A 71805-nucleotide genomic window follows, 5' to 3' on the forward strand; every position below is an offset into this window, starting at 1 on the left:
CGATCGGCACCGATCCGAGGCGTGAGAATCGCCGGAGGTCCAGAGAACGGTCACGACCGTCCGGGGAGGAGAAAAATAGGAGCAATACTTCCGGGCGAGATCAACGTTATTGCTGGGGCCCACCGAGGAGATTCCAACCGAGCCGAAAGGCGGGCGTCCGTCACCGCAGATCCACGGTCACTGCAGCCAAGAGCGGCAAGGGCCGGAAATCACTTTCGACCCGGGGACTTAGAAGGAGTTGAAGTGCTCCACGACGACGCCTGCTCATTAAAGCGGTAATAGCAAATTACACCATTCATCGCATATTTGTTGACACAGGGGAACTCGGTCAACATCATATTCAAGAAGGCATTCGATCACTGCAAATTGATCGAGCCGAGTCGCTGCCCATGACGACCCCGCTCTACGGGTTTACGGCCAATGAAGTTACAAATCCGGCTGGCCACCTCACTGGGAGAAGAGCCGTCAGAGGACCGGGACAATAAACTTCGTGGTGGTCGACTCTCCTCATCCTACAACGTCATTTTGGGACGACCGGCGAATTCCGAGCGGTTGTCTCAACCTTCCACCGAAGATAAAGTTCCCGTGGAGGACAAAGTAGGAGAAGTGCGGGAGATCAGCTAGCAGCTCGGTGCTGCTATAGATGATCCGAGAAGAAGCTTGTTCCGCTCGGAAGGCGCCCCGAATTGAGGTACACGCCATAACCGAGAAACCCCCTGCTTTAATTTATGATGAAAAGGAGGAAGTCCAGCGCCATCCGACCCGATCGGAGGCCACGACTTTTATCGCCTCTGATCCGGAGAAAGAACAGAAGGAGAAGCTGATTCAATGCCTCCAACGAAATCATGATGTCTTCGTTTGGTCGAGTTACCCGGAATTTCGCCGAGCCTAGCGCAGCATGAATTGCATGTCCGACCGGACGCTCGGCCAGTGAAGCAGAGAAAAGGGACTTCAGCGCCGAGCGGAATGCCATTATCCGGGCGGAGGTGGAAAAACTTCTGAAGGCCGGCCACATACGCGAGGTGCATTACCCGAGCCGGCTGGCCAACGTAGTCTTGGTCTCCAAGCCGGGCGGCAAGTGGAAGGTCTGCATCGACTTTCGAGATTTAAACAAGGCATGCCCCAAGGATTTTTATCCTCTGCCCCGATGGACTCCACGGCCGGCTGCGAACTAATTTGCATGCTTGACGCTACCAAGGATATCATCAAGTACCGCTCGCCCGGAAGACCAAGAAAAGTAAGCTTCATAACGGCCGATGGCACATATTGTTACAATGTGATGCCGCTCGGATTGAAGAATGCCGAGCCACCTATCAACGCTTGATGAACAAGGTGTTCAAGGAGCAGATCGGGCGAATCGAAGTTTATGTGGACGACATTCTTATCAAATCCGTCCGAGCGCCGATCTTCTCAAGGATATGGAAGAAACCTTCCGAACGCTGCGCAAAGGAGTCGACTAAATCCCCAAAAGTGCCTGTTCGAGCCAAAGGAGGGCATTTCTTGGGGTATATAGTGACCGAGCGGGAATTGAAGCAAATCCCACAAAGATTAAAGCACTGCAAGACATGCCGCCCCAAGAAATACAAGAGAAGTGCAAAGGTTGACCGGTCGGATAACCGCTCTATCGAGATTCATCTCCGGAACCACGACCGAGCCTGCCATTCTTCAAGATCTGCGCAAGGCTACTAAATTCCAGTGGGATGAAGAATGTGACCGAGCATTTGAAGAGTTGAAGACATATCTTAATTCTCTACCAGTGTTAGCCAAGCCGGTCGGGGGTGAGTCACTTTATATGTATCTGTCGTCAACCGAGCATGCTGTAGACTTGAGAGGGCGAAGAACAGCCGGTGTATTTTCTAACCCACATTTTAAAAGATGCTGAATCTCGTTACACTGGGCTCGAGAAGTTGGCCTTTGCTTTAGTTCTAGCCGCTCGGCACCTGCGACCGTATTTCTTGGCTCATACCATTATTGTCCGGACGAACACACTTGGAAGAGTGTGTTGAATCCGAGCGTCCGGACGGCTTATCAAGTGGACGACGAATTAAATGAATTTGACATCCAATATCAGCCCCGCCGCGATTAAAGCCCAATCCTTGGCTGATTTTGTGACCGAGCAAAGGCCGAGCCGAAGCTCAGAGAATATATGGATGGATCCTCCGCCGGCTTGAAGTGGATCGAATATTACTACTCTCACCTCAGAAGAAAAGATGCACCTATCCGTCCGGCTAGATTACAAAGCTACTAACAATGAAGCAGAGTATGAGGCCCTCATAGCCGGATTGCAAGCTGCACGGCATGTGGGAGCAGTCGGGTGACACTCTATTCGATTCACAGCTGGCTCAAAGAACTTTCCCAAGACCTTTGAAATCAACCGTGTTCGCTCAATCTACGCCGAGGCCTTTGAAAACTCAAAGCTACTTTCCGAGAGGTGCTTATTCGAAGATCCCCGAACGGAGAACCAGGCTGCCGATGAGTTAGCCAAACTAGCGAGCTCAATAACGCCGGTCGCCATTCAGCAACCAATTGAAAAAACGCTGCTGGCGGCGCATGTCGACTGGATGCAAGGCCTCGCATTTCCAAGTGACCGGAGGACACCTATTATAGAATTCCTCCGTGGGCACCACACCATCCGATGAACATGCACCCGGCCTCGTAAGAAGAGTCGGTCGGTTTACACTCATCGGAGATCGCCTTTACAAGAAAGCTTTCGCCTTTGCTGAAAATGTGTAAGCTCGGAGGACTCACTTACATCCTCCGTGAAGTACATCAAGGATCATGGGGGTCATCCGGCGGACGCTCATTGGCAAGAAGATCCTTCTGGCCGGATACTTTTGGCCAACTTTACAAACAGATGCCGCCCGGACAGTATCTACATTTCATGCCGTAGTATCACAACTTCTCCCACCGACCGCAGAGGAGATGAAGGCATCAACCATCTCATGTCCGCTCGATCAATGGGGAATGGATATTGTGGGTCCATTTCCGATGGGGGCAGAGGAAATTTTACTAGTGGCGGTAGACTATTTCTCCAAGTGGGTGGAGGCTCTGGCAAAGATCACTGAACAAATGGTTAAAAATTCATCCGCAACACATCATTGGTTCGGCATCCCTCGCCGACTAGTGTCCGACAACGGCGGCAGTTCACAAGGAAGATGTTAGAGGATTGGTGCAAAAGCTACGACATTGAGCAACATTTCACGTCCGTGGCCTATCCTCGTGAGCAACGGTCAACTGAAGTCGCCAACCGAAATTTTCAGATCAAGCGCCGACCATTTGGGAGGAGTTGGCGGATGAAGTGCCGAGGCCTTGTGGGCCATCCGAACGACGCCAAAAGAAGGGACGGAGTCACACTGCTCCATTTGGTATATGGCGGTGAGGTCATTACCGGTCAAGTCGGCTGAGTCACCAGATCCGTAGCTATGATGATGACAACGAACGAAGAAACATGGAGTCGGACTTGGTAGAAGAGGAGAGGCAAAGGCGTCCGTTCGGCTGATGGCATACCGTCACGGATGAAGCAAAACTACAACCGGCAGTAATTCCCAGATCGTTCCAAGTCGGCGATCTTGTCCGGAAGAAAGTCAAGCCGGCGACGCCGGCAAGCTTGAAGCTCCATGGGCGGGCCCTTTCAAAATCATCGAAAAGCTCCGCCCGGGCGCTTATTAGGATGAGGCAGCTAGATAGGCCGTGGAGCGAACCACCTCCAACTTTACCAAGGGTGAAAGGTGTATCATCAGAATCACCCCGTATTTCATTTTCGACTAAATACTTGAAATGCAGAGATGAAAAGTCAAAAGAGCGAATATAAGGCATTATCATCATAATCGAAGACCCCTGGCCGGGCTGCGTATGGGATACGAGCGATGCTTGAAATAGAAGATCCCGAGCCGTTCGGTCGGGAAGGATATCCCGAAGACCCCAGGCCGCTCTGCCAGGTCTAAGACCCCGAGCAGTTCGGCCGGGCTGCATACTAGTGTGGCAGGAAGGAAACCAAAGCCCTGCGCTGTTCAGGATGATAGAGGGAGGTTATTGCCTGGAGCGAAGGCCTGAGCCGGTTGGCCAGGTATATGGTTTTCCGAGCCAAGTGCTCGACAACGAAGGCCCCGAACCGCTCGGCCGGAGGTATACGGATCAAATTGGCGCCAAACGCTCTAAAAACGGAAGCCCCGTACCATTCGGACGGATATAAATTATCTGAGCCAAAATGCTCGAAGCAGACCCTGAGCCGTTCGGCCAGGAGTACGTTCTTGGGTAAAAGGGGCATATGGATTATCCGAGCCAAGCACCCGAATAGTAAAAGCCTCCTTGCCGATCAGGTTCGCAAGCGAATGACCCGTGCTGTTCGGCCGGGCATAAATATTGTTCAAGCGCGGGATATGAAGGCCAAGGTCGCTCGACCTGGTAAGGAGTTAGCCTCGAAGGTCGTCTAGCCCAGACGTTAAACCGTAGAGACGAGCCGGCGTCTATAAAAACCGAGCGAAAAACCGACGAGCACCGTCGTTAAAGATCGAGAGCCGCGCCGATCGGCTATAAATATCCGCGCCGACGAGCACCGTCGTTAAAGATCGAGAGCCGCGCCGATCGGCTATAAATATCCTCGCCGACGAGCAACGTCGTTAAAGATCGAGAGCCGCGCCGATCGGCTATAAATATCCGCGCCGACGAGCACCGTCGTTAAAGATCGAGAGCCGCGCTGATCGGCTATAAATATCCGCGCCGTCGACCACCAACGATAAATATCAAGAGACGAGCAAAGGATGGTTAATCGGAATTAAAGAGGCAAACAAGTTTGCGCGCTGAGCGGCTGATCAAGCGCGTAATGAGACATTAAAGATAATTCGCTTGTCTGGCATAGCGAGGTGCCGAGCGGAATGGTTATAAAGAATACTTAGTAAGTTCTTGCCACAATAAAAGGTGAAAGGAACAGAAGATCATCTACTACGCAAGCTCAAAAAGTCATTACAGAGATAGTCCTGGCCGAACGGCTGGAATACAAAAAAGTTTATAAAAACGCTCCTCAGACATCAAAATCAAAGAGAGCGTCGGGGATGGTGTCCATCACGCTCGCTATATCTTCGGGGGGGATGGTCAACTCGGCAGACAGGTGACCTTTATTCTTCAGATATCCCACCGCCGCCTTGATCGCCTCCTCGAACGTGAGGGATATCTTGTCAGTGAACTTCTCTCCGAAGTCCTCCGAACAAAGGAACGCTTTCCTCACCTCGTCAGAGCGGGCCGACTCCCCCTCCTGGTATTCCTTGAGCGCGGCATGGGCGGCATCGCTGGTGGCTTGGAGCGCGGCCAAATCTCCGTCGAATCTTTGGAGATCCGCCGAGCGGCCCTCCTTCTCGGCGGCCAACAGGGCGTCCAAGTTTTTGATGCGTTGTTCCAACCCCCTGATCTCCACCTTCATACGGTCCATATCATTGATGGCCTGTTGCTTCCGAGTGATTGCCGTTTTGAGCTCCTTTTCTCGTTGCTTGATCATCGTTTCGAGCCGAACGACTTTGCTCGCCAAATCGTTAGCCCTTTTCCGTTCGGCGTCCAGCGATTTTTTGGCCTTCGCCAAAGCGGCAGCCGACTGCCCGTTACCCCCAACGATTTTTTGTTTTTTCAACTCGTCCTCCAGCTCGGCCAATCGATTGCTAATAGCGATCTGCTCCACCCAGTTCTACCAACAAATGTCCACAGGTCAGAAACCTAATCCGAATATGCAAATAAAGAAAAGGAGAGCATACCCCGGTGGCCTGTTGAAGGTTGCTATCGCCGAGCTGCCCGGGAGTCATCGTGGCTATGCGACGCCGAGCATGTAACGCCCCAGCCCGGGCAGGCCCCACCCGGACCGAACCAGGAACGCCACCAGAATTGCCCATCGGGTTGACGACTAGCTCCACAGACCACCGGAGGTCCTTTCAGCGTGCTTTGTCCTCACTCGTACGCACCCTGGAAAACTTCCCAGGAGGTCACCCATCCTTAGATTTCTCCAAGCCAAGCACGCTTAACTTTGGAGTTCTTAAGTTTGGGCTTCCGAAAAGGAAGGTGCACCTTGGTGATATGGATAGTACCATCTAACCTTTTAAGTCATACTTAACCAGAATCTCAGAACCGGGGTATTACAATCACCCCCACTTAAAGACACAACGTCCTCGTTGTGTAACCACGAATCACACCATAGACAAATCCCAGAATCTCCCTCGCTAGGTGGTGCCCTGGGTGCTCCTGCCACAGGCGCACTCACGGTCGCAAGGTCGCTCTGATACCATCTGTAACGCCCCAGCCCGGGCAGGCCCCACCCGGACCGAACCAGGAACGCCACCAGAATTGCCCATCGGGTTGACGACTAGCTCCACAGACCACCGGAGGTCCTTTCAGCGTGTTTTGTCCTCACTCGTACGCACCCTGGAAAACTTCCCAGGAGGTCACCCATCCTTAGATTTCTCCAAGCCAAGCACGCTTAACTTTGGAGTTCTTAAGTTTGGGCTTCCGAAAAGGAAGGTGCACCTTGGTGATATGGATAGTACCATCTAACCTTTTAAGTCATACTTAACCAGAATCTCAGAACCGGGGTATTACAGAGCATCTATCCAAGCTTGGGCAAGAGGGCCCGTCAGAGTAATCTGCTGCTCGGGGGCCACTGGCCGATCAGCAGCAGCCATGTACGCCTCTGAGGGGAGGCGCAGAACGGTCTTTATCAAGTTTTGGCCGCTCGGCTCGCTCTGAGAAGCAGCGACCTTATCGGACGGCCCACCGGCAGAAGAGGAGGGAAGCTCACCCATACGCCTGATACGGCGCAAAGTTCTGGAAGGGCTGGACGGTGGCACCTCCGAGCTGGCCCTCGGAGAGCCCTGAGGAGTGGGGGTACTCTCGAGCGAAACCGTCCCGGATAGCACCGGTGCGCCCGCGCTCCGCTCGGGCAGTGGCTCATCAAGGTTAGCGCTCCGCTCGGGCAGTGGCTCATCAAGGTTAGAGGCAGGGGCAGAGGCAGGGGCAGATTCTGGTCTTCGGCGCTTCCGAGTGCGTAGCGGCACATCATCGGCCGAACGGCCCCTACCTCAGCCTCGGGAGGAGGTTCCAGGTCACCCGCGGCCTCATTGTGAAAGGCAGGGACATCTGAGGCTTCGGGGACAGTTGGCGCCCCCTCACTTTCTCCACCGGTCGGATCGGATGGAGCAAGGCCCCGCTCGGCGGCCTCCTTGTTCGTCACCTCCTCAATCTGAGCAGCTTTCAGTTTGAGCTTCTCGGTAGCCTTGGCACGCCACATGACTTCCGCTGCAGAAACAAAAAATAAATCAGTTAGAACAAAACAAATGAGAAGACAAGGAAACTTACTCATGCTGTAGGGCAGATCGGCGGGGATAGAAGACAAGCCGAATATATGCATTACTCCCGGAAGGAGCATCTCGTCAATATGATATCGCTGACCGACTAGCCGCTCAGCTGGATCCGCGTCACCTCTAAACTTGCCGAGCTCCGGTTGCGCGGGCATAGCCGTCTGCCACTTGGTGCGGAAAGTCGGCTCGGGAAAACGATATAGAAAAATGCTCCTTCCAATGTTTGTTGGAGCTCAGATATGATCAAAAGCACGAAGCCTATCCTAGACTGGAAAACAAAGGTACCCCACTCGGCTTGCTTGGGATAGTAAAAGTAGTGGAATATTTTGGGTCCAAGGGATGTTGTTCATTAAACAAAACTATCACCCGCCAAAGCCCTAATAGAGTTGGGAACTACCGCCGAGCGGAATGCGGAAATAGTTGCAATCTAAGAAAAATTTGTGAGGTGGAAAACGCAATCCGGCCAGAAATTGGTCTAAAGAACAGTGCCGGACGGCGGTTCATGAGGCCGAGCGGCTGGTGTGGCTAACACTATTTGGTGGTCGATCGGCAGGTCATAAGTCCGGACGAGGCGCAAGGCGTCTTCCTCATCAAAACGGCTCTCCATGGTCGTGTACCACAGACCTGGAGCGCCGCCAGTCGACTGTGAAGTGGTAGTCATGGTCAAGGGACGAGAATATAGGATGCCGAGGGAAGGGGTGAGAAAAGAATGGAGCAGAAGCCGATTGAAGGAAACAGGTAACAAAAAGAAGAAAGCGCTGGGAACAAGAGAAAAGGCCTTACAAACAAAGAAGATGATCGACGAAGGGCCGAGGTTTGCCGAAGAGTTGAGGGGCGAGAGTGCCGGAGGAGAATGAAGCAGCGAGGCGGCGGCAGAAGCGGAGCCGCAGGCTTTATATTGCCACCCGGAAGCAACCTCCACCGTCCGATCCAGGTCGTCGATATCGAGGTTGTCATCGGATCGTCCGTTTCAAACGGCGGTTGTCCCATCGGAAGTGACGTAACCGCCATACTCTGACAAATGTACGGTCGCCACGTGTTTGCCGGTTACTAGCCGCATTTAATGAGCTCCCCTTACCGTGCGCAGAGCACGTGATGGGTAGTGTGGGAGAACAGCGGACATCGATTCCCAGAAAATACAAGGCATGGACAAAGTGTCGCCGGACAGACAGATATCGCCGCACGGAGGAGCATCTTTATGCCTGGCCGAGCGGCCTAAGGCAATGATCATTGTTCGACAGATCGGCAGTCCAGTCAGTCGGACTTTGCCTCCTTCGACTAGACTCGAGAGGAAGGCAAGGCGGTAAAATCCGGAGCCCCATAAGGAGTCAGCAGGGAGGTCAAAGGGTCCAGTGGCTCGCCGGAAAGGGCGAGCCGACCGGACTCGAAGAAAGGAAATCTGGTAGTAAAGGCACCCTGGTAGGGACCAGGGTCCGGCGCTCAAATAAAGCAGTGCGTAATAACCGAGCGGAAGGAGGTGCCGCCCGGACGGCGCAAAGAATCAATGCCGTCCGGACGACGTTCATCGCCCGCCGGGCACCCCAGTCAGACGGTGGGTAAAAGACGGGGACATCTTCTGACAGCCGTCAAGTCGTATGGCTGTGTCATACTTCTAGTCTGACAACGGGTGGTCCTGCCGTCCCATCAAAGAACATGCTCGGACTGTGGCAGCATGGTGTCAGGTAAGCTCTCTGACAAGTGCATACCGTGGTATGGGTAGCTTACATGTACGCACCTCGGTGGGCGTGCATCAGTTCCTTCTCCGTCTTATATAAAGAGGCTATTACTTCGCCGAAGGTACGCAGAATACGAATTTGGCAGTCACTTTCTCCACCACTTACCTGACTTGAGCGTCAGAGGACCGTCGCCGGGATACCCCTCCCGGCTCGGTTTTGTTGCAGGTTCGCCGGAGCACTTGAGGATCCAGCAGAGAGCGTCGCGTGCCCAGCGTCCACTGACTCTTGATTCGGACAGGATCAAGTATATTTTTAATATTTACGATAACAATTTTTAAAAAATGTTGTCTATGAAATTTTTTTATCCTCCCAACAGAGGATGTGTGGAATGTGTCTAGCCCATCGACCGAATGGATGAGGATGAGTCCTCCCCACCCCGCTTCGGGAAAGATCCACATGGGCACCGCTACCCCCGTTGGGATTCCCGCTGCCACCAGCATCCACGAGCTTCTTTAGTGCCCTGTCTCTTCTATGTTTTTTCCCCCATTTTGTATTAGTCTCGCATTTTGGAGGTGGTTGCTAGAAAAATTAATTATACGATGGAATTGGTTGCTCAATTATGAGTAAGAGCAATCAGACAGATCAATTCGTGCTGGGACAGGACGACCCATGATGAGCCGATCATTTGACGGAGCGGAGGGAGCCGACATATCATTTTGACGGGTTGAAAAATCCTCAATGCAACGCAACTCAAGGTGATTTATGAGTTAAGCGGGCCAATCCGCGAGTCCATAACAAATAAAATAAAATAAAAAAAGTTCGCGATGACTTGGGTTAACCCGTGGTTTGCTGATTTAGTTAAAAGAAAATATTCATGAAGCAAAATGAATTAATTTAACACCTATTACTTAGGAAAATATAAGTTAAGAAAGTTTACTATAAAGATGATTATAAATCAATTTAGTAACCCTAATTATATCAATGCATTGTAAAAGAACAGCAAGTGTGCTCTTAGCTCTGATGAATACAAGAGAAATGTCAAGGGACCTCCACGACTGTTCAAGATGCATGAGCGATTGTTTCAGTATTTCTTCAACCCGTGAGTCAACCCAAGTTCGTCATGGGCCGACATGTGCGGGTCATGGGGCTAGACGGGTTGGTCCGCCTCGACTTGCCTTTAAATAGGTTGATAAAATTTCAACTCAATCTGTTTAAATTGTTTGAAAGGATGAACTAACTTAATAGATCCAAATTAAATTGACGGGTCTAATTATGAGCCAATGATAATAGGTAGTTGTTGTATGCTTGTAAGATTTCATTGTCCAGTTTCTCGATTCTCTTTGCTCCAGAACTATGCTTCTTTATTCGTAGCTGACTTCTAATTCTTTATGGTCTTTCGTTTATGTACAAATTGTGGATAATCATAGTCACACCTCATGATTTTGATTGGTTGCTTGGATTTCAACTGATGTGAAATTATGATCTAGACTTTTTTATTGATAGCTAGTCTTGTCTTAGCCTTTAAGCCTTGGAGAAGTTCAAACAATATCATAACAAACAATCCACCTGACAACCTGGTTTCATGATTCCTCTGTTCCTTTACGATTCTAAATTTACTTGCAGATGAAAGAAGGCATAATGATTCTTTGTTTCTTGTAAATTGATCCATTATTTCTTGTTGCATGGATAGTTTAGCTGGAGTTTTCTCGGGGCGGTGCGATGGTTAAAGCATGGAGTATTTGTCACATGAGGTCTTGGGGTCGAAACTCGGCGCGACCGAGCATAACCTCCCTTATGTCTTGGCCATTTGCACTAATGGCTAGTAGTCACTCGTGATTTACCTCCTCCATGTTGACCTAGGGACGAGTTGACGGGGGCGCTGGGGGCGAGCAAATCGCCTTTTGCCACATGGATAATTTAGCTGGAATACCAATATTTAATTTTCAGTAATGGCATGCATATTTCTTTTTTTCTTTATTTGTTTGTTTTTGCATAGGTTGCCATGTAATATGAGGGTAAGTAAGAATTACAACATTAATTTTAATTACTTCTTTTCAATAATTTATTAAATTATATGTACTAATTATATGTCTGTGCGTAGTTTCCATTGAATTTTCACTATCATTGAATCTTACAAAGATGTTATTTATTTATTGGATTCTCTAAGTCACCACGTTCACGATGAGAATTCAAAATATATAGTGAACATGTGAGTTCATATTTCTTTTTTATTAAGCATTTATTTTACTCAATAAAAATTCATGTATCAAATATTATTAACGTATGAAGGATCGTAAAATTGTTTAATTCATAGAAGGGAATAAAATGTAGAGAAAATGCTATGTGGAAAATAGTATGGGTATGTGTAATTATGTTTAACATATATTTTAATGTGTATATTTGTTATTAATAATTTATCTCTAATTACCATAGACTCCTTGGCAATAAGATGCTGTACAATGTGCTCATTATGTGATAAGATTTATGAGATAAATTATTGAAGAGTTGAAACTATTCAGAGATTCATTACGATCAATATTAATATTATCTTACTTATTTCAAATTATTTGAAATAAATTATTTAAAATTTGTAAAGTCAGTGTAATGTATTTTTCGTTAACATAATATATGTGTGTTCATACTTCACAAAAGCGGAGTACTCTTAGAAAGAAATTGATGAAGTACATTTTGAGTTGGCAAAATATATACATGATCATATTTATGAGTAAGTATGGAATATTGGTCATGATAATTCTATTTGGATTCAACTTTATATATGAGCAAATTGAAAATAGTTTCATAGTCATCTTTTTCCATTTAGTTAAAGTTATATACATGTTGTACTTGGGGAATTCCATTTATTTGGTTGGGGATGTTTGTGGCTGTTATGTGATTTGATTCTATTAGTTTACTTGTTTATTTGGTATTATTGTCTTCATATATTTGAATTAATTTTGTAAAAATTCAAGAATTATATATGTTGTGATGCGGTGATGAGGAGGGGCCCCACCCCACGAAAGATAGTTGTCACGGTGGTGGTCAAAGTCAAGGCGGTCAACGCTCAGATATCCTTGGTCGGTCAGGCGACCATGCCCCGACCGTAGCGAGAATGTCTCGATCCGCCGCCACCTTTGACACAGGGAGGAGTCAAACAACCGACACTCAATGGAGGAGACGATGAACAGAAGCCTAGCCGAGCGGCTACCTCTCTCGGTGAGGCTCAGTGAGGCAACAGGACTTGGCATTGACAAAGCGAAACTTCTGTCGAGCGACTACTGCGCTCGGCCTGGCAGCAAGACACGACACAAACATTGTGAAATACGGCCGAGCGGACATGGCACAAGCATGGTCGGGTTCCGACCGAGCAGACGAGATACAGGAACAACGAAGTTCCGGCCGAGCGGCTACCTCGCTCGGCCTAGCAGCATACTCTCTCTGGTATCCATCGACATCCCTTTGGGAGTTAGTGCCGCCTGCACTGGGCATGGACAACCAGAAGATCGTACGGTAGAAACTTTCACTGTCACTTCAGAGATATGCTCGGCATGTTAAGGTACTATGGCAGGGACACTTTACTAACAAGTGTCTTTAGGAAAAACTTTGGGGAGCGTTCTTGCCTTGGGGAGCATGCACACGTGCTATAGGAGATCTATATAAAGGGGGAGGGGTTCAAGCATCGACGGAGGTATGCAATATTCACTATTTGCACTACAGTCTTCTTGTTTCTCTACCTTATACTTCATCGTCGGTGATTGACTTGAACGTCGGAGGGCCAACGTCGGGGACCCCTTCCCTGGCTTGGCACTGACGTAAGCTGTGTTGCAGGTCCAAGCGGAGTCCATAGGAGGTCAGCGGGAGCGCCACATCCCCAGCTTTCCACCTCATCGACTTTCAGACAAGATCATATTTAGTGTCGTCTGTAGGAACTTAACTTGCATTCGAGTTGAGAAGATGGAGGGCGCTGGATGACTCACCACCGTGACGCTCACCCAAGAAGAGCTCGACATGCTTGTGCAAGCCCGAGCGGCAAAGATGATCGAGCGGTAGCAACAACAGGCGTTAGTCGATCGGCAAGCACCGCAACGTACAACATCAGCGGTTGGGAGATGAGCAGGGCAGGAAGACCGAATGGAGTAAATCTCTATATAGGGGCAGAATAGAAGGCCGACTGTACACAGGGGGGAGCGTCGACCGCGCCGATCCCCTTTCATCGTGCCTTGTTCCAGACCCCCTCAGAAATAACCCAAACGAATCAAGAACGGGGATCGTCTTCAGATGATGCTCCCATTCGGGATGCATGAAAAGGCAAGGTGCCCCGAAGTAACACGTCACCCGAACGGGTCAATTGACAGTTCTCCAAGGAGATCTTATAAGACCCTCTGCTTAGACATTATACCCCGCTGGCGATCGAGGAATAAAATGGATCGACCGATCCAGATGATCATCTGGATAGGTTCGATAATGAAGTCACGCTGCACCAGTATACAGATGGAGTAAAGTGTTGAGTCTTTCTTACTACCCTCTCTGGCGCAGCGTTGGTTCAGAAGATTGCCAGACGGATCTATACGCAGCTTCAAGGACTTCTGAGTTGCATTCTTACATCATTTCGTTAACAACCGACTCTATCAAAAGAGGAGCGTCAGCCTCTTCTCCCTGAAGCAAGGAGCGAAAGAAACGCTCCGGGCCTACATAGAGAGTTTCAATCAAGTAGTCATGGACATCCCCTCGGTCTCATCTGAGACAATGATGAACGTCTTTACTCAGGGGCTCATCGAGGGAGATTTCTTCTGATCGCTCATCAGGAAGCCACCCAGGGACTTCGACCATATGCTCAAGAAGGCTAACGAATATATAAATATAGAAGAAGCTCAAGCGGCAAGAAGAAAAGAGGTGTCGACTGAACCCTCGACAACGATCAATCACCGACTGTCGAGTAGCTATCAGCCGCCCAAAGGACCGAGGGCCGAAGGAGTGCGGCTACACCTGGAGACCAGGACACATGCCGTGCAGCATGTGACTTTCGGTCAATAAAAGACAATGAGAGGCAAGGTATGGACGTCAATGTTCTGCTCCTTTCATCAGACGACAACGCACAACATGCGTGATTGATACTATCTGACACTGATCGACAGTCAACCGGCTCCGAGAGGATACCGCCGTCGATCTCCAACACCTGATCGACGATATTGACAACGATATACTACGCGACGAGAGAACGAAAGAAGGGCGTCCCAGCGGCACCAATAGCATCAGCGGAGGGATAGCACTGATCCCTCTCGAGGCCCGGCCGAGAAAAATAGACCCTCCGTTCGGGAAGAAGAGAACAGGGGCAACGCCTCCCGAGGAGAAATAGGCATGATCACCGGTGGGGTGACCAGCGGTGACTCCAACCGAGCTAGGAAGTCGTACGCTCGGCGACTAGAGTTCCATACTGTAGGGTGCAACAGGGAGAATGCAGAAGGGCTCGAGATCAGCTTCGACCCTATCGACTTAGAGGGAGTGGAGATCCTTCACTACGACGTGCTGATCATACAGGCGGTAATCGTTAATTATACTATTCATCGAACTTTTGTTGATACAGGGGGTTCGGTGAACATCATCTTCTAGAAGGCATTCGATCAATTACAAATCGGAATGAGTTGCTGCCCATGACGACCCCACTATACGGCTTCACGGGCAACGAGGTACTGCCGCTCAGACATGCCCAATTAGCCATCTTGCTTGGGGAAGAGCCACTGAGGAGAACCAGGACCACCAACTTCATCGTGGTGGACGCACTATCGGCCTACAACGTCATCTTAGGCTGATCGACCCTCAATGAATTCCAGGCGGTGGTGTCTACCTATTGCCAAAAGATAAAGTTCCCGGTAGACGACCGGGTGGGCAAAGTCAAAGGTGATCAGCTGGTCGCTCGGCGATGCTATGTCAAGATGGTCAAAGACCAAAGCGAGAAGCGCTCGGAAGAATCCGCGCTTGGAGGTGAACACCATCACCAAGAAGCTTCAGGGGTTGGTCTACGAAGAAACGTCCAAATTCACCCAAGCCGGACGAGGGCCATCATATTAATCTCTGTCGATCGGGAACCTAAGAAGAACGCAGAGAGGTCGTGGAGCGTGAATCATCTCCAACCCTACAGGGTCGGATGAGAGGTGTGCGAGTAAATTATGTATTTTTTTATGTTTCCTAAAGGCAGTGCAAAATATGAATAAAAGCGAATGCCTTTTGAGATATGTCTACATCAATGGTCAACTGGCGACCTTAAACCCCTGTCATTATCAATGGTCGAGCAGTGACCTTAAACCCTGGTCGTCATCAATGGTCGAGTGGTGATCTTAAACCCTGGTCTACTTCAATGGTCGAGCGGCGACCTTAAACTCCTATCGTCATCAACGGTTGAGCAGCGACTTTAAATTCTAGTCGACATCAACAGTCGAGCGGTGACCTTAAACCCTCCGCCTAGTCCACGTCAACGGTCGAGCGACGATCTTAAACTCGAGTCTACATCAACGGTTGAGCGACGACCTTAAATCCCAATCTACGCCTAGTCCACGTCAATGGTCGAGCGGTGACCTTAAACTCTAGTCGACATCAACGGTTGAGCGACAACCTTAGACCCCAGTCTTCACCTAGTCCACGTCAACGGTCGAGCGGTGACCTTAAACTCGGGTCTACATCAACGGTCGAGCGGTGACCTTAAACCCCAGTCTTCGCGTAGTCCACATCAACGGTCGAGCGACGACCTTAAACCCGGATCTACATCAACGGTCGTGCGGCGACCTTAAACCCTAGTCTTTGCCTAGTCCACGTCAACGGTCGAGCAGCGACCTTAAACCCGGGTTTACATCAACGGTCGAGCGGTGACCTTAAACCCCAGTGTCCTCTTAATCTTCCTCAACAGTAGAGCGGCATCCTTAAACCCTTGGCTCAGTGAGCGGGTAAGCGCCGATGAATAGCCGACTATGAACCCGGGCTACGTAAAAGTTCGAAGTCTTCAAAATACAGTGACTATTCGGGGTTATTCTTCAAAATACTCCCAGGGCCGATCGGAAGGCCGCAGAATCATAATGAACTCTGAAGACAAAAAGGATAGATCAGCTGGATAGACTAATCGTGGACAATCAGAGGAGTCACAAGGTCACGAGTTGAAAAAATAAATACAAGGAGATCAAGCTTGGCCGGACGGACAAGCATTCATTAAAACTTCAAAAATTTTACAGGGAGGAACTCTCAACCTCACTCAAGGTAATCTAAGGCGTCATCAGGCAGCGATGCGACAAGTTTATCCCGGCTAATGATGTTGCTAGTCAGAGCTGCCAACAGGTAGCCTCCCTCTCTGAGCTGGTCGATCATCTTGTCGATCACCAGGTTGACCAGGCGAAGTGCCCGGTCGATAACTTTGTCGTTGAAAGCGTTCGAGTGGATGTAGCTCTTCTTCATAGTCTTGAACCAGCCAGCCTTGGCATCTTGGTAAGTCTTCAAAGTCGCTCGGGAGGCCTCCAACTCGTCCTTCGCGGTGGCCATCGCATGATCTTTGGCGGAGAATTGATCGTGAAGGGTAGCTTCTTCGGGCGACCAGTTGTTCCGCTCGGCGACCATAAAATCCTCAGCTTCCTTTAGTTTCTTAGATAGAGCCCGGGCCTCCTTATTCTTTAAGTCGAGGTTTCGATGGTCCGAAGCTTCCTCGCATTGGTCGACTCGATCTTGGCGTCGAAGGTGCTGATCTACTTGTTGAGCCGAGACAACAAAGTGGCCTGCTCTGCGCTTTTTCCCGGCTCGGCTTCTAGCAGCTGGATGCTCTTCTCCAGGTCAGCCCTCAGTTTAGCCACTACAGCATTCGTCTGCTGTTGAGAAGAGGATGACTAGCTGCTCGATGCTTTCAGTTTCTTCACTTCCTCCTCCAAAATGCGAGCCTTTGACACATGACCAGACTCTCCACCCAGTACTGCAAACAACAAAGAGAATATAAGCGTCGATCGGGAATAACCTATGAAAATGCAACACTTACCCCAGTAGGCATCTGGGTGTGACTGTCCAAGAGCGCCCTCGGAGGCATCATCGCTGCACGGGTCCGGACATCAGCCCATATTTGGGCGAGTGGCCCTTGGATGATTATTTGGTGCCCGGGAGCTCAGGATTCAATGCTAGATTTATGCCACTCCTCAGTCGGCAGATGTACTACTGCCGTTATATGGCATTGATCGCTCGGGGTTGATTGTGCAGATGTTGCTCGACCGGACGACCGAGATGAGGGCGCCGGACGAATGCCAGATTTCTTGACCTTTGAGGGAGGTGGCATGAAGGCCACTGACGGTGCATAGATGGTCTCTTGCGGTAGACCAGACAATGATGGTGTCCGATCAGACGACGTGGGGAGCGCGCTCTCTTCGAAGAGAGAGGGGGTTGAAGCTTCCACCCGCTCAGCAGACCGCACTACCGAAGATGCGAAGCATGATGAAGGCTTCGCTCGGCGCCTCTTACGTCTGATCAGCGGCTCTCCTGAAGAAGCCGAACTAGACACCGCCTCAACTTGAACTACCGGACGTTGTTCGGAGGATCCACCAGCAGCTCCGCCACTCACTAAGACCGGAGCCGCCTCGTTCTCATGGGGGGAGGGGGGGTTTTCTTGAGAGACGACTGGCTGCAAGCCGCGGCTCTCCAACTCGTCCACAGCGGCCGCATTGATCGCGGCATCCGCTAGTTTAGCTTTGTCGGCCAGACGTGCACGTAACATGACTTCGACTGCAAAAGAGGAAGAAAAATCAATTAGAATCGAAGGAAGGAGTGAAGAAGTTGCATACCTAGGCTGAATGGAAGTCGGGTGCGGATCGGACTCAAGAAGAAGATGTAGAGGACATCCTCCATCAACAACTTATGGATTTCATATTTCTGACCGGCCAACATCGAAGTGTTGGATCAGATGAGTGCGATAGAGGGGGGGGGGGGGGGGAATATTGCGCTTTTTAAAAAACTTCTTTTACTTTAGAAAACAGAGTCGTACAGCGGAAAGTAAAATGAAAGACTAGTTTGTTTACTTCATTCGAAGTTTAGGTCAGCTCCTACTCGAAAGCCCGCGATCCTTGACCGCACCGATGGACAATCCACTATAACTCATCTTTTCGAAATCCTCGGAAAGAAGCAGATTGTACAAATACAAAGATATAAGATAGTAAAAATTCTACTATCTTATATGAATTTAAGTGCAATACAAATAAAGTATACCAACAATAGTAAGTGAAGGTTGAAGCTCGGTCGGTACTTCCGGACGGAGTAGCTTGAAGAGTTGTAGAGGACTTGTAGCACGATCCGTTTACAAAGAAGAGCTTTGAGATGATCAGAAAAGTATATTTCAGCCTCAGACCTCGAGCCACTTTTTATAAGTATCTTTGAGGTTCGGTCGACCGATCCCTCTGTTCGGTCGACTGAACCAGCTCCCTTCCTTCTTGGCTAGAGTCTGACGTTGGCTCGATCTTTTGCATTAACTAGTCATTAAGGGTTCGGTCGACTGATCCTCCTTTTCAGTTGACCGAACATGCTCCTTCCTTGTTCGTTGAAATTTGTCAAGATCCACATTTAATGCCGCATTAATGGTTGATTGGTTTGGTTGACCGCGATCCATGGGTTCAGTCGACCGATCAATTCTTTTTCCTTTTGCTTCTGATCGATGCTAATGAATTGGCCTATGCTGAGTTATCATGGTTCGGTCGACTGATCTTACTTATCGGTTGACTGATCAAGACTTGATCGGACTCGGTCTGTTCTGGTCTGATCTGATCACTGCTTTGATCTCTCCTTGTTCAATTGACCTATTCACCTGTTCGGTCGACTGATCTAGCCGGATCTACACAATAGTGTTAGACAAAGCATCCTGCAAAACAGATGTTAACACAATAATATTATAATGCATGAGTAATATAAAAGACAGTAGAACTATCTTGATCTCAATTTGGAAACCTTCCCGGTTTCTTCAGTTGGATCAGCGACCTAAGGTTGTTCCCATCGGGAACCTGACCTCACTATCGCTACTCCAGTTGTTTACCTTAACCTACATGCCAAACTTAGATCCTCCAGATCTAATTTGGACTTTTCACTTAGCTTTGATTGACTCGCCAGGACTTTTCTCTTGATCTTCGGTCCTCTAGACCTCTCGATCACACCGCCAAGCGTCAGGTCCCCTCTACCCACTTGGACTTGCACCTGGGTTCTACGATCTGTTAAGACTTCTCCTGCCTAGCCTCCAACTAGATCTTTTCTATTTGAGTAAACAACCTGCACACTTAGTTAACTTGTTAGATCACAACAAGACTTAACTTAAACCTTTGATAACATCAAAATTTAGGTTTGATTCTGGTACAACTTGCACCAACACGAAGTTGCGTTGAGGTAGTCCGATCAGCTCTTATACTATTTCAAAGGAGGTTGGGCCACCACTTCGAGCTGCCAGTGGGTCGGGAAGTCCGGCCGCTCGAGAAGGCGTACAAAAAGAAATATTCCCTCCAATGCTTATTGGAGGTCGGTATCTTGTCTTAGAAAACTAAGCCCACTCGGGCTTGGAAAAGAAAATTCCCCGGTTCAGATAATTTCGGATAATAAAAGTAATGAAAAATCCAGAGAGTGAGAAGAATGTCGTGCAGGCGGAATAGGATCACTACCCCGCATAGCAACTGAAAGGAGTTCGACACTAGTTGATGAAGGGAGATACGGAAGTACTTACATACAGCGGGAAAGAAGGGGTGAATAGGAAACCGCAGACCGGCGGTAAACTGATCCATAAAGAAACAAATGCAGTCGGGCAGTGGAGAATTTGGCCGATTGGAAGGAGAAGGGAGGACAACTTTGTAGCCAGGAGGAAACTCAAATGCGGTTGTCAAACTCTCAGCGTCGCCAGCGTCAAATCGGGACTCAGTAGAGGTATACCAGAGCCCAGGGACGCCGATAAGCGAATGTGAAGAGCTTGCCATCGAAACTAAAGTTCAACAGAAAACAGAGAAGAAAGACGACTCGGAAAAAAGGACTCTACAAGCAACGAACAGCTTCAATCAAGGGAAGATGAGGGCTTACGGGAGATCGCAGAGATTGTCGGAGAAAGGGCAACGGAGCAAAGTGTGGCAAAGACGGGTACAACGAGAGGCTTGCAGACGAAGACGACGACGTAGAGTGAAGGAGACGTAGGCAGGCGATGCTTATAAATCCCAGGCTGGCCGACTGGAGCCATCCGATCTAGGTCACAGAAACCAAGGTAGAGATCCGACCATTGAATTTAAACTACCAAACGTCACATCGATATCCTATCATGTCAAGCGTGCGACGACGGCGGGCGTGACACATGGCGCATCGCCATGGGCCGACATTTAATTATGGCAATTAAAAGGCATGGGGCCGCACTCAACCTTAATGCGAAGAGATTTGCACGATTTCCCGGAAATCTAGGTGGCGTTAGCTAGGATCGCGCTCACCCAGAGAAGCCCAAGAAAAGATTTCACAAGTGTAAATGTTCGTTGTGTCGATCGACTTAAGGAGCAGACCTATGGCCGAACAACAAGATTCAACAGGCCGACCGAAAGAGAGCAGTCACATAGCCGACCGTTGCACCACATTATCCCGATCAAAAACCAAGGAGTGTCGAAGTCGATCGCGTGGCGAGCTTCATAGAAAATTTTGTCCAATTAGTCGGACTTGCAGCCTCTTTCGACTAGACTTGAGGGGGAGCCATGTGATGCGATGATAAGGAGGGACCCCACCCTGCGAAAGATAGTTACCATGGTGGTGGTCAAAGTCAAGGTAGTCAATGCTCAGATATCCTCGATCGATCGGGCGACCATGCCCCGACCGGAGGGAGAAGGTCCAGATCTGCCGCCGCCTTCGACACGGGGAGGAGTCAAACGACTGACGCTCAATGTGCAGAAGCCTAGCCGAGTGGCTACCCCTCTCGGCGACGCAGCAGGACTTGGCATTGGCAGAGCAAAACTTCTACCGAGCAGCAACCCCGCTTGGCCTGGCAGCAAGACACGACACAAACATTGTGAAATACGGCCAAGTGGATGTGGCACAAGCACGGCTGGGTTCCGGCCGAGCGGACGAGATACAGGAACAGCAAAGTTCCAGTCGAGTGGCTACACCGCTCGACCTAGCAGCATACTCTCTCCGGTATCCATCGACATCCCTTTGGAAGTTAGTGCCACCGACACCGGGCATGGATACTAGAAGATCGTACGGTGGAAGCTTCCACTGTCACTGTAGAGATATGCTCGGCTTGTTAAGGTACTGTGTCAATGACATTTTACTGACAAGTCTTTTCAAGAAAAACTTTGGAAAGTGTGCTCACCTTGGGGAGTGTGCACGCGCGCCACAGGAGCTCTATATAAATGGGGGGTCCAAGCATCGACGGAGGTGTGCGATATTCACTGTTTGCGCTACAGTCTTCTTGTTGCTCTACCTTATACTTCATCACCGATGACTGACTTGAGCGTTGGAGGACCAATGTCGAGGACCCCTTCCCTGGCTCGGCACTGACGTAAGCTGTGTTACAAGTCCGAGTAGAGTCCACAAGAGGTCAGCGGGAGCATCACATCCCCAGCTTTCCACCTCATCAACTTTCGGGTAGGATCATGTTAGATTAAGCGTAGATTAGACGCCAAGATTCAGAAGTAGAATGCTTGCAAATTAAATTAGGTTTATTATCTTTGTCAAATATGTTCATTAGGCTTAATGTATTGATTATGTGAGATGCTTCGTCTTAATTATAATATAATAATTTAATATATTGATTATATGAGCTATTTCATCTTAATTATAATATAATAATTTTCTTCATCACAGATGAATATGGAAAGAAATTGAAAGTAGAGTTTTTATTTTTCCAAGAAGGGTACTCATATATTTTCGAGAAGATGCAATATTACCAGAAGGATTCAATTCAAGAAGTAAGATATGTTACAACTAATATGTATGTCTAGTATGCAGTGGTTTTGGTTTTATATAGACTTAATATGGATCCAAAGTTTGTGGATTATGTCTACATATTTTCTGTTTGAATTGAATGACACATTTCTGGTTTAATAGTAAGAAAATTAATTTGTTGTACTTTCATGATAATTTAATTGGTATTATTTATAAGAGTTTAATTAAATAATTCATGGTGTAAATATAATAAATAATAATTTTTGCAAATAGAAAAAATAATGATTTTTATCTTTTACTAAAAATTTGTATTTGTATTTTAAAAAAGACATGACATTTTTATCCATTAAAAAATCGTTGTCGTTATTAAAAAAGATAATATTTTTTATGTGTTGTTTTTTAGTGGACTTTTAATAATAACTAGTGATCATGCACGCGTTGCGTGTATAATATAATATATTGAAATCACATTGACTCTTTATAATGAAATTATATTAATTAAAGTATTTTAGCATTAAAATACTAAAGTAGAGTCATTAGGGTAAAGTACTTAACTTTTGAAAATCTGAATTAATCCAAATTGTTTGGATTTTTGAGTGTCACCCTTACGTTCAGAATCAAGAATTAATTATTTGGGTAAGATTTAGACTCATGCAATAGTGCAATAATGCAAGGGTGACGCTAGAGAATCCCAGCAACAAACTATTGTAACGGGCTTCCCTACGAAAAAAATAGTTTAATTTAATATTATACTTATCTTAGTAAAAAAAATTAAGAAAAATATATTTTTTAACATTGTCGATCTAAAATATTTATAGAAGCTTCTTTGATCATAGTATTGTCAATTCTAAGATGTGAGACTAAAGAGAACTATATTTTTTTATATAAAACAACAAGAAAATTAATGATAAGAAAAATTCATAATAATATGCCGCAATTTAGTCTCGAACTATAGATCAATAATGGTTTCGCTTGTAGAATTATTAATAAATCTTGGAATTATTTTTAGTATGAATAGAAAAAAGGATATTAACGTAAATTCATTTTAGGCTTCACCAAAATTAATTAGTAAAGGAGGGAGATTTTTAATAAAATAGTAAGAAATTTTTAATATTACTTGTTCAGGTAGAGAGACCAAGCATAAAAAATATTGTCTTTTAATTTTTTTTTATAGTCTATATTTTGTAACTCAAATTATTTTTATTTTGCCTACCTCAAAATTGAAACAAACATATTAATGACCGAATCAAAATGTACACTTGGAGCCCACTTGCAAAGCAAATAATGGGCTGAATAATGACCATTAATTGGTATGATTAATGATGACTAAGGTTCCAAGCCTAAAAAATAGAGACTCCCTTGGGTAGCAGAAATGGAATATTCCAATCATCCATAAGTAAACCGCTCTTTCTCATTATTTCTCTATCATTTCTTTAGTTTTCTTGTTGATAGCATTATGATATTATTCATTTTATCTTAAATTATAAATATCCCGAGTTAGTTTTGATATTGATCAATCGAGTTAAGTTAGACCCTATGTGTTTGATGCTTTGTGTTAAGTGTACAGGGACTTAAGAACATAAGAAGTTGAGCAAAAGATACAACGAGTGAAAAAGATGTCACAGGACGAGAGTCGAAGAGCTCGGTACATTCGAGAGATGAGGAGTTACAGAAGAATAGACTGGTGAAGTGAGAAGGGCGCACGTGATGCATACGAAGGATGAGAAGTCGAGAGGAAAGATGCTTGTAGAGAATATTTGAGTTGGGTTTGAGAGAGCTCAACTATGGACAAACGGAGCATCACCCAAGTGAACGAATTCAGAAAATGGTCAACTTAAAAGTTGACCATTCAAGATGGTTCGATTGAATAGAGACACCCTGATGATCTAAAAACTTGAGGCTCCTCAGATAGCTTGAGGAACCTCGAATGCCTAGAGGAGATGTTGCTACGTATGGAACATGAGGTGCCTCTGATAGTTCAAAGCGTCTCTGAAGACTTAGAGTCGTTGCCGGGGAGATAAGTAGTGGATTCCACGTCAGCCAAACTGAGGTGCCTCTGATGAATCGAGGCACGTCCAATCTACTAGATCAGAAAATGATCATTGCGATGAGGATAACAACTCAGCCCATTGTATGCGTCCTGGATCACTGGAGGCTTTTGAATGGCCACATCAGCAAAACGGTTACTTCAACCAGGAGTCTATAAAAAGAGCCCTTAAGCTCGAAGTTCGACAACACACACGTAGTAACTTATGTAATTTCGTTTTAAGCTTCTAATTGTTGTAAGGGCTACTCCACCTCCGACCCTATCAAAGAAGGAGATTGATAGTGCTTCCGATTGTCTTAGATTAGCAGTCTCCTAGGTTACAAACCAAGTAAATTATTATATTCCTTTTACTCTTTGTCATTTATTTTTATTATTTAATTAGTGTATCCTTGATAGTTTGGTAGCAAAAGTTCTACATTTTAATTTGCAGGTTATTTACCCCCCTTAAGTTGGTCCACAGATCCTAATGAGTGGTATCAGAGTCCAATCATTTTAGAAGGATTAACCGCCGACTAAAGCAACAAGGAAGATGACCAGATCAAACATTCACCTACTGAAGTTTGAGGGTGAGTTCACTCTTTAGAAGCCTAGAATGGAGGTATTTTTCAAAATTAATATCAATATATTATTAACTATTAAATATGGTTTTGAAATACCCAAGGATGAGAACGAAGAAGAAAAGGAAGAGTACTAATGGAATAAGAAGAAATAGACCTAGTTCATGGTAAACGGTAAGGCTGAGTTCTACCTTCTGAGCGTACTGATGACTCAGAAACTCAATAGAATCGGCACCTACAACTCCACCAAGGATCTCTAGGAGAAGTTCCTGAATGACATGAAGACACCTCTGAAGTAAAACTAGCCAGAAAAGATCTACTCAAAAACTAACTCAGCAACCCCCGACTTAAAAAGGGAGAAATGGTTGTCCAACTACACGCCAAGCTAAAGGAGTTAACACAAGACTTAACCATATTGGTGAATTGGTAGCAAATCGAGACTCACTTAGACATGCTCTAAATGCTTTTCCAAGAACTCAAGAATGAATTTCGATAATTGATTCCTACTAGATTTCAAAAGATTTAGATGTAAGTACGTTAGAAGAATTGTTTTCTACTTTGAAATTTCACGAATCTTGATGTACAATACTAAGAAAAGAAAAGGAGCTGAATCACAACCTAACGCTAAAAGCTAAGAAGAACGAACTGGATTCAGAATTATCTCTCGACAAAGACGAAGAACTATTTATGGTAAGAAAATTTAATAAAGTTTTTAGAACTAATAATTTTGATAAGAGACAAGTTTCAAAGTTTCTTCAAAGAAATGGGAAAAGAAAGGTAAAATGCTACAACTCCGATCAAGAAGGTCACATCAAAAATCAATGCCCCAAATTAAAGGTAAAATGCTACACTCGACCTAATCTGCTGCTCTGCTCACTAGACCGCATTGCCTGAATAGTCGATCTGCCTGGTCTACCACACTACCTGGTCAGCCACTCGGCCTAATCTGCTGCTCTATTCGCTCGATCGCACTGCCTGGTCGGTCGATCTGACTGCTCGACCACACTACCATATCGATTGGTCTGCTCAGTCGAACACTCAGTTTACTCTATGACTCGGCCACCCTGCCCACTGGCTACTCTGCCACTAAGTCGCTCTGCTCGATCAACCACTTTGCTACTCAGTCGCACTGTCACTTAGCCCGATCAATTGCTTTTCTGCTTTTCCTACTCGGCATGATCTGCCACTCTGCCCACTCAGTTGATTTGTTCGCTCAACTGATCTGCCCGCTCGAACGCTCTGCCCACTTGGTCGATCTGCCTGCTCGATTGTTCTGACCTCTCAGTCGATCTGCCCACTCGATCACTGTGCAATCTGCACTCAACACTTGACAGAAATAAGTTCCCGCTAACAGGTTAAGATTATCAACTCAGGTCATCTCAACAAATAAATTGAATTTAATTCAATGTAATTTTAATTCAGCTAATACTCCAAAATCTCTGATAGATTGTCAATAGAATTGAGGTCAATCTTGTAGACAAGGATGAGCAGCCAAACATGGACCTTTGTATTGTAGTCTCAAAAGTTGGCTTGGTGGATTGAGACTTGAGAAGCGATGGATTGATACTAGTGTCACCATACATGTGTGTTTCAATAAAGATCTACTTCACAACTTTGAAGAAAATCAAAGATGGATAAAAATTCCCCATGGGAAACTCGACAACGTCAAATATCAAGGGCTAGGATAAAGTTGTTATGAAGCGACATCTGAAAAAAAAAACATTATCTCTCAACAATATGTTATATATTTCAAAAATTTTAAAGAATTTAGTGTCTCTATGGCTTTTAAGACAAGATTTTCTCATTGTATTTAAGTCAAATAGAGTATTTTTGTTTAAAAAAAAATAAAATATTTGTATAAATATCTCATTTGCTTACTTCCTTATGTCTTCCAACTTATGACATGGTAGAATAAGATATGATAATTATGATACCTTGCATACCTTAATTAACATGAAAAACATCTCTATATTTCAAATAGATTTGAAACACATGATGACTTATATTGAGACAAAATTAATGACATCATCCTTTCTACATAGTAAAAGAAATAATGAACCATTCAATCTAATTCATATACACGTATACGTGAAATTCAAACATATCTATATTTCAGATAGATTTGAAATACATGATGACCTATATTGAGACAAAATTAACGACATCATCTTTTCTACATTGTAAAAGAAGTAATGAACCACTGAACCTGATTCATATACACACATATACGTGAAAAAAAAAAGAATATTTCATCGCTTTCATTTTATTGATGAGAACACACAATTTTATTATGTATATCTTTTTAAAATTATATAAAAATAAAGTCATAGAAAAATTTATTCTTTATAAAAATAAGAGAAAATTCATCTTTAATAAAAAGATTAATGTAGTCCATGGTGACCGAGGAAATGGAACTAATAATGATTTGTGATTTTTTTTTATCAAAATGTACACAATTCATATAATAAGCATATAGATATAAGTATAATGATTAGAGTACACAATTCATGATTGTGATATGTGTTCTTCATAGACATAGTAACATACATGCCAGGGTTGTTATTAAAGTGTACACAATTCATTGAATAAGCATATATAGATATAACAATTGTATTAGATCGATAGACATTTAATAGTCATCGCACATTGTTTTACCTCCATCGACAGCAATCACTTGACCGGTGATGAAAGAGGAAGAAGGAAGGCAAAGAAAAGCCACCGAAGCTGCCACTTCCTCAGGCTCTCCCACACGCCCAAGCGGAGTACGATGACACCACTTCGCCACCAGTTCTTCATTCTCAAAGAACTATTTAAACATAAAACTCTTATACAATTTAAATTTTTATGATATTTACACAAAAAATAAATAGCAATTAAGTTAGACAAAGATAAGCAATTATATACCGGTTTAGCCATAGGTGTGTTGATGGCACCGGGCACAACACAATTGGTACGAATATTGTCCTTAGCCCATTCGCAAGCGAGGCATCTAGTGAGTTGGTTCATGGCTCCTAAAGACAAACCGATTTTCATGTTGCATTTAGATATTAACCTGGATTTATTATTTTTTTTTGGAGAATAATTAGGATACCCTTAGATGCTCCATAGACAGACATAAAAGAAGTTCCTTCGAGACTAGCAATTGAAGAAATGAAGATGATATTGCCCCGTCCAGATGCCTTGAGAGGAGGATGAGCGAGTTGACTCAAATGAAAACCGGCTTCCAAGTTGGTGTTCATGATGTGCTTGTATTCCTCTTGAGTCACCTCTAAAACTGGTTTAACGTAAGCAGACGCTGCATTATTAACCTTCACAAGCACTCAATCGAATTCAGTTAACAATTAGAGAAATAAAAAATATTTAACAATTTTATCAAAGCTACTACAAGAACAAATGTCGAATCATCACCAGGATATTGAGTTTGCCGTTGAAGATGGCGCTGACTTCCTTTATCAGCTTCTCCCTCTCTTCCGAGGACGAGACGTCACAGACCGAACCAGTCACCTGAAGCTTCAGATCTCTCCATTTCTGCAAACTCTGTTTCAGCTCTGCTTCATTCCTGGCGCACGTATGAACTGCTGCACCAAATCTTGCTAGTTCTTCCACAATAGCACACCTACAACAGCAACAACAACAACAACAAACTATAAAAAGAAGATAAAAGCAAAATATTTACCCTATCCCTTTGGATCCACCAGTGACCAAGGCTGTTTCTCCTTGAAGAGACCATCTATGTCCCAACTCCATCAGTTGCTGCTATCTGATCAATTCTCAGAGAAAAGTTACTGTATATAGACTCTGTTATTTCTTTTATATATATATATATATATATATATATATATAAAAGGAGAGTATACAAATAAAAAAATTATTTATTTTAAAATGTTTTTTCTTCTTTTTCCTATCACACGCACAAAAAAAACATAATAGTTTACTTTGCTGTTATTGTGTATTTCATTTAGAGCGATTAGACGGATCAACTCGTGACGGGGCGGGTTGGTTCATGATGTACCCCGCCCATCAACTTGGCGGGTTGAGAAATTTTCAATCTAATCCAATTCAAGACGGGATGTAGATTTGACGGACCAACCTGCGAGCCCATCAAAATTTTTTAAAATAATTAAAAAATATTTCATATCTTCAACATGTTACTTCGAAAAGATTTCATCCATCAAATATATCAATAAACATGTATGTTAAATATAAATGGACACAAATAAAATATTGGATGAAAAGTATTATTTTTATTTTAAAATTATATCAAAGAAAAATAATAAATTGACATATAATTTAGTTTATATGTATTTCTCAACTCGCAGATCAACCCAAGCCCATCGCGAGCTAACTCGCGTGAGTCGTGAGCGTAGACGGGTTGGCTCGCGATAAACTTAGGTTGATAAAATTTTAACATAACCCGTTTAAATTATTTGACGAGGTGAGTCAATATGATGCGTCCAACCTAAATTGACGGTTGTAATTTCATTGGCCGGATGGGTGGGTTCCTAGTGGGTGTATCAATTGGATTGGATATATTGGATTAAATTAAATTTTAAAATAAAATTATAAATTAGTTTCAAAGTCTTTTCTAGTTTTACAAGAAGCAAAGTTTAATTTTATCTCTACTTATGAATCTTATTAATTAATAAATTTAATTTTTAATATCTTATTGATTTTTATGTCATCAAAAAATATATAAATAAAGATAAAAGATTAAGTTTTCAAGAAAATTATAGTAAAAAGAAATCTAATTTATTTTATAATCTTCTCCTTTTTCCTTAAATTCATCTTTTTCTTCCTTCTGCGTAGAAAAAAAAAATCATTTAAAAAAGGTAACGTAGGCGATACGTTTTGATAGTAATTTAAAAAAAAAAAAACTTTTGAAGTAAATTGTCCAAGAATCCATTAACGTTTACTTCCTTTTAGCTGTCTCATTTTCTTGTTTATTTTGACTATTTGCTGCACAAGAGTCAAAATTGATGGAGTTGAAAATTTTAAATTGAATTAAATTTTTCATTACAAGTGTTCATATATATATATATATATATATTTTTGATAAGTTAGATTTCTAGTTCTTCCAAATAATTAATCTGAGAGACGACCGACTTACGAGGAGATCATACCTTGATACTAATTCAACTATGATTTTTATGATACCAACTCAAATCTTTATCTATTTATGTAAATCTCTATCATTTGGATACCAACTCAACTACTAGACTGTAGGGTTAAAAATGAGTGAATTAAGATATAGGATGTTTAAACTTGTTTGATAATATAATTGAACCGAGTTTAAAATGAATAAATATATGAAGAATATCATATATCCAACAAGATATATTTTATTAGTTGAAAATTAATCTTAAAATTTATGTGAGCAAACATATATAAATACCAACTGTGTCGTGAGAGGGGGCAAAAAAAAAATTAAAGATGATGGATTTAGTTTGTTGTCATTGTGTTTTTGATTCAATTGGAAGGGTAGGTGAGTGATGGATGCTTGCATTCGATTGGATAGAGAAAAATCATGGAAAATCAATCAATTTAATGTTTATTTTCTGTCGTTGTCTCATTTTTTTCTTCCAAGAGTCAAAATTGATGAAGTTGGAACTTTTAAATAGAATTAATTAATTGACTCAGGACATTGCAAATGGAAAATGGAATACGCAGAGACGGTGATATGTGCGTTTTGGAGGAGGGCAACTAGCAGCCACGGCTGACCTGATGGAGTGTGGCATCATCTACAAAGATGTCTGCACTGCTATTGGCTCGACCAGTCTAGGGATTAGATGGGCTTGATGCATAACATAAGAGGCGACTGTATAGGGTAGGGAGCGTGGGTGCCCAGTGGAAATGGTCAGCTGGGGGTGATTACATGTACGAGAGAGTAGACATCAGAATTCTGTTTAATATAATGTTTTTATAGTTTGTAAAAGACTATTTCGTCAGAGGAGATTTTCAATAAAACTTTTAAAGTCTTGGATTAGTCATTTTCTAATTACAAAGTAAGTAAATTGATCTTGTTTTTTACTATTTTTTTATATTTATTTTGATTAACTTTTATTTAACTAACCCGTGTTGTCTTTGCTAAAATATGAAAGCAAAAGAAAGACTTAAATTCTCTAACAGGGCAATCCACCCCCTCCTCTCTTACCGGCCACCTAGTATCATCACTTAAGAATACAAGAAATAGAGCGGAAGTCGTAGCTAGTGAAAAGGATGACACGAAAAGAGATCTGATCGGTTCGGTGCATCGTAAGGATTTCTGGACTAGCCTATGTGGTTGTCAGTTCTGTTGGATTATCTATATCCATGAAAAAGAAATGATATTCAAGAAAGGAAAGTGAAAGAAGAAATAAGCTACTACTGAGGGACAGAGTCCAATTAAGAAGATAAGAAAAAAAACTGGAAAGAAACCTAAAAATAAGTTGACTTACTTTAACTGCAACAAAAAGGGTCATTTCGCTCGGGAGTGCACTGAGTCGAAAAAGACAAATTCAAATGTGTCTTCTTTTCATGAGTATTTTGTTGCTAACTCAATGTTGTTAGCTTATTCTTTTCCTTTGTGGATTATAGATTCTGGAACAACCAACCATGTAGCTCGGGAACGAGTTACATTTGGGGAGTACCATCGGGTGCTAGCTGGCAACAAGTGGATCTATGTAGGAAACAATACAAGAGTTGAAGTCAAAGGAGTCGGCACTTGCAAATTTAACCTCCGTGGTGGTGGTGTTTTGTTTGTCCATGATGTCCTGTATGCTTCTGAAATTCGACGGAATCTTGTTTACATTACGTGTCTTCTTGATTTAGGGTATTGTATTAATTTTCACATCCAATGTGTTGAACTTAAGATTGACTCAGTATCAATCGGATATGATTTTTTAATAAATGGTTTTATGGTTCTTGATGTAGAATCATATGTCAATTTGCTATTGATGGTTGTTTTACAAACATTACTCTAACTAGTGATGCAGATATAAATGATAAGGTTTGATATGCTAGATTTGGACCACAAATATCTGAATGAATTAACTGCAATGATGATTCAACTTAAGTAGTCTTACCAAATGGTTTCCTAGTTGCTTTTCCAACAAGACAGTCCTCAACTCGTAAACATGGTTTAAGGTGTACTTTAAGTATGCAAATGATTAGAAAACATCCAATCACCACCCAAAAAAAGTATCAATAATGGCTTATCAATGACCAAAAGACTCGAGGCGTCTCAGATAGCTTGAGGTGACTCAAATGCCTAGAGGAGTTGTTGCCGCATATGGTACTTGAGGCGCCTCCGATTGTTCGAGGCGCCTCCGAAGACATGGAGTCATTGTTGTGGAGATAAGCAGTGGATTCCACGTATAAAACAGCTATTGCGGCGGGGATAACAACTCAGCCCATTGGAGGCACCCTAGATCACTAGAAGAGCCCTGGATGGCCACGTCAGCAAAACGGTCACTTCGACCATGATGCTATAAAAAGAGCCCTTAAGCTTGAAGTTCAACAATGCGCATGTATTAACTTTTGTAATTTCATTTTTTAGCTTCTAACTATTATAAGGGGGTACTCCGCTACTGACCCTATCGAAGGAGGTTGATAGTGCTTCCAATTGTCTTGGATTAGTAGCTATCCAGGTTGCAAACCAAATAAATTTTTGTGTTTCCTTTACTCTTATGTCATTTATTTTTATTATTTAATTAGTGTGTCCTTGCTAGTTCAATAGCAAGAGAAGTTGTACTTTTTAATTGGTAGGCTATTCATCCCTTTTAGTCGGTCCACCAATCCTAATACAAACAACTAGTGTTTGGTTGTTAACATGGTTGAAGTGTTGTATCTCAGAAAATAAAATTCTATCAAAGCCTCTAATCACTATTAGAGAAGAAACAAACCTACTTTAAAAAATGAGCAATGATATGCTCAAGGAAAAAAACTCAAGAAAAATCTCAAGGATAGACACATAAAGGCATGGCCCACCATTTCACTTTTTGTGGGCCCCATCATTTTATGTATCTATCCTTGAGGTTTTCCTTGAGTTTTTTTCCTTGTGCATATCATTTTTCTTAAAAAATTATGTCAAACAAAGGCCTTGATTGCACTCTGTATACATCCCTACTCAGTAGCATGGCCTCCATGCTCAATAGCTCAATCTCCCTGCTTGTCCTCCTTGCCTAGCGGCTCAATTTCTCTACTCGACAATTCAACCATCTTGTTCGCCCTCCCTATACAGCTCGGTCTCCCTACTAGGCCTTACTTGCTAATAGTTCATGTTGGATTTTAAAGTTCGCTAGAGGGGGGTGAACAGCGATCGTCGAAAATTCATTATCGAGTAAGCAGCGGGAATAGAAAATTAAACACAATGCTAACAAAACCAATTTTACTTGGTTCGGAGCCTTCGTCGACTCCTATTCCAAGACCCGCACGTGAGAATGCCTTCGTTGGGCAATCACTAATAATTTGCAAAAGTATTACATGATTTAATACAAGAATTATGAAAGAAATACCGATAACAAGGAAAAAGAAATTGAGTTGCAGGTTGTCGGAGGAGCTTCGCAGCGTCGCAGGAATAGTGCGCAATAGAGCAATCGTAGAAGGAAGTTGTGTGTATTTGCTCTAGGTGGAGGGCTCCTTATATAGGTAGCTCCAGGCGCCCGGATCCCTTCCGAGCGCTTGTACCGTGACGTCGGCCCAGCCAATCAGCGCTCTCCATGTTGCGACGAGATAAACTTTTGCATTCTAGGCACCCGGATCCCTTCCCGGCGCTCGGACTCCTTTCTCCAGCAAAAGCTCTTTCCGGCAAGAAAAAGATTAGTCCGAGGCAATAAATATTATACTACCCTGCAAAATAAAAGTTAGCACAAATAATAAAAACAGAGTAGTAATTAGATTCTGTCTCCTCAAGACCAGAATCTAGTCATGATCTCAATTTAGATTTTTAAAATGGATTTAAGTTAGATCGACGCCTACAATTCCCTCAAACGGGGAACACATTCTCACGAAGTCACTCTCCTCCAGTGGCTTACCTTAACTTACCATCCTGCCAGACATCCGGTCAGCCCGTCGACCTGTTTAGACTTGGTGTCAGCTATCCGGTCGGCCCGTTGACCTAGCTGGACTTCGTGTCAGATATCCGGCCAATCCATCGACCTATTTGGACTTCGTACCAGCTATCCAGTCAGCCCGTCGACCTAGCTGGATTTCTTGTCAGATATTCAGTCGACCCGTCAACCTATCTAAACTTCTTCTGCACACTCAGTTAGATCGATAGATGACAACAAACTTAACTTAACTTACGTTATCATTCATCAAAACCTAAGTTAGATCGTTAGTGCTAACCACACCAACAGTTCAGCTTCCTTGCTTGACAACTCGACTTTGCTACTCGACCTACCCTGCTTATCAACTCGACTTTTTCTACTGGCAACATGACATTTCCTACTCGATACCCCTGAGTTCAAAGATCAAGTTCATCTTGGCAAACCAAATAAATTTGAGTTTTAAAATTTAATATTTTTTCATTTACTCTAGCATCATGACCTTCTCTATCATTTTTTAATTAGTTTTCTTGTTGATAGCATTCAGGCATTATTCAGTTCGAGCCAAACAACCAGTGTTTGGTTGCTAACATGGTTGAACCATTATGTTTTAGAAAATAAACGTCCATTGATGTGTCTCAAATTGCAAGTGCACGAACTTCATCAGATAATAAAAGTATCGATCCCATGATAACTATAAATCGAGTACTTATCTACTATATGAAAATGGTTATCCAGAGAATTCGAGGGTCATGAAAGTCTTTAGAAAACTGAGAAAACTTGTGAGAAAAGTTCTAGGAGAAAAATCCAATTTAGGAAGATATCCTAGGACTTCAATTTCATTGCAATGACTATGGACATCCTATCTTATATTTGAATTCCAAATTCTCATTGGTTGTTCATGTAGGTAGACAATCCTGATTTAATCGACGTGATCTTTTGGAATTATGACGGTGTGTCCACCCAAACGCGATGCCTACTTTCAAGGAGACATTGCTGAAGAACCGCTTTCTTATGGAGGCTCTTTGTCACAAGATGCGCCATAGTTCTCAAGTTGCCTTTCCTTGATGTGTGACGCCAAATCGAGGTAGACCCATTAAGCTCCGTGAAAGCCTAGGGAATCCTCGCGGTAACTCGACCTATTTTCGTGATCGACCCCCCATGTCTCGGTATTCTATGGGTCGAAGGAGGATTGAATTCACCTTCTGATCCTTCCTCACATTCCTTGGGATACAAAAATGTGCTTTTGGCATCGAGTTAGTATATGCACAGGAGAACCGAACCATAAACAATCAAATCATAGAAATTAAGAAACATGAATATATCTCAACATGGAAAAACAAGCGTCTACATGCCAAAAGGCTACACCATAGTACTAGAATCAAAGAGTACCACTCCATGGATATGGAGTTCTAGCAAGAAGACATGTTTTAAGCAAGCTTTTACAACCCAAATCTAAAAGAAAGAGAAATAAGCTTATTCAATGAAGTGAATGATGTCTACGGGCTGCTTCTCCAATTACTCCAAACGTGGAGGAGAACTCTTGCTCCTTGGAACAACTCTCCTAGGGTTCTTTGTCACCAGGAAACTCTTCTCTCCTTCTCCACGAGCCTTTGGGATCATTTTAAAGCCTCCCCAGCCCTTAGATTAGGAAAGAACTTGCAAAAATATCGCAACAGCAACAACTGTGGCAAGGCACCACAACTGTGTGAAGTTCTGAGTTCGGCAGGAAACGGGCACATGACCATGTGAAAAACATATGGTCGAGCCGTGTGAAATTTTGTGACCTCTTGGAGAAATGGTGCACGACTGTGTAAAAACACAGTCATCCCGTGTGAAGTTTTGAGACCTCTGGGAGAAATGGCGCGCAACTATGTAAAGTTTTGAGACTCTTGCGGCTGCTCTATTTTTGCTCCTCTTCATCCCGAGGAATACACCTATGTCTTGGGACATAGATAGAGCATATTCTTTGCTTCATGTCATCATTCCAAGGTTCTTTAACTATGTTTTAGCTTTGGTTCTTCATCCTATCAATGAAAAAGCACAAGAGTGGATGTCCAAACCAGAAAAATAGTGAAACAAGATCGAAAGGTAACAAACCATACAAAATATGCTCCTAGAATATCACAAGATGAGTGCAAAATACTAATGAAAATCCTATATGAAATACACTCATTGTCCATCTAAGCCTCTAATCACTGATGGAGAAGAAAAAAAATTGTTTTAAAATATTGTGTCAACCAAGGGTCTTGACTGCACTATATATACATCTCTGCTCAGTAGCTTGGCCTCCGTGCTTGACTTCCATGCCCGACAACTCAATCTCCTTGCTTGCAGCTCGGTCTCTCTATTCAACAACTTAACAACCATGTTCGGTCTCCCTACTCGATAACTCGGCCTCCCTACTAGGCCTTCCTTCCTTATAGGTAGACTTCCTTGTTTGACAACTCAACTTTCCTACTCGACCTTCCTTGTGTATCAACTCAACTTTTCCTACTAGCAACATGACCTTCCCTACTCGATATTCCTGAGTTTAGTTGTTCAAGCTCATCTTACCAAACCAAATAAATTTAAATTTTAAAATTTAATAAATTTTCATTTACTCTAGCATCATGACCTTCTCTTTCATTTTTTCAGTTTTCTTGTTGATAACATTCAATGATTATTCAGTTCGACTCAAACAACCAGTGTTTGATTACTAACATGGTTGAACCATTGTATCATAGAAAATAAATGTCCATCTGAGCCTCTAATCGCTTCAACTAAGAAGCAAATCTGTTTTAAAAAAATTATGTCAAACAAAGACTCAACTACACTTTGTATACATCCCTACTCAGTAGCTTGGCCTCCATGCTTGACCTCCATGCCCAGCAGTTCAATCTCCTTACTTGTCCCCCTTGCCTGGCAGCTCAATCTCTCTACTCAGCAACTCAGCCACCCTGTTCGACCTCCCTACCTGATAGCTCGGCCTCCCTACTAGCTCTTCCTTGTTGATAGCTTAGTTTCCTTGTTCAACAACTCAGCTTTCGTACTCAACCTTCCCTGCTTATCAACATGATTTTCCCTACTGGCAACCTGGCCTTCCCTACTTGATATTCCTGAGTTCAATTGTTCAAGCTCATCTTGGCAAACCAAATAAATTTGAATTTTAAAATATAATAATTTTTCATTTAATCCGACAACCCACAATTTTAAAATAGACTGATTCTGTTGAGATGATAAATGAAAGTGTTGGCAAACAGGCAACTTAACACTCACAGACCTCCTCTGATCTAGCTATGACTATTCCAATCAATCATGGGAAGAAACTAGAGAAGTTCACTAGAATATTGAACTTCAAATGGTGACAACAGAAGATATTTTTTTATTTGACCATGCTTAATTTGATTTGATTTTTGACAAAGGAAACTCTTAAGATTATTAAGAATGACATTGATGTCCAAATCGCGAGTGTTGTGAAAGTCGAACCACTCAGGGTTCCTGTTGGTAGTTTTGAGAGCATGAAAACTTAAACGAAGTAATTAAAATAATAATGCAGAAACCATAAACACTCACATTGATCTCCCGAAGAACCGCAACCGAAGACGCCGGTCGATGAAGTCGCCGATGAACCGCCGGAGACGTCGCTGCTGCTGTCGCCGAGAAGATCACCACACGGAACCTTCTCGGACTCTTCCACAAACCAAATCCCGTCCCTAGCTGTTCTCTCTTTGCTCATTGATCACCTCACGCCTCTACTCGTTGATTACCTTCGCATCAACCTCTCCCCTCTCTGATTGCCTTGGACGCCTTTTATAAGAAGGCTGAGGAAGACGAAGGGGAAAGGACGCCCCCTCGTCTCCTTGGTGTTTCCAGCAAACTGCCGTTTGCGGCAGCGAAAGGGACGAACCCTTTCGTCTGCCAAGTATAACGCCCAACAGTTCCTATATTGAAACTACATCCTCAACTATCTTATTGATTAATTATACATTGTATACAACATGAATTATACATTGTATACAACATGAACAGAATGACGAAGGAACTATAGGAGTCTTTGCATTGGAAGATAGAGGATGTGGGGCTTAAAAAATAATTTGTTTGTGGATTCTTGAATTACAAGATAATTGACTCTAGAATAATGATTAACCAAATTCAAGAGTTTCGTTGATCTGCACAAGATTTACTAAGAGAGCATGAGGTTGGGTGAAATTATATTTTAGACTACGACACTATCATTGAAAAGTTGCTACTAGCTAGAAATATTTCAAAAATTAGATGAAGCACAAGTAGAAGAATATGAATGTTTAGGAACTCACTGTTAGACTTTGTATTGAGAAAAACAATAAGAGTTTCAACAAAAGAATGTTCTCTCAAACAACTATTAAAATCAACATGGTCAAGAACAGTCATCTCGAAATGAAGAACCTTGGATCTTCTAATGGAGCTAAAGTACGACCCAAATGAGACATCATCAACAAGAAGTTCCCTAGGAAATATTACAATTGTGATCGAGTCAAACACATATCCTCAAAATGCAAGAAGCCATTGAAGGTTAATCTTGTAGACAAGGATGAGCGGCTAAACATGGACCTTTGTATTGTAGTCTTAAAAGTGAACTTGGTGGGTTGAGACCTGCCAAGCGATAGATTGATACTGGTGTCACCAAACATGTGTTGTTCAAGAAGGATTGGTTCCACGACTTTTAAAAAAAATCAAAGATGGGTAAAATCTCTTCTTGGGAAATTTGACAACCTCAAACATCAAGAGTTAGGACAAAGTTGTTATATATGAAGATGACTTCTGAATAAAAGTTGTCTCTCAACAATATCTTGTATGTTCTGAAAATTTGAAATAATTTAATGTCCCGGTTGCATTTAAACAAGCTTGATTTTATCATAGTATTTAAGTCAAATAGAATAATTATGTTAAAAAAATAAAATTTTGTATAAATGAATCATTTGCTTACTACCTTAAAGTCTACTAACTTATGATATGGTAAATTAAGATATGTTAAATATGATATTTTGAGTACATAAATTAACTTGAAAGGCATACCTATATTTCAAATTGATTCAAAACACAAGTATGAGACTTATGTTGATGACATCATCCTTTCAAATATGTTAAAAGAAGTAATAGACCATTCAGCCTAATTTATACAGACGTATACAATTTAAAAGAAAAACAAATACTTGAAAAAATAAGTATTTCATGACTTTCACTTTATTGATGATAACATAAAATTTTATTATGTGTATTTTCTTAAAAGTAAAAATAAAATTATAAAAAAAATCATTCTTTAGAAAAATGAGATTGAAAATTAACATTAAGATAATACCTAGTGACCAACGAAATGAAATTAATTATTTGTGATATGTGTAGTTATTCCATCATACAGTATGATATTTGAATAAGGCATACATGCCCATGTTTTTATCAAAGTGTATACAATTCATATAATAAGCATATAGATATAACAATTATATTACATTTTAATAGTCACCGCTTATTGTTCTACCTCCATCGACCGTAATCACTTGACCGGTGATGAAAGAGGAAGAAGGAAGGCAAAGAAAAGCCACTAAAGCTGCCACTTCTTCAGGCTCTCCCACACGCCCAAGCGGAGTACGATGACACCACTTCGCTACCCGTTCTTTGTTCTCCATGAACTATTAAACATAAAACTCTTATACAATTTAAATTTCATGATATTTACATGAAAAGGAACACAATTAAGTTAAGATAAAGATAAGCAATTATATACCGGTTTAGCCATAGGTGTGTCGATCATACCGGGCGCAACACAATTGGTACGAATATTATCCTTAGCCCACTCGCAAGCGAGACATTTAGTGAGTTGGTTCAGGGCTCCTAAAGACAAATAAAACAAATTTCATATTGCATTTAGATATCAACATGGTTTTTTTATTATTTTTTTGGAAAATAATTAGGATACCCTTAGACGCTCCATAGACGGACATAGAAAATTTTCCTTGGAGACCAGCAGTTGAGGAAATGAAGATGATATTGCCTCGTCCAGATGCCTTGAGAAGAGGATGAGCGAGTTGACTCAAATGGAAACCAGCTTCCAAGTTGATGTTCATGGTATGCTTGTATTCCTCTTGAGTCACTTCTAAAACTGGTTTAACGTAAGCAGATGCTGCATTATTAACCTTCACAAACAGTCAATCGAATTCAGTTAACGATTAGAGAAATAAAAAATATTTAACAATTTTATCAAAGCTACTACAAGAACAACTGTCAAATCAACACCAGGATATTGAGTTTGCCGTTGAAGATGGCGCTGACTTCCTTTATAAGCTTCTCCCTCTCTTCCGAGGAGGAGACGTCACAGACCGAACCAGACACCTGAAGCTTCAGGTCTCTCCATTTCTGCAAACTCTGTTTCAGCTCTGCTTCATTCCTGGCGCAAGTATGAACTGCTGCTCCAAATCTTGCTAGTTCTTCCACAATAGCACACCTGCAACAGCAACAGCAACAGCAACAACAACAACAAACTATAAAAAGAAGATAAAAGCAAAATATTTACCCTATCCCTTTGGATCCGCCAGTGACCAAGGCTGTTTCTCCTCGAAGAGACCATCTGTTTCCCAACTCCATCAATTGCTGCTATCTGATCAATATCTCAGAAAATAGTATGAGAAGAAAGGCAGAAGAAGAGTAAAGTGGCGATTGACTCGGTTATTTCTTATAATATATATACTAACAAAAAATTATTTATTTTAAAATGTTTTTTTCCTTTTCTTTCCTACTACACAAAAATTAAAGATGATAGTTTAGTTTGTTGTCATCGTGTATTTCATTGGATGGACGGGTGCTTGCATTCGATTTGATAGAGAAAAATCATGGAAAATCAACCAATCACTTTAATGTTTATTTCCTTTCGCTGTCTATTTTGTTCTGGTATATTTTGTCTATTTGCTGCACAAGAGTCAAAATTGATGAAGTTTGGAAATTTTAGATAGAATTAATTTTTTCTTTAGACTTTTAATTATTTGAATAATTTTTATGGATTTTAAAAATCTAGATGTATTTAATTTAGATTTTTATAAGCTTTATAGAAATTTAGTGGTATTCAAATTAGATTTTTATAGAATTTTAAAAAGTCATGTGATATTCAAACTTAACTTTTTAAAACTCTATGAAAATCTTTTGGAATTCAAAGTTTCAATAGATTTTAATGGATTCTTTTAGAATTCTTGAATATAAATTTTAATCAATAAAAGCTCTCCAAAACACGTGGTATAACTTTTAAAATAAAATAAAAAGTTTCTCCTCGCTATTAACTTTAAATCGCCTTAACTTTTTTACGAATAAGTCCTTTCTCTTCCCACTCCTTGATTTTGATTATTTCTTTGATCTAAAAGGCTCTGTCCTTGTTTAACATCTCAATGACCTGCATCAACTTCTTAGCATGCATTTCATGCGACGCTGAGAGTCCTCTGAAACACCGTTTTTAGACGTTATAACAGTAAATTAATGGATTGAAACGGCTGAAACGGAACGATAGCCGCTTATAGCATTTTCTTTGACGGCGGCAGGTTACCGGTGGAGAATTTTCTCCGGTTGCTTGTGATGGAAAACAATGAGGAGTGTCAACAGGTGAAGCTTGTTGTGCGTCGGAAAGGAGAAAAATAAATAGAAAAATTATTTGAGGCGGTCGGTGATGTTTCCGTCGGCTACTTGCGAGTGGGTCGAAGTCGAAGTCGATTTGGACAGTGGCGCACTGGCGCTGTGCGTACATGGAAGAGAAACTTGAAACATTAGATTTTAATATAAAATATATATTAATAAATCAAATTAATCCTCAACTTAATTAATAGATAATTTAATAAAGTCTAATGAAATTAAACCCTAAAAATATTCTATAAAATTTATTTAAATCTTAAAAATTACTAACTAAATTTTATATATTTATATTTATTTATTTTAATAATATTATTACTATCAAAATAATAATAATACTATTAATTTTATTACTAATCAAATTTATTAATTTAATGCTTTATTAAAAAATTGACCAAATTAAAGGGTTAGACCAATATTTCATGATAATTTGGATTAAATTTGTAAATAAAAATATTTAAAATTATTATAATATTGTTGGATTTAAAATTATATTATTAATTTTTAAAAAAAAAAAATTAAGACGTTATCCTCTCTTTATTTTTAGCCATAAAAATATAAAAAGTTGAAAAAAAAAATGTATGAACAAATATACTATTTATTATTTACTAAAAAAATAAATTTAATTAGGTATTTTAGGTTTTATTTGAAAATAAATATCGTGTGAAACCATGACCACCTACACTTTTCCAAGATTGAATATACCCTCTTAAATCTATAAGTTTCTATAAAATTTATAAATGTTTGTAAAAGTTTTGTAAAAAAATTTATAGAACTTCATAAAATTCTTTTCCAAACTATATGAAATTTTATAAAAATCAATAAAAATCTATCAACTTTATAAAAGTCTATCATTAAAAAAAGTCAATACAAATCATTCAATCTTTTAATTGAATATACCCCTCTTAAATTTTTAGTTCTAACCAACAAATCCAACATGACAACTCGAGTATGAGGAGTTCATGCCTTGATAATCACATAATAGACTTTCCCTTCCCTCCTTTTTCGTATACTCAGATAATAGAGAATAGAGAATAGAGAATAGAGAACACAAGTACATATGTTGCACTCTTCCTTAGTTTTCCTTAGAGGGATCTGACTTGAGCGTCAATTGAGTTTTAACAGAGGTCCCCCAAGCCCCTTCTCACTAATTCTTGTTGGTGCAGTCCTGCAACTTAGGCCTTCGTTCCTCCCTTCGTGACAACGACAGATCTGATCCATAGCAGATCCGACCAACAACAAGCACAATAGATAACTGACCCGATAACAAAGTCGACCTAGTGCATGCATCAACAAAAACCTAGATCTCAGATGAAACATACTACTAAGCAAAAAAAAAAAAAACATGGTAAACTACCTGTGTTAAAAAAAATGAATAACAAATTATCTTCAAGAGAGTTTAGTCTCACATTAAAATTTTTACAATAACATAATTATTGATATTATGAATTTATATGAACAGGAGAATATTTGTCACTCGAATCATTTTTATTTTCCTATCTCTATCAATCAAGTTTTACAAAAATTTTCTATTGGTCATTAGAATAAATCATAACGTGCTGCTCACAGCGGTTAGTTAATTAGTCCGGTATTTTTAGATCAATCGTTGTTAATTTACCGAAGTTAGGATTTCGATTTTGAGATGTTCGAAAAATTGAAAAGACACCCTGATAATATAACATTGCCCCGAGCTAATTTATTTTGTCGATTTGATGTACAGTATTCAAAATTGAAGAAGTTGGAAATATAATATAGAAGCAGCTAGCTAGCTAGCCCGCCCAGACAATAAAAGACATCCTGACTGGCTATGGGTGTAGGATGACCGAGCCAAGATAATCAGTGATGGATTCAGGAATTCAAATATGGAGGGGCGATCATGATAAACAAGGGACGGTATCCTCCATCTTCATCGTAAAACCCCATAATACTATGAGTTACACCGCCGGCGGGGGAGCTGACCGCCGATGTTGTCCCCCCACTGAATCCGCCCCTGAAGATAACCTGCCTATGCCCACACCCAATTGGCCGATCTGCAAAGTCAAGTTCGGCGTTGGAAATACAAGCTTAGCCTGGTTGCATCCTCGATCACACAATCTCGACTAATGTAGAATAGTGAAGCTCAATGTCCGGAGGAGCAGGACTCGAAAGTGGGGCGGCCATGATCTGAGAAGAGGAGATTAAAAGAGAATTATTAAACAAACTAGTATATAGTAATTATTAGAATAAATTAGTTAACTAATTTTCTTTTATTAATTTGTCAATTAATCAAGTATGTAATATTTCTCTAAATATATTATATATCAATCAAGAAATTTATTTTATTATAAACTCTCAATATATTGTATGTAATTTTTTTTTCACTATTGCTGTTGAAAATTCTACTACAATAGGGCTGCTCTCGTGACGTTTTGTTCAAGCACATTGTGTCCTGATCACACTTCTTCCTCAACCATACGGCGCGCCACGACTCTCCTTTATCGTTTTTGTTTTCGAGCAACAACAACTTTCCTTCTTCGTTGGAATCATCTAGTATGGCGGTTCCTGACTGTGGGGGCTACTTTTGCAGCTCCCCAATCTTCTTCTCCGGTAGACTTTTATGCAGGAGGTGATGAAGCAGGTGGTGTTGGTGGAGAAATAGAGTCAACCTGAGCTCTAAGCCTTCCACCTTCCGTCTCCTCCCCGTCCTTCTTCCCACACAAAAGGATACGTTGAAGCGCGTCTGAGCATGCGATCGGTGGCGGCAGTGACGGATGACCTATGCAGGGTGGATTCAGCCCCCCTGTAAAAAAATTTCCAGTTCCGCCCCTGAATAGCCTCCTCTCCACGTGTGCGATCGCAACCAACTGTGCAGATCCTTCTTCCGTGGAACAGACACTGTCTAACCTCTTGTTGGATATTTTTGTTTATGAAAAACATGGGTATATTAATTTTCGATATTAAAATTCAACAAATAGGTTCAATTAGTCATCTCGACAATGAATCGATGACTCTAACCGATAGAGTTTGGTATGACGATGTAAACTTTGTCCTATTTATGCTCTCAACATCTCTTTTCGATTATCGAAGTATTCCTTCAAGTAAGAGACATATTCTTCTTGGTATCATCGCTACCGAACAAATCTCGTCGGTCATCAAGTTATCCCTTTGGATATCAACACAACCCCTTTTGGTAAACTTTTGCCTAAGGGTAAGAGTGTTAAGGTCGAGGTGAAGACTTGACCTTCTTTTCTTAAGACGATTACTATCCCGCCTAGTTGCTTACGGTTTATTGGCAATTATCTCCCAAGATACAATGACTTGCATCTCGAAATAGGAGCACTCCAAATTTCGAGTCCTGTCAAACTTTCCAAGCCTTGAAACTCTTAAGAGAGGAGAGAGAGGAGAGAGAGTAGAGAATCCAAGAGGAGAATTCACAACTTGAGAATTGAGTGTGTTGAGTGAAAGGAATGAGGTTGGTTTTATAGGGATAAAGGGTTACTCCTAAGAAGTGAAATATTTCTTCCAAGAGGTGAAAGAATATAGAATGTATCTTTTCCTTTAAACCTTTTCACTTAAACTTTTTCATTATGATTAATTAATTTACTTGATTAATCTGATTAACTATTTACTTAATTTATTATAGATATTAATTAATCAATTAATTAATATCACAATGATTAATTTTTTTGTCAATCAATTGATCAACGAAATTAATTATAATTTCATAGTCCTCAAAGGTTCTACATACTCGAGTTAGCATTTAACTATGAATCCAACTTGGACCAACTCTTCATTAGATATTAATTTCTCATTCACTTGAGAAATTGGTTTACGACGGTCTACTCGCGAAATAGCCATCTTATCCCTAGTCGTCACCAAAACCAATTTTCCAACAATCCCCCATATGAATAGAAATTATGAATAAGTTTCAAGTCTCAAACAAGAGTTTCATCAGAAGATTATTGTATCAGGAGAGGTAGCTTGTGACTTTGAACCTTCCATAGTGGAATACAATCGGATTTACTTGGCTACCCAATGAACTATGTCTTAAATTGTTCTGCCATTGGTATAAATCATGATAATCATATCTACACAATAGCCCCCTAGGCTTTTACCAGTTCTCTATCATGTTCATTTTGGCCATAGACAAATCTTGGGATTCATAAGTGTTTCATTGAAATGACCCGTCTTCTCACTTATATAGGTGACCTCCTATTAAGAGTATCTTGTCATACCCTATTATACTCTTTATGGTATAATATAGGAATCAATAAGAACTTTTGTTCATCCTTTACTTATTTTACAGGTTGCACCTTTTGTCTCCAATAATGAGTTGGAGGAATTACTTCTAGGTGCCTCAAATCTTGTAACTTAGTTGTCCCTTTTGAATCATGATCTTGGGATCTCCAGTCAACATTGTTCGGTTACCACTACTCGATTTAAATGTTGAATTTTAGACTCATTCCCCTAGACATGCAGTATAATTGATCTCTTGATAGGCCTAGCGGATCCGCACAATTCTTCATATTCAATAGAGATTTTACCACTAGAGATCTGCTGCTTTAATGGTATTAAATTATTTCAAAACTTACCATTTTACACTAGTGCTCTTCTCATAATTTCTTAGATACGATAATATTGGCACAGTAGTTAACTCCCACATTAGAAGGTTCGTGATCTTTCAATGTCTTATAGAGATTTTCCATTTCTATCTCACTAGGACTTGTGGTTTACCGAAAGGATAATTTCCCCCATAATTTTTAGAATAAACCCAAAACTTATCAACATAACTTTTATCATCTCCTCAATATTTGAGCCACCATTATTGAATTAAGGTGAATGCGATATAGTCAATTATTGAAATGTTGCTCTTCCTTGAGAAACATTCCTTGAACAATATCCTGCATTCTCTCTCTCAATCACCATGGATGATCTTGCTTAGTTGATTTTTCCAATCACATTTCTAGTATTTTATAAAACACTTCAAGGGCCTCAAACTTACTTAAAAGTAAGTCTCCATAACTCTAATCTTTTGATTTCACCGAGTTAAAACTACGGTTGTTTAATCAGGATGATGATCACGATTACACGTGTTGTCAAAAAAATGCTCAATCTAGAAAGTATGCATCACTTGGTCGTCCAATTTCACTCAGCTAGAGTTATGATCGTTTAATTGGAGTGTTGACTAGGATTGTATTAGTCTTAGAGAGATACTCGACTCAAGAAGCATACATCCCTTGGTCTTCCAATCTCATCGAGCCAAAGTTGCGGTCGTTTGATTGGAGTGCTGCCGAGGATTGTATTACTCTTCGAGAGATACTCGACTCAAGAAGTATACATCCCTTGGTTTTCAAATCTCATCGAGCCAAACTGCGGTCATCTGATTGGAGTACTGGTCAAGATTGTACTACTCTTTGAGATATACTCAACTCAAGAAGTATACATCTCTTGGTCTTCCAATCTCATCGAGCCAAAGTTGTGGTCGTATAATTGGAGTACTGAGTAGGATTGTATTACTCTTCAAAAGATACTCGACTTAAGAAGTATACCTCCCTTGGTCTTCCAATCTTATTGAGCTAAAGCTGCGGTCGTTTGATTGGAGTGTTGACCAAAATTGTATTACTCTTCGAAAGATACTCGATTCAAGAAGTATACATCCCTTGGTCTTTCAATCTTATCGAGCCATAGTTGTATCGTTTGATTGGAGTGTTGATCATAATTGTATTTATTCCTTGTGAGACACTTGACTCACTTCTTAGTCACTTGTAACACATGTAATGCAATCCTTCTAACTTATCTATTTTGACCTCCACTTAGGTCTTATTGAGTTAGACTCAAGTCTAGCTTTTTACTAAATGGACTTGACCTTCTATCTAAAGACCTTCATTAATCCTCTTTTTGGATAGTTTAAACTCACTATCCTCAACTTTAGGACTTTAGTCAAATGGCTCCCATAAAGCCTTAACCATCATTATACCTATAGTATAATTTTGTTGTCCATCCTTTTAAGGCATAGTTCTCGCATAGGAAAATTTTATTCTTCCTTGCGAATAACTCTCACATTACTTGAGGTTAACTGATGAGGGGCCCTACCCTGCTGCCACGGTGGAGGTCAAGGGAGGTCAAAATCAAGGCAGTCAACATGTATAGGGCATCGGCCGGTCGGGCGAAGCATGCCCCGACCGGGGAGAAGGATTCGACCCGTCGTCGACCTCGACACGGGGAGCATTCAAACACCTGACGCTCAAGTGAGAACGATGTGTAACGACCCGACCCCTCGACCCCTTGGGCGGCCACACTGGCGGCCCATTTGGCGACCCCTTGGCGGTCCCTTGGGCAACCCCACTGGCGGCCCAACTGACGACCCCTTATGCCGTTGACCGACGACCCTCAGACGTGTGCCGTTACTCACAAGGTCTTTCCACCCCTGTCCAGTGGATTTTTGCCTTCCCCAGGATTCGAACTCTAGACCTCCAGGTTAAGTACTAGAGTTTATGAATCCTGGTAGCCAAGTGAGCGTGATTTTTACCTTCACCAGGATTCGAACTCTAGACCTCCAGGATAAGTACTAGAGTTTATGAATCCTGGTAGCCAAGTGACCGGGGAGAAGGATCCGACCCGTCGTCGACCTCGACACGGGGAGCATTCAAACACCCGACGCTCAAGTGAGAACGATGTGCGGAAGTCGAGCCAAACGACATCCCGCTCGGCTAGACAGCGAGGCATTGCATCAACAGAGTTCGATTCCGGCCGAGCAGCTCCTCTGCTCAGCCTGACAGCAGAATCGACATCAACCGAGCATGCAAACAGTGGGCTTCCGGCCGAGCGGCCATCCCGCTCGACCCAGCAATAAATCACGAAGACAGTGGACTTCCGGGCGAGCGACTATCCTGCCCGGCCTGGCAACGGACAACACTTGGATAGTGGACTCCCAGCCGAGCGGTTATCCCACTCGGCGCGACAACAGACAACACATGAACAGCAGAATTTCGGCCGAGCGGCTATTCCGCTCAGCTAAGCAACAGACACAGCAGGTTATCTTTTGATATCCTTTTGGGAGCTAGTGTCACTGACAGGCGGCATTGTCAGACAGATGATCGTATGGCGGAAGCTTCCACTGTCACTTCAGATATATGCTCGGCCCGTCAAGGTACTGTGTCACAGACACTTTATTGACACGTCTTTTCAAAGAAAGTTTTGAGATGCGTGCTCACCTTGGGAAGTGTGCACGCACGCTACCGAAGCTCTATATAAAGGGAGGTCCAATTATTGACAGAGGTATGCGATATTTATTGTTGCGCTTTAGTCTTCTTGTTGCTCCATTTACTGCTTCTTCTTCATCAGAGACTGACTTGAGCGTCGGAAGGCCATCGTCGGGGACCCCTTCGCTGGCTCGGCACTAATGCAACTTGTGTTGCAGGTCGGAGCGAAGTCCATAGGAGGTCAGCGGGAACGTCAGATCCTCAGCATCCATCTTATCTATTTTCAAATAGGATCATTATATTTTGATATACTTTTGGACGGTAATGATATTATTTTGAACTTGGATGAATGTGCGATTAGAAAATTTACCTTTTTTTTTTTATTTTCGAAAAGGTCTCATTCTTGAAGATTTATTCCACATTTTATATGGTTTCATTATTTGTTATATACTCTAGAATGTTAATTGTTACATGGATAATTAGACATTTGATGAGATATTGACATCATATTGTGTTAGCTATAAAATGGGGGCGGTTATAAAGGACGCATGAAGTGAGAATAATTAACTTTCGCTACAATAAAATATAAAATGTCTATATCTATGTTATAAATATCCTTTACACAAGACTCTATTTTTGTCATGGAAACTATCAAGTTCAATTCAAAGTTGTCTACTGAACAATCCACTCCGTGATGGCTGCTCAGCAACCTAGATTTGTTCGGGTAGGATCCAATCCACCTATCTACTCAGTTTTAGAGTATTTTTAATGATTTGAGACTAGATTTGGGCTGGAGTTTTGGTACTACCAGATTTTTGTAAAGAGGAGGATGTTTCTTTAGTGGTCAATATTTGATGTATGGATAGTGCCATGATGTTTTCTTTAGAGGCAAAATGTTGCAGGGTTGAAAAGAGATTTTAAGAGATTAATTGACCATGCATCAGTAATTTATATAGGTGTTTGTATCCTAAATACTGCAGTGTAGTCATTTTTATGTTTTTTAAAGGTTCTACATCCTCTGATGTTAATCTGTGAAGGATGCATGAACTAATTCAACCAACTCACGTTTTATTTATAGGAACTTGGTCTCAGCCCCTTGTAATTGTTCATGCTGTTCTACATGATTGGTAAGGCACGTAGATGAGAAAGGGTGCGTTTGATTTACTTATTTTTTATTTTTATTTTTATTTTTTTTTGAAAAATATGTGTTTTTTGAAAAATATAAAATATTTTTTAGATATTCTCTATTTTTTTCAAAAAATATTATCTATTTTCTTTAGAAAACAGATATAGAAAATATAAATTAAACATCATTTTTCAATAAGCCAAATGTATCCTTGCTTCTTGCTAATTAGGCCATATAGCCTGCATCACTTATTGGGCCTTAAATTAAGCCCGACTACAATTCTCTATTGGGCCTTAATTGGATTGGCCGGATTGGATGCGGTTTCGGGTCCGGGGGCTCCTCGGTCAATTATACTCAACAATCCTGACCGTCGATATTGTTTACATTATTAATGAATCTAACGATGAAGACAGTAGACAACTCATCGATCCGGTCACGAATCATTCTCCCCAATCACCGCCATCCTCTTCTCTCCATATAAACTACCCACCCATCGATTCTTTCCCATCTCCAAACGCCATCTCGATCTCTGTTTCGATTCCTCGCTCCTTCGTCGATAACGATCCCAATGGCGCCTAAGGCCGCGGAGAAGAAGCCCGCCGCCTCCGACAAGCAGGCGGAGGAGAAGGAGAAGAAGCTCCCTGCGGAGAAGGCGCCGGCGGAAAAGAAGCCTAAGGCCGGCAAGCGCCTCCCATCCAAGGACGGCTCCGCTGCTGGCGTCGACAAGAAAAAGAAGAAGGTGAAGAAGGGATCCGAGACCTACAAAATCTACATCTTCAGGGTGCTCAAGCAGGTTCACCCGGACATCGGGATCTCCAGCAGTTCCATGTCCATCATGAACTCCTTCATCAATGACATCTTCGAGAAGCTCGCCCAGGAGGCAGCCCGCCTTGCTCGCTACAACAAGAAGCCGACCATCACCTCCCGCGAGATCCAGACCTCCGTCCGCCTGGTCCTTCCCGGTGAGCTCGCGAAGCATGCCGTCTCTGAGGGTACCAAGGCCGTCACCAAGTTCACCAGTTCTTGAATTGACCTACGTCACAATTGGTTCCTCATTGATCTCGTTATCTAGGGTTTTCCTCATTGTTTGTGTCAATTGCTTGATTTCTCAATAGATTGTCGGTCATGTAATATAGTACTTTCTGATTTTCTCCCCAAAGTTTCGCTGAATTTACTCGCTATCATTTCAAATCCTGGATCCAACATGATTGGGAAAAACAATGGTCATACCTAATTATAAAATTTTTTTTTAAAAAAACGATATTAGTGTATTAGATGAACAGTTAACTGATTCAGATTCTTGCTTTCTTTTTCAGCACACTCTGCCAATATGTAGAGCGATTCAGAAGTGTTAGTGGAAAAAGATATCTTTCAAAGTCAAAAAAATATGCAAAATATTTCACATAAATTTTTATTGGCAACGGTTGATAATAATTTAAAATAAATAACAGATTCTTAGATGCCTAATATTTATTTCGCTTGCATGAAACTAAATATATCATAATGATCTCAATGATCTAATTATCAGTTTATGTCTCTTATCAATTCACAAATACAAACACTTAAAAATCCAATAAGCTGCTAAGTATGTAAGGAATCATATTTTTAATAAACCTAAAACATTTATTTGAGAGTATATAGTTCTCAATTGGAGCTAATGCAAAAATGATGAAATAGTCAATAAAACACTATAATGAAATGTATGCAACAGTAAAATTTCATGATATATATGCTAGAATCAAACTTGAAAGGGAAAATACAAAGTCAGATTTGTTAGGGATGAAGGATTACTCCCAAGAGAGGAGAGAGAGAAGAGAATTCAAGAAGAGAATTTATAATTTGAGAATTGAGTGTGTTGAGTGGAAGGAATGAGGTTGGTTTTATAGGGATAAAGGATTACTTCCAAGAAGTTAAAGATTTCTTCCAAGAGGTGAAAGGATATGAGATGTGTTTTTTTCTTTAAATCTTTTCACTTAAACCTTTATATTATGATTAATTAATTTACTTGATTAATTTAATTAACTATGTACTTAATCTATTATAAATATTAATTAATCAAGTAATTAATATCATAATGATTAATCTTTTAGTTAATCAATTAATCAACAAAATTAATTATAATTTCATAACCCTCAATGGTTCCACATACTCTAGTTAGTATTTATCGATGAATCTAACTCGAATCAAGCCTTTATTAAACATTAATTTCTCATTCACTTAAGAAATTGATTTACGATGATCTACTTGCGAAATAGTCATCTTATCCCTATCGTCACCAAAACTAATTTTCCAACACCTCTTTTTGGCTCGGCTTTGCAATAGAAACGGCAACATCATTGTCATTCTCCTCCTCTCCATGAGCGCAATAGCCGCACCTACTGCCGCTGCACCACTACCTGCACACACATCACATTGGCCTCCACCACTGCCATCATCGGTGTTTGGATGCTACCTGATGACCACAACCGATGTTGCTTCCTCATTCCAACGGCGTGATTGCCTCTTGTTCGTCGCTGTTGTCCCTGCCTTGCCGGTCACTCCGTGATGGAGTCAAAGAAAGAGAACAACAAGTTGTCCAACAAGTTAACGATATGGATCATGCTCAACACACTTTAGATATTAATGATGATCCATTATGCATCAATGGAGGCCCAATTACAAGGGCTAAGGCTAAAAAGATGAAAAAAACACTTAATGTGCTAATTGAAGGTGTGAAGGCCAAAGCTACTATTGAAGAAGGTTTGACCAAGAGCAAGTCCTCTAGCTTAGTCAACCAAATTTAAGTTTAGATGAAATTAATTAGCACTTAAGTCTCATGTTTATGTAATCGGGATATGTAGGCTCAATTTAGATTCAATTTCTATCTTTATTTGGGTTGTAATAATGTCATAAGCTTAAAATGACTAAATAATTTGCATAGGCATATATTAAATGGACTTTCTTTTGGTCTTTTAGGGTTTTTTAGTCATCCTATAGTTATAAATAAAGAGGGTGATGACCACACATGTATCTTTTGACATATTTTTAATCTAAGGGGGGTGTATTCAATCAAGAGATTGAATGACTTTCATTGACTTTTTTTTAATCATAGACTTTTGTGGAGTTGATTGATTTTTATTGACTTGTATAGAATCTCGCGTAGTTGTGAAAAGAATTCTATGGAGTTCTATAGACTTTTTTGCAAGACTTTTACAGACATTTATAAACTTTTTCATGGAAACTTGTGGATTTATAAGAAAGAAAAATTCGTTTCGTTATTACCAATATGATAACATCGCTCCACATTTGATTCGCTATTGTATCTCTCCATGCATTGACATTTACTCGTTGTTGTTCTTGAGTATCAGATAATTGATCAAAGCAATCGACACCATGAACTTGTTTTGGTAAGGAAGATGAAGCTTTATTATCTAGTTCAACTAGAAATTCATCAGAACGACACTCTTTGCGAAGAAAATTATGTAATCTGGCACTAGCAAAACTTTTTATAATAAACATTTTATTTTAAAAAAACCATAAATAAAAAAAAATAAAAAAGGTAAACTAAAAAAACATAAACTAAAAAAACAATAAACTAAAAAAAAATCGTAAATTAAAAAAAAATGTAAAGAAAAAAACATAAACTTTAAAAAAAAAAAACTAAAACTAAAAAAACGTAAAGTAAAAAAGGTAAAAGTTAAAAAACCATAAACTTAAAAAAAAAAAGTAAACACTTAAAAAAAACTTAAACTAAAAAAGACATAAATTTCAAAAAAAAAAAAAAAAACGTAAGGTTGTGGTGTCTTCAACTAGAACTTTTTGACATATTTTTATTCTAAATCATGGTGAGACTCACTTATTAGTTCTTCATTGAAATAGAACTTATCAAGGCATTCTCTTGTGGCGTTCGAAGACATATCGACCACCATCTCAAGGTTGTGGTGTCTTCCACTTCTATACCAGGCTTCATTCTTTCCTAAGCATTGGGTCAAGGTTTTTTTCATCAATCTTATGGATTTAAACCTTTCTTTCTTTCTTCTTCAATTCGTTGTGGGTTCTTGAGATATTTTTCTCATTGCGTTCACATCATTTGGTATCAGAGCTTTGGATTTTTCTAAATCGATTTGGCTATCCTTTTTCTTTTATGCTCGAATCTTTGTTTATTTTGTTCAACATTATCTACTAATCGTTATCATCTCAATCTTAGTGAGTTTTAGTCATCTTGTTGCTATAAAAAAGTGCAAAAAAAGGAGGCCAAAATTAAAAAGTATTTCTGTAAAAAAAAAGAGGTCGAGATTTATATATATATCCAGTAAAAATAAGGCCAAATTTTGGGAAAAAATGTGGGTGTAGAGAATTATTATTCCTATACTTGCATTTTCCAATTCTTCATTTTCTTTAAAAGTTTTGCTTAGTATTCTTGCAGTTTTCAATTCCGCATTTCCTTTAAAGTCTTATCTAGAATACTTGCATTTTCCAATTCCGCATTTATTTTAAAGTCTTGCCTAGTATACTCTACATTTCCTTTAAAGTCTTGCCTAGTATATTTGTATTTTCCAATTCCATATTTCCTTTAAAGTCTTGCCTAGTATATTTGTATTTTCCAATTCCATATTTCCTTTAAAGTCTTGCCTAGAATACTTATATTTTTCAATTTCGTATTTCCTTTAAAGTCTTGCCTAGTACACTCCGCATTTCCTTTAAAGTCTTGCTTTATATACTATGCAATTCCTTTAAAGTTTTGCCCAGTATACTTGCATTTTTTTCAATTCCGCATTTCTTTTTAAGTTTTTGCCAAGATTTAATTCTGTCAAATTTCTTTATAGCCCTTAATCTAAGTTTTCAATTCTACAATTTGCATTCCTCTATCAACCCCTATCTTCTATCCTAATACCCTTGGGATTTTCAATTAGTCAATAAACGCTTATAGGGAATTACAACAATTCTAAGTTCTTTAAAGAGCTAACATTAGTGAGTTGAGTGATTGAGTGACAACAGATTGCATTAATGACGACAAGTGGAGAGGAAGCAAGACCTACAGAAACACTTGAACAACATGCCTTGAGACAACGCTTGAAACACATGGAAATCAGATTCAATCAAATCTTCAACAGATTAGAGAGACAAGATGTTGTAATTTCTAAATTGCAAAATAGCCAAGTCAGTAGAGTTCCTACAGGAAGTTCAAGACAATGTAACCGTGATGACAACAATGATGATGATGATGACATTTCTGAGGGCATTGATGATAGAGTTTCTAGTGGCAGATCTGATTATGCTAGAATTGGTGGTAGAAGAGGAAGGATGAATGATTATGCTGATAGACACTTGGGAAATATCAAGATGAAGATTCCTTCATTTCAAGGCAAAAGTGATGCAGGCGCATATTTGGAGTGGGAAAAGAAAGTGAAATTAGTGTTTGATTGTCACCACTACTCTGAAGAGAAGAAGGTAAAACTTGCTGCTGTTAAGTTTATTGATTATGCTATTATTTGGTGGGGTCAAATTATTCTAAATAGGAGAAGAAACAATAAGAGACTCGTTGGCACTTGGGAAGAGATAAAATCTACTATGAGGAAGAAGTTCGTTCCATCATATTACTATCGAGATTTGTACCAACGACTACAAAGTCTAACCCAAGGATCCAAAACTGTGGAGGAATATCATAAGGAGATAAAGATTGCCATGATTCGAGCCAATGTGGAGGAGGACCGAGAAGCAACCATGGCAAGATTTTTACAATTTTTGAATTCAGAAATTGCAAATGTAGTGGAGTTACAACATTATGTGGAGCTAGAAGATATGGTGTATATGTCCATGAAAGTTGAAAGGCAACTCAAAAGGAAGGGTTCAATCAAGCATAGGCAAAGTTCTAATTCATCCACTTAGAAATATAGTTGGAACAAAAGAGACAATAAATTTGCTTCAAGGAGTAAGACCGAGTTTTTGAAGAATAAAGATGCTGCTTCTCCATTGGTTAAAGGTAAAGAACCTATCCAATCTTCAAGAAATAGAGATATTAAATGCTTTAAGTGTTTGGGAAGAGGGTATATTGCTTCACAATGTCCAAACAAAAGAATTATGCATTTGAAAGAAAATGGTGATATTGAAACTGAGAGTGAGTTCGAAGATGATAATGCCTTGCTACCATTGGTGGAAAGTGATGTAGAAGAGTATCCCATTGAACATGAAGCCCTTGTCACTAGGCGTGCTCTAAATATACAAGTGAAGGAAGAAGATGAAGAACAACGAGATAACATATTTCATACTCGTTGTCATATCAAAGACAAGATATGTAGTATGATTATAGATTGGGGAAGTTGCACTAATGTAGCTAGTACTATCTTGGTTGAGAAATTATGCTTACCTACCACTAAACATCCTAGACCTTATAAACTACAATGGTTGAATAATTGCGGGGAAGTTAAGGTCACTAAGCAAGTGTTGGTTTCATTATCCATTAGTAGGTATCATGACGATGTTCTTTGTGATGTAGTACCAATGCAAGCAAGTCATTTGCTTTTAGGTAAACCATGGTAATTCGAGAGGAGGGTCATGCACGATGGGTTCACAAATAAATATTCTTTTAAGATGCATGGTAAACTTGTAACTCTTGTACCATTAACTCCTAAGCAAGTATCTGAAGATCAATTGAGAATCAAAAATGAGAGTGAAAAAAATTGTGAGAGAAAAAAAATGGAAAAGAAAAGGAGTGTGAGAAAAGAAAAAGTGAGGATGAGAGAAGTGAAAAAAAAAAGAATGAAAAAGGAAAAAAAAATCTAGAGCAAGAGAGTAAAAAAGGGAGTTTTTATGCAAAAGAAAGAGCGGTTAAGAGAGTTTTTTATTCTCAACAGCCGATGATTGTACTTTTGTACAAGGAGATTTATTTCAACACTAACATTCTTAACTCTTCTTTGCCTAGTGTTGTTAAATCTCTTTTGCAGGAATTTGATTATGTCTTTCCTGAAGAAGTTCCTGATGGATTACTATCACTTAGGGGAATAGAGCACCAGATTGACTTCATCCCAGGAGCAGTCATTCCTAATCGACCAGCCTATAAGACCAATCCTATGGAGATGAAGGAGCTTCAAAAACAAGTTGAAGAGTTGATAAGAAAAGGGTATGCCCAAGATGTTGGTGCAACATCCCTCAGGTCAAGGTTGACCGGTTGACCAAGCTTGAGTCTTGGTTTGGGTTTCGATGTTTGACAATGCAAGGTTGATTGAAGAAGAGTCAAGTAGGTCAAGGATGACCGGATACTTGACTGGGAAGTCCTAACTGGGATGTTAGGCAGAAGGAAAGACCTAGTGAGTGAAGCTAGGCAGGAGGAAAATCCTGGTGAGTGAAGCCAGGTGAAAGACCTAGTGAGTGAAGCTAGGCAGGAGGAAAAACCTGGTGAGTGAAGCCAGGTGAAAGTCCTAGTGAGTGAAGCTAGGCAATTGGGAAAGTCCTGGTGAGTGAAGCCAGGTGAAAGACCTAGTGAGTGAAGCTAGGCAATTGGGAAAGTCCTGGTGAGTGAAGCCAGGCAAGAGAAATCCAGATGGGTCAAGGTTGACCAGACATCTGGTGAGAGTCCAAGTAGGTCAAAGGAATTGACCGGATACTTGGCACGAGGAAGAAAAGTCCAAGTAGGTCTTAGGGAGTGACCGGATACTTGGCACGAAGAGAAAAGTCCAAGTGGGTCAAAAGGATTGACCGGACACTTGGTGGGGAGTCCTGGCAGGTCAAGGGAGTGATCAGATGCTAGGCACGATATACCAATAGGTCAAGGTTGACCGAATGTTGGATTGAGAGGCTTGGGACTTGATTTTGGGCAAAAACCAAGATCTGGATCGATCAGTGAATCGATCCAGGAACTTGATCGATCAGTGGATCGATCCAGGAACTGGATCGATCAGTGGATCGATCCAGGCCTTTCCCAGCGAACAGAGAGCCTCTGGATTGATCCGTGGATCGATCCAGAGGTTCTAATCGATCAGCCGATCGATTGGGACGCTACTGGTTCGCCCGATAAGCGCTGGATCGATCCGTGGATCGATCCAGGCGTTTTCTCCAGAGCACAGAGGCACTCTGGATCGATCCGTGGATCGATCCAAAGCCTCCCCGATCGATTGGGAGTTTTCGAATCGATCGGGATCCGACCGTTGCGTCGTATTTGAGCTGTAGGCGTGGAAGGCTGCGGCATCTCTTCACCGACTCATTTCAGATCTTCACCAGCTTCTCCACAGCTCTTCTCAAGCTCGAGATCGCCAGTTCTTGAAGGCTCTTGGAGGTTCTTCCAAGTCAAGAGGCGGATCAAAGCAAGAAGGAGAATCTAGGGTTAGGGTTTTTTGCTCTCATTGTAAGCTTGTAAGCTTGTATTTCATTACCTTTCCCTTTCTTCTTGTATTGAGTCTTGTAAGGCTTCTCCGCCCTTGGTAGTTACCATAAAGGAGAGTTTTATTAGTGGAGGGTGTGTGTGTAGGTGTGGATCCTTGGACTAGTCACCTCTTGTGAGGTGGATACCAAGTAAACCAACCTTGTTAGCGTTGTGTGGTTTGTTTCTGTATTTTCCGCTGCGCATCTTTGAAGAAACAAGCAACGCCGAGCAACGAGCAGGCGAAGAGCTATTCACCCCCCCCCCCCTCTAGCTACTTTTCGGTCCTAACACAAGAAAGTTTGAGTCCTTGTTCAGTTCCTATTTTGCTTGTACCTAAGAAGGATGAAACCTGGAGAATATGCGTTGATTGCAGGGCTATCATCAAGTTTACGATAAAGTATTGTGATCCTATTCCTAGATTAGATGATATGCTAGATGAACTATATGGATCTTGCATTTTCTCTAAAATTGATTTGAAGTCTGGCTAACATCAAATTCGCATGCGTGAGGGAGATGGATGGAAAACTACATTTAAGGCTAGGTATGGTTTGTACGAATGGTTAGTCATGTCATTTGGGCCAACTAATGCACCTAGTACTTTCATAAGATTAATGAATCATATTTTGCGTGCTTATATTAAGAACTTTGTTATAGTATACTTTGATAACATTTTGTTTTATAGTAAAAATTTAGATGAGCATCTCAATCATTTACAAAAAGTTTCATTTCCCAACTTATCAGGCTTATTGATTTATCGAGCTAAATCTCACTCATTGATAAGTTAAAGAAATAAATACTAAAGATATGTGTTTGTTATTATATTAGGATTAAGAGCACACACTTCCATAATAACTAAGGTCTATTTCTTTTATCAAGTCAGTATAAAAAGAACTTACCTAAAATAGTCCAACTCAATACACTTAGAGTGTACTAGTGTAATTTATTAGTTAAGATAAACTAATTCCTAATCACACTACGACTTTACCGACGGTTTGTTCCTTTCCATCTTAGTCGTGAGCAATTGTTTATAATTTATAAAGAACTGATAACATGATCTTCTGTGCGTGACACCACACACCATGTTATCTACGATATAAATTAATTGAACAACTACACTTAACATAAATGTAGATATTTTTAACCAATGTGATTCTTTATTTCAAAATAAATGTTTACAAAAGCTAAGCTTTTAATATACATTCCAACAGTTATTTGATTGGAATTGATTGAAGAATAACTTAATAGGATTAGACCTCCTATCCTCTCCTCTTCACCTTGTCGCCGACCACACAAAGAAGGCGTTCTTTGTGCGGCCACCGCCCAAGCTCCCCCGGTAGTAGTCAGCCACCGCCAACAACAGCAACTAGCCAACGAATAAAATCTGTTTGTCCCTGTGCAACTACGTTCTAGGATGAGTGGTCAAACATTGACATTTGTATTGTAGTCTCATATGTGAACTTTGTGGATTGAGACCTAAGAAGTGATGGATTGATACCGATGTCACCAAATATGTGTGTTTTAACATGAATCTGCTCACAATTTTAAATAAAATCAAAGATGAGGAAAAATTCTTCATGGAGAATTCGACAACCCTAAACGTTAAGAGCTAGGATAAAGTTGTTATATAGATGACTTTGTTGGTGCAATATCCCTCAGGTCAAGGTTGACCTGGGTAACCAAGCTGAGTCTTGGTTTGGGTTTAGATGTTTGACAATAAGATATTGATTGAAGAAGAGTCAAGTAGGTCAAGGTTGACTGGATACTTGACTGGGAAGTCCTAACTGGGATGTTAGGCAAAATGAAAGACCTAGTGAGTGAAGCTAGGCAGTATGAAAGTCCTGGTGAGTGAAGCCATGCAGAAGAAAAGTCCTAGTGAGTGAAGCCAGGCAGAAGGAAGTCCTAGTGAGTGAAGCTAGGCAGATGGAAATCCTGGTGAGTGAAGCCAGGTGAAAGTCCTAGTGAGTGAAGCTAGGCAGATGGAAATCCTGGTGAGTGAAGCCAGGTGAAAGTCCTAGTGAGTGAAGCTAGGCAAATGGAAAACCCTAGTGAGTGAAGCTAGGTGAAAGTCCTGGTGAATGAAGCTAGGCAAAGGAAAATCCAGATGGATCAAGGATGATCGGACATCTGGTGCTGGGAAGTCCAAGTAGGTCAAAGGATTGACTGGATACTTGGCATGAAAGAAAAGTCCAAGTAGGTCAAAGGGATTGACCGGATACTTGGCACAGAGAAAAGTCCAAGTGGGTCAAAGGGATTGACCGGACACTTGGTAAGGGAGTCCTAGCAGGTCAAGGGAGTGACTAGATGCTAGGCATGACATACCAACAGGTCAAGGTTGACCGGATGTTGGTTTGGGAGGTTTGGGACTTGGTTTTGGACAAAAATCAAGTGCTGGATCGATCAGTGGATCGATCCAGACCTGTCCCAGCGAACAGAGAGCCTCTGGATCGATCCGTGGATCGATCCAGAGGTCCCAATCGATCAGTGGATCGATTGGGACGCGGCTGCTTCGCGCGATAAGCGCTGGATCGATCCGTGGATCGATCCAGGCGCGTTTTCAGAGCACAGAGGCGCTCTGGATCGATCCCTGGATCGATCCAAAGCCTCCCCGATCGATTGGGAATATTCGAATCGATCGGGATCCGACCGTTGGCGTCGTTTATAGCTGCAGGCGTGTAATGGCTGCGGCACCGCTTCTACGAATTCATCTCAGATCTTCGCCAGCTCCTCCACAGCGCTCTCAAAGATCAGATCGCCAGTCCTTGAAGGATCTTGGAAGCTTTCCAAGTCAAGAGGCGGATCAAAGGCAAGAAGAGAAGCTAGGGTTAGGGTTTTCTGTACTCATTGTAAGCTTTGCGCTTGTATTTTGTTTCCCTTTCCTTTCTTCTTGTACGGAGAGTCTTGTAGGGCTTCTCCGCCCTCGGTAGTTACCGAAAGGAGTGTTTTCATAGTGGAGGGTGCGTGCGTGGTGTGGATCCTTGGACTAGTCACCTCTTGTGAGGTGGATACCAAGTAAACCAACCGTGTTAGCGTTGTTGTATTTGTTTCTGTATTTTCCGCTGCACATCTTTGAAGGAACAAGCAACGCCGAGCACCGAGCGAACGCGACGAGCTATTCACCCCCCCCCTCTAGCTACTTTTGGTCCTAACAAGTGGTATCAGAGCAAGGCCGCTCTTCACCGGAATCATCGCCGGAAGGGTCAAGCATAACAAGAAAAGCTAGAGGGGTGAAGAAGTTGGAGCAAATTCTTCAAGTTCAAGATTTTATCAAGCTCAACTTCAAGATGCAATTCCAAGATGGACTTGGATTTGACACAAGGGTGGCTCCACCATATTCATCTACAAGCTTCGATTCTTGGAAATCAAGAATCGAAAATTTTCTTATGATGGAGATAGAGCAATGATTTGCTCTCATGGAAGGTTTTGAAGCTCCCACAAATTCCAAGGGCAAAGTACTCAAAAGGAGCAAGTGGAGCCAAGAGCAAGTCCAAAGGTGCGAGGCCAATGACAAAGTGACCAAGCTTTTGGTCAATTTATTGCCAAGCACCATCCTTTGCAAAATTGGAGAATTTGAAGATGCAAAGGAACTATGGAGCAAATTGGCCAAGCTTCATGAAGAGATCCCCTCCACTGTACAAGAGCAAGAAGTATCCAGAGATGGTGACTCTTTGGAGCAAGACCAAGAGGAGGGCTCCGAGGTTGAGAGATGCTCAACCTCCGAAGAAGAGGAGATCCAAGAAGCTTCATCCTCAAGGGAATGCAACGAAGGGAATAAGGAGGGAGCATACTCCTTGTTTCATATTCAAGATGATGAAGCCTCCACCTCTAGGATTGAGGGGGAGCAATCCTTGGTGACGCCGGATCAAGAAGAAGGAGAAGCTTCTACATCCGGGTCAAGTGAAGAAGAAGAAGATGGTGCCACCTCCGAAATTCAAGAAATATCAAATGGAGGAGCAAGTGTCATCCCTATACAAGAAGGTATAAATGTTTCAATTAAAAATAAAAATCATATAATATGTTTTGAGTGTAGGGAACATGGGCACTATAAGAGCAAGTGTCCCAACTTGGCCAAGAAGAAGGGCCAAGTGGCACAAAAGGGCAAGGAGAAGCCCAAGGAGACCATCCCCGGAATAAAAAGGAGCAAGGAGCACATTGTGTGTTTTTCTTGCAACCAAAAAGGGCATTACCGAAGTCAATGCCCCAAGGGGAAGAAGATGGTCAAGGCTCAAGGAGGCATTAGTCAAGGGGGAGCCTCCAAGGTAAAGAAGAAGGTAACATTTATTGAGCCTACCCCTTTGCATTATGGTAAAAAGCATGATAGTTCTAACTTTTATCATTTTAATGCAATTTACCATAAGAATAGAAAGCATGAGGGCTTTAAGGAAAAGCATGTGGCCCTACATGCCAAAACTACTATCCCTAAGGCTAGGAATGTAGGTAAAAACCTAGGCGATAACTCTAAGGATGTAAGATACAAGCCTAGAAACAAAAATGCTCATGGATCAAATACTAAGGACTTAGTGAGAGAAAATCAAGTCTTGAGGTCAAGACTTGATAAAATGGAGAAGACCCTAAAAATGATGGAAAATATCCTATTAGGGCAAAGTGAGCATAACTTAGGTTTAGGAAAATCAAAGCCATCCAATGGCCATAAAGGTTTGGGATACAAACCAAAAGCTAAGAAGGATGTGCCTAGTTATCATAGGGTTTCATATAGTTATGGAACGAATCCTAAGTCTAGAGGTCAAGTCAAGGATACAAGGGAAGATATCCCTAGAAGTATCTTTGCAACCAAAGTGATTAAGACTTTTAAGAAGTCTAAGAAAGTCACGAACAAGGTTACAAGGGAGGCTATCTATCCCTAGAGTTGACCTAGAAAATGTGACCAAGGCTTCTAAGAAGCCCAACAAAGTCACTAGGAAGGTATCTAGGGAAGTTATCCCTAGTGAGTACCTAGAGCATCCAAGGAGCACCAATAGGTGTTGGGTTCCTAGGAGCATCTTCTCTACCCCATAGATGGGTTAGAGAGTGTCAACTCCGATTAGAAGGGTAGTTAACCCAACTTTGAGGAAATAGACACTCAAGGAGCATTTTCAAGGTTTTAGTTAACCTTTGAAAATGAAATGGACCTATTGATTACTCCTTGAAAGAGTAAAATGTGCCTAATGGTAGAAGAATTGATTTTAATCTTAAATGGCACATATTGGGAAATTCATAAGAACTATCAAGTTGGGATTTTGGTATGTTCTTAGGCAATTTAAGGCAATCCGGGCCTTAATTTTAAAAGTGCTACTCTTGAGGAAAAATGGAATATGCCAACATTTGAGGACATGTTTATTTTCAATTGGCATACATTAAATCAAGGAAATTAGAAATGCCAAATTTAGGTTTTGGCATTCTCTTGTAGCACTTTAGGGCAATCTAGGTTTAAGTTGTAAGTTTAGCTAAGACTTTAAGGATACTTAGATAGTTAATCTAGGTATATTGTATTTATGCTAAATCTTGCCATGATTGTTTGCACATAATATGACATGACATCATGTCTAGTTTTGCATTCATGTTTTATTATGAAAAATTCAAAAATACCATGTCATGACATTCATACATCATGTAGTAATAGGATATTTTCTTTTGAAAATTATTTTCTTTTGATGTATGCCATAACATAATCATGCATTAAGTTTAATTCCTTGTAATTAAAGACAAATGGCATCTAACGACACTTATTGACAAGTGACATCCTAGGTGGATGTCTAACATTTCTAAAATGCCTAGATAAATATGCATGATCCCTAGATTAGGGCAAAAACTAAAATCTACATCTCACAAAGACTATAAGGTGACTTGTATGTGTTTTGTCCATATTAAATACAAGTGAGATGTTAGGATGATGAACAAAACTCAAGATGTTGATTTAGTGCATTCTTTTGAGTTTTAGGTTCATCAAAACACATAGTTATGTGTTTTCCCATCATTGGGAAAGCTAATGTACAAGTCATATGCATTATGCCCAAGGAACATGATGGGATATTGGTTTTGAAAATGTTTTCAAAATGATTTTGGAAAACCTTGGTGAAGGCTATCTTTTGATAGTAATCACCATTGAATAGTTAGACACAAACTTGAAGAAAACACTAAAGTTTTTGCAAGTTCTCAAGTTTGTGTCAATCTTTGAAAATATGATGTATTTTCATAGAAAACTATTTTTCCGTGATAGTAAACGCCCTAAATAATGTCTACACGAAATTTCATAATTTTTGGATTTTTGTAGAATTTTCTAGGGGTTTCTGAAGTTGACTGAAATGGAATTTCAGCAACTATCAGAGCTCCGATCGATCCATGGATCGATTGGAGTTCCTGAATCGATCCATGGATCGATTCAAACGGTAATTCCCGCGAGCAGAAGCTCGCTGGATCGATCAGCCGATCGATCCAGGGAGTCTGAATCGATCAGTGGATCGATTCAGGAAGGTTCAATCGATTGGAACCCAACTTCAATCGATCCAAGTTGCTGGTTTTGGCTGGGAAGGCCTGATTTCAGCATCTTTGAACCTCTTTGAGTCTAGGTAACCATTCCAAACCCCTTAAATACATTTATATACATACAAAGGGTGTTTTCATGTTGAAAACAAGGATGGATTGGTTAACGAAAACTAAGTAGAAGTTTAGGTTGAGGTTGTTTCAAATTTTGAATATTTGAACCTCAAAACTTCTAAATTTGGGTTTCCTAATGTGTTAGGGATTCCAAGTCATTGTTGGTGCAATGAAAGAAGTTACCACCATGTCTTTAGGGGGAGGGACTTTTTAAAGACATGAAAATTATTTTTCATGAACCTTGGAAGGTGGTTAACCTTCTGTTGTGAACTTGCTCAAGGTTGAGCATTTAAACTTGAAATGGGGAGAAATGGGGAGTGGATATCCTCATTATTTCAAGTGGACACTCAAGTGGTAGATAATGCTCAAGGTTGGGTAGTTGTCTACATTGAGGGAGAAGTTAAGGATAAATGAAGGGTATGGGACCTTCATTATCGTGTTGATCACAACGAGTGATGTTGTGAACAACGATGAGCAACTCTTCAGGGGGAGAGTCTTCAACAAATGGATTTGTTGAAGTGTGCCCAGAATTGGAGCATAGGTTGATGTGTGTCCAACGATGGGTTGATGTGTGCCAATAGGGGGAGAATGTATGGTTAAGTTTAGACTTTCATTACCTATGGGAATGTCATAGGGGGAGAATGAAAGGACTCATGAAAGGGAGTAAGTTAGGCTTTCATTACCTAGAGGGAGTTTGCCCTCTTAGGGGGAGAATGAAGAGCTTAATTTATGCTTTCATTACCTAGTGGCATGAAGAAGGAGGCTATGGGATTAGCCTAACTTACATATGGGATTGTAAGTGTTATTGTGGTATTGTCAAACATCAAAAAGGGGGAGATTGTTGGTGCAATATCCCTCAGGTCAAGGTTGACTTGACCAAGCTGAGTCTTGGTTTGGGTTTAGATGTTTGACAATAAGATATTGATTGAAGAAGAGTCAAGTAGGTCAAGGTTGACTAGATACTTGACTGGGAAGTCCTAACTGGGATGTTAGGCAAAATGAAAGACCTAGTGAGTGAAGCTAGGCAGTATGAAAGTCCTGGTGAGTGAAGCCATGCAGAAGAAAAGTCCTAGTGAGTGAAGCCAGGCAGAAGGAAGTCCTAGTGAGTGAAGCTAGGCAGATGGAAATCCTGGTGAGTGAAGCCAGGTGAAAGTCCTAGTGAGTGAAGCTAGGCAGATGGAAATCCTGTTGAGTGAAGCCAGGTGAAAGTCCTAGTGAGTGAAGCTAGGCAGATGGAAATCCTGGTGAGTGAAGCCAGGTGAAAGTCCTAGTGAGTGAAGCTAGGCAGATGGAAAACCCTAGTGAGTGAAGCTAGGTGAAAGTCCTGGTGAGTGAAGCGAAGGAAAATCCAGATGGATCAAGGATGATCGGACATCTGGTGTTGGGAAGTCCAAGTAGGTCAAAGGATTGACTGGATACTTGGCATGAAAGAAAAGTCCAAGTAGGTCAAAGGGATTGACCGGATACTTGGCACAGAGAAAAGTCCAAGTGGGTCAAAGGGATTGACCGGACACTTGGTAAGGGAGTCCTAGCAGGTCAAGGGAGTGACTAGATGCTAGGCATAACATACCAACAGGTCAAGGTTGACCGGATGTTGGTTTGGGAGGTTTAGGACTTGGTTTTGGACAAAATCAAGTCTTGGATCGATCGATGGATCGATCCGGCATTCCCGAACAGAGAGCCTCCGGATCGATCCGTGGATCGATCAGAGGTCCCAATCGATCGCTGGATCGATTGGGAGGCCGTCGCTAAAAGCTGGATCGATCCGTGGATCGATCCAGCGCTTATCGAAGCGCCTGGATCGATCCTGGATCGATCAAAGCCTCCCGATCGATTGGGAATATTCGAATCGATCGGATCCGACCGCTGGCGTTTATAGCTGCAGGCGTGTGATGGCTGCGGCACCGCTTCTACGAATTCATCTCAGATCTTCGCCAGCTCCTCCACAGCGCTCTCAAAGATCAGATCGCCAGTTCTTGAAGGATCTTGGAAGCTTTCCAAGTCAAGAGGCGGATCAAAGGCAAGAAGAGAAGCTAGGGTTAGGGTTTTCTGTACTCATTGTAAGGTTTGCGCTTGTATTTTGTTTCCCTTTCCTTTCTTCTTGTACGGAGAGTCTTGTAGGGCTTCTCCGCCCTCGGTAGTTACCGAAAAGGAGTGTTTTCATAGTGGAGGGTGCGTGCGTGGTGTGGATCCTTGGACTAGTCACCTCTTGTGAGGTGGATACCAAGTAAACCAACCGTGTTAGCGTTGTTGTATTTGTTTCTGTATTTTCCGCTGCACATCTTTGAAGGAACAAGCAACGCCGAGCACCGAGCGAACGCGACGAGCTATTCACCCCCCCCTCTAGCTACTTTTGGTCCTAACAGACTTGAACGAAAAAAAATTGTCCCTCAATAATGTATTGTATTTGTTGGATCAAGTGGACCGGTTAGAGGGGGTGAATAGATGACCTACAAATTAATTAGACCTTCTCTTGTTACTTGCTTTGCAATGACACACTTTAATTAATTAAAACAAATAACAAAAATATAAAGTAAGAGACAGAGTTTTACTTGATTACAATATAGGTGGTTGTTAATCCAAGACAGTTGAAAGAACTAACGAAACTCCTTCTTTGACAAAAGTCAGAGGCAGAAAATCCCCTTACAATAATTGAAAGCTTAGAAAGAAAAATAAAAGTTAAGAATAGGTGTATATTTACAACTAGCTCTAGAGTGTTATTTATATTCCGCTGGTCAAAAGTGATCGTTGTTGACGTGGCATTTCAAAGGCTCCTCTAACACTTGGAGGCTCCTCCAACTGGATAAATTTTATCCTTATCGCTATCAACGTTCAGCTGTTCTGGTAGCTGGAGGCGCTTCGGTTCTGCTGAGTTGGATCCCATAGCTTATCTCTTAGACCATGACTCCAACTCATCAGAGGCGCCTCCAGTTGATCTAAGGTGCCTCCAATCAACTGAGGCGCCTCATGTCTTCAAATCAATAGGGCGCCTTCAATCAATGGAATGCCTCGAATGGTCAACTTTTGAGTTGAATATTTTCTGAATTTGCTTGCTTGGGTAATGCTCCGGCCATACAGGGTTGAGCTTATCCAAACCAAACTCCAGCCTTCTCCTCGAACAGGATTCTTCTCGGCTTCTTGTCAATCAGATGCAACACGCGCATCCTTCTCGCTCCAGGGGTGTACTCTTCCGCAGCTCCTCATTTCTCGGATGCACCGAACATGTCAGCTCCCTTCTCGTGTCATTATTCTCGCTTACTGCATCTTTCACTTAACTTCTTGTGTTCCTAAGTTCCTACACACTTAGACACAAGATATCAAAATACATCAGACCTAACTTAATTCGATTGTTTAACATTAAAACTAATATGGGATACTTACAGTTTTCACATTGTATTTATGTCAGATGGAGTAATTCTTTCAAAAAATAAAATATTTGTAAGGAAGAACTATGTATGTGATGAGTTATTTAAATTCAATGTAATCATCATTCAACCTAAAATCAATAAAATAAATAATTCTAAGTCTTCCAACTTATGACACGGTAGAATATGATATGTTAATTTTGATACTTTGGTAGATTAATTAATTTGAAAAAATATACCTACATTAATTGATTGATTCAAAACACAAATATGAGACTTGTGTTGAGACAAAGTTAACATCATCCTTTCAAAATGTTAAAAGAAGCAATGAACTACCTAAACTAATTCTAATTCATATCGATGTGTACAATATAAAAGAAATACAAAAACATGTGGAGAAATAAGTATTCCATCGCTTTTATTTTTATTGATGATAACACAAAATTCATCCATAGAGATTTAATAGTCACCACTTATCGTTACCCCTCCATCGACAGTAATCACTTGACCAGTGATGAAAGATGAAGAAGGAAGGCAAAGAAAAGCCACCAAAGCCGCCACCTCCTCAGGCTCTCCCGCACGCCCGAGCGGAGTACAATGAAGCCACTTCGCTAAGCATTCTTCATTCTCCATGAACTATCAGACATAAACTCTTACACAATTTAAATTTTTATGATATTTACATGAAAAAATAACAATTAATTTATACAAAGATAAGGAGAAAATTATGTTTTTAATCCTATAACTTATACCTTTTTGAAATTGAAAAATATTACAAGTTACAGGACTAAGAACGTAAATTAACTCATAACAGGACTAAAATTGAAAAAAGTACAAGTTATAAGACTAAAAACATAATTTTCTCCAAAGATAAGCAACTAGATATATACCCTTTTAGCCATAGGTGTCTTGATGAGACCGGGCGCAACGCAATTGGTACGAATATTATCCTTAGCCCATTCGCAAGCAAGACATCTAGTGATTTGGTTCATGGCTCCTAAACACAACCAAGCCAAATTTTAATTAGGGGTACCAAATTTCATGTTGCATTTAGATATCAACATGGGTTTTGTACCCTTAGATGCTCCATAGACTGATAAAGAAGAGTATCCTTTAAGTCCCGAAATCGAGGAAATAAAGACGATATTGCCCTGACCAGATGTCTTGAGGAGAGGATGAGCGAGTTGACTCAAATGGAAACCAGCTTCCAAGTTGGTGTTCATGGTGTGCTTGTACTCTTCTTGGGTCACCTCTAGAACTGGTTTATTGTAGTAAATTGCTACGTTATTAACCTTCAGGAACAGTAACTCTAATTCAGTTAACCATTAGAGAAAAAATATTTAACAAATTTATCAAAGCCACAACAAGAACAAATGCCAATCAACACCAGGATATTGAGTTTGCCGTTGAAGATGGCGCGGACTTCCTCTATCAGCTTCTCCCTCTCCTCCGAGGATGAGACGTCGCAGACCGAACCAGTCACCTGAAGCTTCAGGTCTCTCCATTTCTGCAAACTCTGTTTCAGCTCTGCTTCATTCCTGGCGCACGTATGAACTGCTGCTCCAAATCTTGCTAGTTCTTCCACAATAGCACACCTGCAACAGCAGCAGCAAGAACAACAACAACAAACTATAAAAAGAAGATAAAAGCAAAATATTTACCCTATCCCTTTGGATCCACCAGTGACCAAAGCTGTTTCTCCTCGAAGAGACCATCTATTTCCCAACTCCATCAATTGCTTCTAGGCTTCTAGCCGGTCAATTCTCTGAAAATAGTTTGAGAAAACGACTGAAGTGCTCTTGATTTATATAAAAAGGGCGTGTCTTTTTTTTGGAATAAAACAAAGTATCCTTTTTAATTATCATCAAAATATTACACTATCTCATTTTTAACCCATTTTTATTTTGAAAATATCCTTATTTGTTTGATGCTATTATAGTAATTACAAGATCATAATTGATACAATATAAATATTTCAATTTAGATCGACATTAATAATACTATGTTATATTAATTACAATTCATAATTATTAAAAGTTATAGTAATTATAAATCATAATGGTTAGAACATATATACTTCAATACTTCATCTTATTAACACTAATTAATATTATATTATGATAGCTATAATATCTTAACTGCTGCAATATAAAAAATTAAGATATTTTTAAGAATGAAAATGAATTAACATATAATAGTGTGTTATTTTACTCATAAATAAGTAAGAGTGTCGTGTAAACAAAAGGGGTGTTCATAAATAGAAATTATTTACTTTGAAATGTTTTTTTCCTTCCACTCAAGAAATAAAAATAATACCCTCATAGCAATGGTCTAATGGTTAGATCATTCAATATATAATTAAGGGATTTAAAATTCGAATTTATTTTTCCACCATTAAAAGGTAGGTCTTTAGAATGAAAAAAATAATAATAATAAAATGAAATAAAGATAATAGTTTGGTTTCCTGTCATTGCTTAATTGGGTGGATGGGCGAGTGGCTGTATTTGATTGGACGGTTGCATTCGATTGGATAAAATCAGTACAGATCTTGTTTTTTCCTATTTTTGGTGTGTACCATAGCTGCCTTTTTCTCAAAGGTGACATTATTTTTGGACTTTTGTAATCTTGTAAATTGTGCAAGAATCAATTTGATGTTTACTTCCTGATGTCTCATTTTCTGGTATATTTTGTATATTTGATTCAGACTTTTTTTTTTTTTTTTTTTTTTTTAAGAGATATTCAACTTTTTGAATCAATTAATTATGAAAACAACAGGTCCAATTTTATGGATATTTTCCATCGACCGACAAAGTAAATCGGAAAATACTCACGAAAGTTCATCCAAGAGTCCAACATTTTTAGATTTATTGTCCTACTAAAGAAAAATCGAGAAGCGCTCGTATAAGCTCATCCAAACGTCAAGCATTCTTAGATTTATCGTTCCATTAAAGAGAAATCCTTACAGTACACTAGAGCTAGAATTCAAATCTTAAATGTTTAGTTAACTATTTGATATCGACTTGCACCTTGTGAAGGAGTTGAAATGGATAGATCGGATCATCATCACTCCAGCTTGAGCATACTCGACTCAATCAGACCAATTGATCTGAATTTCTCACTCCAAGCCTAGTTTGTTAGCATTGCACTTCTTAATTAACTTTGTGATTTCACAATTACTATTTTGCACCATCTAAATGTAGGTCCCTTTTGAGGCCGGCAAGAGGGGAGGGGTGAATTGCTCTACAAAATAAAACCAAAAACCCTTCTCGGATATTCAACTAACTTAAAAGAACTTGTAATTAAAAAGGCAGAGACTAATTAAAATAGAAAATAGACACAGAGGAATTACTTGGTTTGCAATCAGAGGATTGCTAATCCAAGGCAAAGAAGGCGCACTAATTGATTCTCCTCTTACAGCGTTGAAAGCACAGAAAGAAATAACACAAATGAAAGCACTGGATTACAAGTAGTTGTTCTTCATTAATAATTGCTTCTGGACCAAGGCTATATTTATAGTCTTGGTCCGGGCGCCTGGAAGGGTTCCGGGCGCCTTGGGGGGGATAAATTTTATCCCCCAACGGTCGGATCGAGTCAAAACTCGATCCTGTTGAAAAGTCGATTCCGGGCGCCTGGAACCCGGGCGCCGTTCCGGGCGCCCGGAGCCCTAAGGTCAACATAGGTTGACTTTTTAACTCCGGTTCAGCTCGTTGCTCGCTTGGGTCTTCCTCTTTCGGCTCCGATTGCTTGGGTGATCTCGGCCTTGGAATAGGGCTCACCAACCCAGTTCCGACCTCTTCTTCCCGCTTTTCGTCCCTCGAACACCGCGCACGTTCTTCTCGTCCGGTGTACTCTTTCGCAGCACCTCGTCGCACCGAGCCCGCCGGCTCTCTCCCGTGCCGTCCTTCTCAGCGCGTCTTCCGCTCGACTTCCTGTGTTCCTAAGCTCCTGCACACTTAGATACAAGGGTTAAACAAACGCAGGACCTAACTTAGCTTGTTTGATCACATCAAAACACCTTGGGGTTCCAACAATCTCCCCCTT

The 71805-nt window shown here is 41.0% G+C and overlaps 4 protein-coding genes across 7 annotated transcripts; 1 reads left to right on the plus strand and 3 right to left on the minus strand.

The window, feature by feature from the left end:
- Positions 1-25321: 25321 nt before the first annotated feature.
- Positions 25322-28314, minus strand: LOC122044349 (tropinone reductase homolog At5g06060-like). 2 transcript variants are annotated; one of them, XM_042604847.1, is made up of 6 exons: positions 28188-28314; positions 27920-28127; positions 27603-27819; positions 27416-27522; positions 27167-27317; positions 25322-25825 (listed from the first exon to the last, which is right to left on the minus strand). In XM_042604847.1, the coding sequence occupies exons 1-6, from the start codon at positions 28256-28258 to the stop codon at positions 25725-25727; spliced, it is 855 nt and encodes a 284-aa protein (XP_042460781.1). In that variant the 5' UTR covers positions 28259-28314; the 3' UTR covers positions 25322-25724. The 2 variants fall into 2 exon arrangements, with proteins under 2 accessions (XP_042460781.1, XP_042460782.1); XM_042604848.1 differs by having other exon boundaries at positions 28207-28297.
- A 6522-nt stretch (positions 28315-34836) lies between these two features.
- LOC122040520 (tropinone reductase homolog At5g06060-like) lies at positions 34837-40224 on the minus strand. 2 transcript variants are annotated; one of them, XM_042599866.1, is made up of 5 exons: positions 40067-40224; positions 39790-39997; positions 39473-39689; positions 39281-39387; positions 34837-35561 (listed from the first exon to the last, which is right to left on the minus strand). In XM_042599866.1, exons 1-5 carry the CDS (start codon positions 40135-40137, stop codon positions 35532-35534), a joined length of 633 nt encoding a protein of 210 aa, XP_042455800.1. In that variant the 5' UTR covers positions 40138-40224; the 3' UTR covers positions 34837-35531. The 2 variants fall into 2 exon arrangements, with proteins under 2 accessions (XP_042455800.1, XP_042455799.1); XM_042599865.1 differs by lacking the exon at positions 34837-35561 and adding an exon at positions 38871-39185.
- A 9758-nt stretch (positions 40225-49982) lies between these two features.
- LOC122040522 (histone H2B-like) lies at positions 49983-50629 on the plus strand. The gene has a single exon (XM_042599867.1). The coding sequence runs from the start codon at positions 50039-50041 to the stop codon at positions 50495-50497; it is 459 nt and encodes a 152-aa protein (XP_042455801.1). The 5' UTR covers positions 49983-50038; the 3' UTR covers positions 50498-50629.
- Positions 50630-68149: 17520 nt separating this feature from the next.
- Positions 68150-69537, minus strand: LOC122044350 (tropinone reductase homolog At5g06060-like). Of its 2 annotated transcripts, none has more exons than XM_042604850.1 (5): positions 69426-69522; positions 69152-69359; positions 68921-69056; positions 68655-68761; positions 68150-68400 (listed from the first exon to the last, which is right to left on the minus strand). In XM_042604850.1, the coding sequence occupies exons 1-5, from the start codon at positions 69494-69496 to the stop codon at positions 68224-68226; spliced, it is 699 nt and encodes a 232-aa protein (XP_042460784.1). In that variant the 5' UTR covers positions 69497-69522; the 3' UTR covers positions 68150-68223. The 2 variants fall into 2 exon arrangements, with proteins under 2 accessions (XP_042460784.1, XP_042460783.1); XM_042604849.1 differs by having other exon boundaries at positions 68153-68400; positions 68840-69056; positions 69426-69537.
- Between the last annotated feature and the right edge of the window lie 2268 nt (positions 69538-71805).

This window comes from Zingiber officinale, chromosome 2A (assembly GCF_018446385.1).
Source record: "Zingiber officinale cultivar Zhangliang chromosome 2A, Zo_v1.1, whole genome shotgun sequence".
NCBI classification, from domain to species: Eukaryota; Viridiplantae; Streptophyta; class Magnoliopsida; order Zingiberales; family Zingiberaceae; genus Zingiber; species Zingiber officinale.

Bases quoted from the DNA above. Each gene is read 5' to 3' on its own strand.
- LOC122044349 (XM_042604847.1), bottom strand. From the start codon at position 28,258: ATGGAGTTGGGACATAGATGGTCTCTTCAAGGAGAAACAGCCTTGGTC. The intron at 28,128-28,187 runs GTAAATATTTTG...TTGCTGTTGTAG, and splicing joins GGTGGATCCAAAGGGATAGG to GTGTGCTATTGTGGAAGAAC. The intron at 25,826-27,166 runs GTAAAACAATGT...TGTTGAGTGCAG, and splicing joins AGTGATTGCTGTCGATGGAG to ATTGCACAGTGATCGAGTGG.
- LOC122040520 (XM_042599865.1), bottom strand. From the start codon at position 40,137: ATGGAGTTGGGAAACAGATGGTCTCTTCGAGGAGAAACAGCCTTGGTC. The intron at 39,998-40,066 runs GTAAATATTTTG...TTGCTGTTGCAG, and splicing joins GGCGGATCCAAAGGGATAGG to GTGTGCTATTGTGGAAGAAC. The intron at 39,388-39,472 runs GTATCCTAATTA...ATTTGTCTTTAG, and splicing joins CGTCTATGGAGCGTCTAAGG to GAGCCCTGAACCAACTCACT.
- LOC122040522 (XM_042599867.1), top strand. From the start codon at position 50,039: ATGGCGCCTAAGGCCGCGGAGAAGAAGCCCGCCGCCTCCGACAAGCAG.
- LOC122044350 (XM_042604849.1), bottom strand. From the start codon at position 69,496: ATGGAGTTGGGAAATAGATGGTCTCTTCGAGGAGAAACAGCTTTGGTC. The intron at 69,360-69,425 runs GTAAATATTTTG...CTGCTGTTGCAG, and splicing joins GGTGGATCCAAAGGGATAGG to GTGTGCTATTGTGGAAGAAC. The intron at 68,762-68,839 runs GTACAAAACCCA...GGTTGTGTTTAG, and splicing joins AGTCTATGGAGCATCTAAGG to GAGCCATGAACCAAATCACT.